This window comes from Motacilla alba, chromosome 3 (assembly GCF_015832195.1).
Source record: "Motacilla alba alba isolate MOTALB_02 chromosome 3, Motacilla_alba_V1.0_pri, whole genome shotgun sequence".
In the NCBI taxonomy this organism is placed as follows: Eukaryota; Metazoa; Chordata; class Aves; order Passeriformes; family Motacillidae; genus Motacilla; species Motacilla alba.
Window position 1 is genome coordinate 110,324,259 of NC_052018.1, and position 72,089 is coordinate 110,396,347.

At 42.9% G+C, this 72,089-nt stretch overlaps 1 long non-coding RNA gene across 1 annotated transcript; it reads right to left on the minus strand.

Annotated features, from left to right (window-relative positions):
• Positions 1-17,519: 17,519 nt before the first annotated feature.
• Positions 17,520-47,442, minus strand: LOC119699067. The gene is made up of 3 exons (XR_005256350.1): positions 47,275-47,442; positions 29,095-29,218; positions 17,520-17,645 (listed from the first exon to the last, which is right to left on the minus strand). It is a non-coding gene; the product is annotated as an uncharacterized LOC119699067 (long non-coding RNA).
• Between the last annotated feature and the right edge of the window lie 24,647 nt (positions 47,443-72,089).

A 72,089-nucleotide genomic window follows, 5' to 3' on the forward strand; every position in this document is an offset into this window, starting at 1 on the left:
TGTTTCTAAAAAAGATGCTTTAGGCTAACAGAAAATATTATCAATAAACCTTCTGTGTATTTGAGGAGGGGAAAAATAAGCTGTATTTCTAACGTGCCCTGTCAAGGCAGCTGGCTACAGTTCTCATTGGGTTTAATGGGATGTATTCGGTTTCTGCTGAAAACAGAGTGGAAATGGAACATCAGTTTCACAGAATATGTTATTAACATCTCTTATCTCAGAGATTATTATCTCATATAATATGATTTCTGGAGCAGTATTAGCCCTGGAAAATCCCAGAGACACGTAGCCTGTGGCTGGGAGAGGTTAAGCACAGTTGCAGTGCTTGTACTCACAGAGAGAGAGCAGAGGAGAAGGATAAACACCTGCTCAGGTCCTCAGGGAGCTGCTGCCCTCAGCCCTTGGGCTCCCTGCAGAGCCAGTTCAGGCCTTGGGGGGCATGAGGAGAAGGATTGACCCTGAGAGCCACGCCTGGCTGGACAGGCTGGAGCGGAGTGAGCTTCACGCTGCTGGGGGGCCGGGGTGGACAGAAGGGTCAGCGCTGGCTGAGGATCCCCCACAGGACTGTGGAGGGTGCCAGTGCTGGGCATCGGCTGGGCAGGGTGCTCTGAGGAGAGCCCAGTGCCCACAGCTGGTTCCAGTGGGCCTGTCCAGCTCCAGGGGCTGTGAGAGACCCCAGAACTGAGCCCTTTTGGGTGCTTGACCTGTGGGAACCCTCCTACAGCACATGGTGTCGTGTCCTCATGAACGGTGCCAACTCTGACACACAAGGAAGACCCTGCATTCTGTACAGGAGTGAGGGAAAGTTCTGTGGGATGTGCTGGGAGAATATCTGCAGCTTGTACAAGTGGTAAAAAAATACAGAGTTAAATTGGGGTTTGACAGCATTCTTGTAAGAGAACTTTGGAGGAGGAGGAGGTTCGTGTGAGCTCTGTGACACGACCTTTGCAGCAGCTGAAGGGCTGATTAGCTCAGCAGCCCATCAGAGCCTCACCACCAGCACTGCCTCCCCCCCATCCTTCCCCAGGGCTTTGCTGCTGGTGACTTCTGCAGTAACTCGTGGCTTTCCACAAGTCACTTGGGGTGACAATCCAGAGTCCCTTCTCTTGTCTCTGCTTGTGCCCAGCAGAGCCGGGGGAGCCCTGCACACCTTCCCCAGGCACCTCCCTGCTCCTGTGGGGCTGCAGGTGAGGTCACCCAGCACTGCCTGGGCACTGGGAGGGACAGCTGGGCACCTCCTGGAGCCACAAAGCCAGCTGGCAGGAGGAAAGGGGGAGAGGGATGGCTGCAGAGGGCTCACATCAGTCATCTCCATGCCTCAACACCCCTATGCACGGCAGAACAAGGGTTCTGGCACCTTACACAGCATTAGGCAACACGGGAACATCTCCACCAGGATGAAATGTTTCCATGTTATCTGATTAGGTGGGACTTCATAAACAAGTTAGAGCAGTACGGGATGTTATAATGCAATCATGCTATAACTAACAATTTTTGTCAATCTGACAGGAAAAGAGGCAGCATTGAAAGCAAGTTGCATTCCCAGCACTGCCTCTTCCTTCCTCCTCCTGCACAAAACCAGGGATGCCTTCTGCCAAGAGAAATGGAATCAAATAGCTCCAGACATCCATGAGCCTTGCAGTGGAGATTATTTTCCTAGAAATAAAGCCATAGATTCCACAAAAAGTATTGTGGCTTTTCATGTGATAGGATACCAACAACACAGCAATGAAACCATAAATACAGAGATGGGGGAACTGCTTGCAGTAGGGTGTTAAATGGATTCATTTGGCCTCTCGGTTTTTCTTTATTAATTCTTCATGAGCTGATTTGAACAAATACAACTTATTTGACCACTAATTCATGCAAAAATGTTTCTATCTATAGACCACTTGCAAATGATGCACTGCTACAGCTGCCTTACACTGTAAACAATCACATAAATTATATATTATGAACTCTATTTGCTGGAAACAAAGATGAAGTGCACAAGAAGTGTCACATCTCTCGTGACCAAGCCCCTGACCATGGGGCTCAGTGAGAATTCTCATCTCAGAGCATTTGTGCTCATGTATTCCCAGATTCCTGGTGCAAAAACATTTTTGTATCAGAACCACTGGCTGGAACAATTCCCATTAACTTCCCAAATGAGGAGTTTTTTGAGCACCACTTTCAAATAATATTACAATTGCAAATATAATGTGAAGTTTGTGACTACAGAATAAACTCCGCTCTGTTAAAATAATATACAAAACTGACAGGATATGAAACTGAGTTTCCATGAAAACAATTCCCTGTGGTCTCCTGTGCAAGTTCCTCAGCTCAGAGCTTGATTAGACCCTGCTATCAAGAGCAACCAAGAGCTAAGAGCTCACCCAGGGAGGAGAGCAAGGAGTCCCATCCAATTTCACCCCAAATGATTTTTGTTTGCTCTTTGTTTATTTGTGTTGTTTTTTCCAACACTGCAAAACTCACATGACTTTAACACAGAACTGCCAGAAGGTTTTTAATCTATGAGAAAGAAGCAAGAAAAATTAAACCAGTAAAAAGCCACAAAACCAAACCCCAAAGGTTAAGTACAACCCCAAAAAGGAATACTTGTGAAATACATAATCCATGGGAATATTCCATCCCTGTCTCTGTGTGGGGCTGCAATGCTTTTGTCTCCTGCTGTATACAAATAAACACTTATGTACAAAAGAGATGAGGGCAGCTCGTGAAGGAACAAGGAACAGTCTCAGGCTTTACACCGACACATTGCTCAGATCTGGCATAAAACAGACTTCAAGAATGAGGGGGGACTTTGTAACTGCAGCCTCCCTAAGCCCTGGCCCAGCCTTTGGAGAACCTGGCAAACTGGGATGCCATAATTGCACTGCTGGGTGTAATTTATCCATCCTAATAACACACTCACACTGCTGCCAGTCCCTGAGCAATAATCTCCAGACTCCACAGTCTCATATGCATAATTCAAGCACATGATTAAGATGATTGGATATTTCCTGGGGGGAAATACATAGATTTAGGTTCAGTACTGCTCAACTTCGCAACAGACAGAACTAGTTCGTACACATTGAAAAACACATAGTAAATAACAAATTCCAGATTTTGGGGGGGACATATTCATATCAGTATGACAGTAAAGCATTTATGCTGAAGCTGATTAGGTTCTTGACTCACCGGTGAATCTATCAAATTTGAAATCTAATATAAAGCACTTTTCCTCATGCCTTTCTATCTTTTAATAAGCTTGGAAGTTTTCCCCTCCTGCTAGAGTTTTGATCATCTATCCCTGTATTGCAAGGAAAATCTCAAACTTTTGCATTTTGATCTATTTTTCATCTTTTGAGTAAAATTATTACCTATTTTCAACCACATATATTCTTCATGTAAGTGCAGCCAGGATTTCTTTTAAAATGTCCAAGAATTAAATCAATTAGAGATCTGGCCTGCTAGGAAATTCTTTCAGGATCTGATACAGAGAACATAGCCAACACTCCAACAAACCTGAAAATTCTTTAAGGGGGTATAAACAACAAAGGAAAAACTTGCTGGTTTAGGCAGCAGAGGATAGAGACACTAATGGAGAATTTCACTAACATGGTATGGAAAAAGTTATCAGCAACCTTGCTGAGGGAAGTACAAGGTTAGGAGGCTTTCCTTTGCAAGAATAAAAAAGTGAAAATACCTATTCTGTCTGTGTTTGGAGTTCCACCTCCCACTCTGGCAGACAGGAGGCATTTCCCTCTCACAGAGTCTGTAAACCACAGAGAGTACAATTTCACCAGAAGAAGAATTTTTAAACTATGGTAGATTCAGGCAAGAGCAGCAAGTTTCTGAAGGATTTACTTATGGAAGTCAAAGTGATTTATTTGGAGGACTGTAAATGTCTTCTCAGAGTTCTGGTTGAACCTTGAGGCATTCTTTGATCTCCAGGGAAAGACAGAAGAGGCCAGGGATCTGCATGAGCTGGGGGCTGAAGCAGTGCTGGAGCTTAGGGGATGTCACCCACACACTGCACTCCTGGCAGAGTCCCTGTCACCTCGGTGGGGTCTGGGAGAGCTGGAGCACAAACCTCTGCCTTACAAACTCCACCTGGCACTGCTGACTCTCCACCTGTCCCCTTGGATTGGGGGTTTTGGGTTCAGCTGTTGGTTTTACTTCCACATTGACCCAAATCCCCACAGCACAGTGGCAGAGGTTTGTCCCTCTGCTCCAAGCCATGCTTCACAACTCTGCATCACTCTGAGTCAGTAAAAGCAGCAATTCACTTGAGACTTCTACAGGCATCACCCTGACCCAAAGCAATCCCTCCAAAATTCTGTGAGCATTTGCAGCATCCTCATTATTCAGCATTTTTGAGCTGCTAAATCTGGGAACAGCTGTGGATAGATGCTTGGAGGATTAGGCTGTACTTTGCTAATAAGACCTGACTGCAGCATCTCAGGAAACAGTGAAAGTCATTCTATAAATAGTGAAGGTTTCTGTTACAAAATGCTTTTACATATATTAAATCAAGATGCCATAATTAAAGTAACCATTTCAGAGGGATGAATAATAAAGAAAAAGTCATTAATAATATCTTACCTCGTGTGCCTCTGGGAAAAAAAAATCTGATTGAGTCAAGCTTAAAATGCTCTGCAATTGAAACAAAATAGTTATATTTTCATTGGTTTAAAATAAATTACTGGTAGAGAAAGTGATAAGGAAAATGCACAAGTCTATTAGTAATACACAATGCTATAGCTCTTCTAAGGTTTTTCTAAGCATTTCACAGTGTTTTCATAATCACAATCAAAATAGCTGGTTAAGTGAGTGATGCAATTTAAATTACAGAATTAAAATGTTTCAACCATTTTCCTGCAGATTTGGAACGGCTCCTTAAAGCATCTGAAGTGTCAGTGGAGTGCCAGGATTCTCTCCAGTCAGTGATTGTCTGCTGTTTGCAATCAGTCTCCACTTTGTCACTTTGCTTCCAATAAAATATTAATGCAATCAGATGAAATTATCCCCCTCCCAGCCCCACGTGGGCTTTGGAGTCAGTGTAGTGTTTGCTGCTGCTCAGAGTGGGTTCATGGGGCTCCAAGGAAGCAAGAGATGCTGAGAGATCAAAAGGTGACAATTAAAAAAATGATACTCGATGCAACATTTTTAAATACATCATGGCATTATAAAGTACAGAGTCACTCTGTCCTAGGACACAATTCCTGAGACCCCAGAGGCTCCCAAGGGATGGGGAATATTTGAGATCCCCACCACACTTTGCTTTCGTCCAAGCAGGGCTTCAATTGACAGCAATAAAGCTGGAAACCATGAACATGAAAAACTGTAAAAAAAATTAAGTTACCTTAACAGCACAGTGGTGTAATTAGTCACAATTAGTGGAGCTATAAATTGTAAGTGATTAAAAATGAGGCTTAGATAAAGACGGTGAATTTGACTAAAAATGTTTCTGTTAGAAAGATTTGACCTTCTTACCCATTAAATCTGAACATTAATCTACAGATGAAAATCAAGTTACAATTGAACAGAGACAATTACATTTCAATTCTGGTTGACAGTAAGCTCAGGTTTCAGAACGAATACAGTTATTTTGTGACCTCAGGCACCTCATCTAAAGCCCTTTCCATCTCTAAATGAAGATAATTCTTCCCTGCCTTTGTGAAGAGCTTTGAAACCTTGGCTGAATTGTTATTATTTATGTGTACAGCCCTGAAAGCATAACTCAACAGGATAGCTGTGTTTGCACATCTGAGCCTGGAGTATTGTGAGCAAAATATTTACTCTCTCTGCACCCAAATAAATTTTGCTGGAAATATTGCAGCAGATGACTACTAACACTTTGCTTGCCTGCTTGTTTTTCCAAGAGAATCCTAAATAAAGCTCTGGATCCTTCCAAAATGTATGTACTTGACTTCTGTCACAGAAATCAACACACTGAAATCCATGGGACTGGTCACATGCCTCTGTTCAGGCTTAAGTGCACAGCAGCAGCACAATCACAACTTAAGGGAGCACCAAATATCAAATCCATTTTTAATCCATGCAAATTCATCCTACACCAACCTCACCCTGATGTCTTTGTCCTCATGCACCCCAGTTTGTCACACTCCCAAAAGTCTTTGGATCAATATCTGATTAACTTAATTGACAGATGAAATACATGAGTTTTTAATTCACTACAGATTCTGGCTGTCCCCTAAAGAATTGTCTGATCTTATCCTCTGGGGTTTTAAAGAGTTCAATAATAAGAAAAGGAATTAGGTGTTGAGTATTGGCAGAGTTTGATAGATACAAATTCATAGTGATGACATCAGTAATTAAAATGAGAAAAAAAAGAAAGATTGGTAAAAAGAAAAGAAAAGAAAAGAAAAGAAAAGGATTGGAAATGTACAAGCATGAAAGAAAGAGCTCTCTTTCAGCCTCCACCCTAAGAAGTTATTAAGTGACCTCCCCTCAAGCTTGGGATCATTGCCCTGTTTCACTCTCCATGAGTGAGGGAAGGTGATGGTGATGGTGATTCAGCAGGGGAGCACAGGGCAGGAGAGCACTTCCAGGCTGTCACTGGGCAGTGTGACAGCACAGCCACGGGATTTGTGCAGCTGCACAAACACCCTGAGAGGCCTCTTGGTGAGGCACATCCCAGTGATGGAAGCAAGTCCCTCAGCACTTCCTCTTGTGCTGGAGATGGTGTGAGCAACAGCTCCAAAAATCTCAGGGTCGAACTGTGGCAAGAACAAACATGGGGGCTCTTTTCCTTTGGGATTTTCTGCTTGCACAGTCCAGGCACTGCTTCCCTCTCCAGCTGCAGACATGGCTCCCACAAAACCACCATTCCAGGGGCTTTGCCAGGTAAACTGACTCAGCAGGTACCAGAGAGCCAGACTTGTAAAATGTGCTAGTTCTCAAGCCCTTGACTCCCGGAGAAGCCAGGGAGCACAGCCCTAGTGCTGGAGTCCAGAAACACCTCTCTGGGTTGTTGTTCACCAACACCTGCCTAAAGCTGCTGCAGGCTGACTTGTGTTGCAGAGGTTTGTGGTGAGACTTGTGCATTATTAGTTTTCACATTTAGGAAAGATTTTCCTGTCCCCTAAACTGTCTGTGCCACTCTGAAAACAAGGATGAGAAGGTGTGCCTGCAATATGTCCTGCATGTCCACCGTTTGCTTGCTGTGACAATAAGGATTGGCACACAAATATCAGCCATCTCTGGGAGTAAGGCATTCCTCTCACCTCCTGAGAAGGGGATGGAATATCCCCTCCTGTAATGAAAGTGACTTTTCTTTCATATTCTTAAGCCTTCTAGGCTGTGTTTTGTAGCCAGCAGCCAAAAAAAGCTCCAAAAGGAGTCTTCAGAAGTCAAATAAAAGCCCATGTGTACGTGAAGGTCACGCACGCGGTCACCAGGAGCAACTGTACTTCTGCATTGCAGCTGAAATCAAGATTATGCTTCAGGTTTCCTCTGCAAGCCCCCAGGGAGAACATTGCTCACAGAGATGCAAAATTAAAAGTACAAGTACAATGGATTTCTTGCTCATTGGGTACGAAGGCCACAAACAACATCACTGCGCTTGCATACAATAAATAGAAATGTTTTCATTTAACGATGACTCTGCTGTTACCAAGAACATCTCTAAAGCTTTCAAAATACATTTTCAAGATTTCCCCTTTTGCACTGCTATAAGCAAAAAGCAATACAGAGCAAGTCAGTAACTGGCTGGAGTTCAGAACGGAGCCAACATCATCTCTGGCAGAACCCGCTATCACTTACGAGGAGTGAATGACACACAGGCAAAATTAAAAGCATCACCTAGGAGGAAAAGACCCAAGAAGTAGCCAAGGGCCACAGAAAAAGCCATAACTGTGTCAAAACAACAAGTCTGAAGGGAAATAAAATCATGTAATGGAAGCGCAACTTGAAAAATTGAATTTTTCAGTTTTTTCAGTTTCTTAAACTTTTCTGAAAGCCAGAGGAAAGCTGAGAATGAAAGAGGGATGTGTCACACCTCCATCTTTCAGTCTGAACTGCCTGCCTGTATCTCCTGCTGAATTGGCCACATTTATCTAAAACTGGGGTTCTAAGCTCATGACAAAGATCCTTCGCATTACTATGAGTCACATGGAAAACCATCAATCACATTCCAGAGGGCTATATTAAAGCATAAATAGGCTTTAAAATGCATATAGGTCAATAATGGAGGTTTTTTGGTTGTGTTTTTTCCGTGTGTGTGCGCCAATATGCGAGGAAATACAAGGTCTTATTTTAGATGTATTCCATTTTTTTCAGAGCCATGTCAGAATGTCCTATATGGCTTCTAATTTTCTTTATCTGGAATTTATAGCAACACATATAAGACAACATTCAAGGCTTGGTAGCTGTGGCCAGATTCCAGTTTTTCATCAGTTTAAATGAAAGAATGCAAACTGTGCTTTTTTTTTTTTTTTTTTTTTCTGGCATTGTTTGTTCAACTGGAAAGAAGATGAGAAGAGGTAGGGAAAATGGGTCCAGAATGACACTCTTTTATTTTTCACAGGAAAAAAATTATTACTGAATATGCAAGTTGAATTGCATGACTCCAATTACTTGGTACCTAAATCTCATCCATTTTATTCTGTCGAGTGATTTAATTGAAGAACAGCTGCCCTGGGATCATTCCCAGGCTGTCCAAATGTGTCTCTGGGTCACAGCAAAGAGCACTTAAGCAGGTAAAATGACAATTACAGGGGCTGCCATCAGGCAGAGCATTGAGAGCCTTATTCCAGCAGCCTGTTGACATGCCCAAAGCTCAAAGTTAAGCCTGTGGCATTAAGCACATTCCAGTCCAGGACAAGCAATCCTGGGGAGCCTGAGGGAGCTGCAGGGAAGCAACCCGATTCTTCTCTTTCCATGCATTTTAAGCTCTGGTACTTCCCTGCTAGGTCTGTGCACTGTGGACCGTGAGAAGCAGCAATATTTGCCTTTAGGGTATTTAGCAGTGAGCTAGATGGAGCACTTGTGCTCTGGGTAAGGCAGACTTTTGCTCATGGCTGCTGAGCACATCACTGTACTTCCCACCTGTGCAGCAGGTGAATTACCTGTGAAACCAGCTCAGACCAGCTCCCTGCAGCCAAGCCAGAATGTCACAGTAAGTGATGTGCAGATGTTGTTTTTTCACCTAAACACCCACTGCCTCTCATATTCTGTCTCCCTTCTCACACACGGCTTTTTTAGTGCATTTCCCTCAAAATCTTTCTTTTCCCCCAGTTATTCCTACCTCTATCCTTTACTCTTCACAAGTTATTTGAAAATCTTTTTCTATTTTAACCAGGATAACAGTTACCCAGGGTGCATCTTACCTGAGTATAATCCATATGTTCCCACTTACTAATAGATTCCAACTACTGTTCTGCAGGAAGTAAAGAAAATACCCCACACATCTAAAAATGAGGAGCTCCTTTGGCTGTTTCAGTCTCTTGACTGTTGTCAATAACATTACTGTTAGTCTTTATTTATAACTAATCTCAAATAATATTAAATTACATCACTAGAGAGACTTCTTCCTAAATAATAGCTCTATAAAAGGTCACACTTCATTCCTAAAATGCAGGGAGTTAGGAACATTAAAGAACCAAAATGAGGATAAAAGAAGAACAGAAATCTGCAAATTTTCAGAAAAAAAAAAAAAAAAAGAAAAAAGGCTGGCATGTGGCGCATGTAAAAACTTTTTAAGGTTTACAATATAGTGAAAGAGATTTCTAGGATACTTCAAGATGTAGCAATGTTATTTGAGATGAATGGAAGTGACAGATTGTGTTGCTTTCTCTGAAATCCCACTTTGTCTAAGGAGTGGTGCATTTTGTGTTCAAAGAGCTCTGTGATCCCCTCCCTCCTCGTGTGGCTCCGTGCAGGCCATCAGAGGCAGGGTGCTTTCTGCAGGTCAGTTGTGAAGCCTCTGACAGCAGGAGAGGACTGGAGTTGAGGTGAAGCTGTGTAGTTGTGCCTCAGACCCTCTCAGCACCCAGGTTTGGAGTGAAACTCTGCTGTCAGGGCAGGCCCCCTCTGTGAAGCTGCACAGGAAAAGGCAAACAGACTTAGCAAACCATTTCTGCAGAAGACTGCTTTATGCTCCAGGATTCCCAGGGGATAGCACAGTGGGGCCATATGTTCAGCTATAGAGGTATATGTTGGATACTTTCTGGACATAAAGTCAGAATCCCTCAGCTGTGCCTCAAGAGAAGGGTTGCAATGGCCCAAGAAACACATCCTGAAGTGCACTGAAGTTACTCATTTATCACATCTTTCTCCTGCATTTTCACCAAAATCCCTCAGAAGGGAGCAGCAAACAGCAGTGAATGAAAAGAAACCCTGTCTCCAGAAACTGATTTTAAGCCATGGGTTCATCACCTCTGCAGGTAAGGAGATGCTGTGTTCAGGCTGTGGATGGAGTCTCCAGGGGGATTCCACAAAATATTAGTGGGGGAAGGAAGACAGAGAGCTCAGTCAGACTCAGAAATGCTCAGACTGCACCAGGTATTTGTCTGGCTAAAAATAAAACAAAATGAAGCAAAGCAAAGCAATAAAATAACCAAGAAGGCAACTCCCCCTCTTCAATACAGTGTCAGTGTTTTACCACCACAGCGAACCTGACCCTGTTTTCCCAGCCCTGCTGTCCCCAGCTATTCCATTGCACACAAATAACAACCCACCCAGGGTGTTGAAAATGGCTGCACACGGCTGGAAAATCACTTTTTCTAGCATATTCTTTGTCAATTTTTGCCCCTAATACATATTTGACCTGCTGGTCAGACTCCCCACTGGCCCAGCCTCATCAGGATGAGAGAAAGGAGAGCACTGTCAGTCAAGGGCTCCTCTGGCTTGTTCCCTCTGAGTGTTTATTGATGGAATCACTAAATCTGTCTACAAGTACCTTTTCCCAAGAAATAACTGCCTGCTTGTGGTGCTCAAATAAATACCTTTTATTGCCCGTGTGCAAGTGCTGGTTTTATGGAGAATCAGGGGGATTAAGGATTAATTACAGCACCCGTGGCACATGCTTTGAAAAAACAAAGCGTCCCAAAATAAAACCAAACCAAGCAGAGCTGCTGTGCTCAGGACTTTGCAGTTTCCATCCCAGAAATCCACCAGCCCAGCTGTCTGCACACTGTCTGGAAGTACAAAGCATGGGAGTCCCACAGCGTGGCTGCTGATAATTCCTAGTCTGGATTTGAGGTTTAAACCAGAGGTTTAGATCAGTTTAGTAAAACCACCAGCACATTACAGTGTGCAAAAGCAAGGGCTAAGACTCAACTGGCTCTGTCCAAGTAGACTTGAATAGGATGGTCATTGCAAACCAATAATTTCTCCCTGCATACACACAAATCTAGTTTTTCTGTGTTGGATTTAAGTGAAAAAGGTTGAAATATTATCTTTACAACAGGGCTCTAGGGAATGGCATGTTTACTAACACCAACACTGCCATGTTGTTAAACTCTGCTCCCCTGAATGCAAAGTGAATTTGCACTTTTAACCATTTTACTATGAAATTCAGAGTGACCATGATTTCATATTTGGCTCATTTTTCATCCTTAGAGAATCTGGAGCTCACCAACAAAAGTTCTGATTTTACACCTCTCCATTCAGTGCCAGTTCATTTTATGTCCATAGAAAACTGATCAAAGTCAGGTCATTAATTGCTTTTTCACAAAGCAATGAAAACCTCATTAATTTTGAAATGGAGCCTGCACCATGAATGTTCTTGTGGTTTACACTAAAGATTGATCGGGTATCTATTTATTAGTGCAGTTCTATGTACTTTAACTAATGGCTCTCTAGGTCTTCAGACTAATGGCTTCTTCATATGTTTCTGTGCAGAACTATCTGCTACTAACTTCAGAGAAAATTGGGTTCATGAAATAAATGTTCATCACACTGAAAGAGAAAAGTCAATGAGAAGAAAAACCCTGCATAATTTAAAGGGCTCCACTAACATGGAAATACATGCTTTATACAAATAGGTAAATAGATATTATTTCAGAAAAAAAGACTGATTTCTAATATTTTTGCTGTTTTACAGATATTTTAAATATTTTGTGTCATGCCCCATTTATCTTTTATTTTTATTTGATAAAAAAAATCTGATATCACTAAGAGCCCCTGGCAGTTGTTTCACCCTCATCCTCCCTGGCTGCCCAAGTGGGTAGATGAGAAAAGTGGCAATATTTGCTACATGAAGACATGAGGCCCTGAAAATATCAACTAAAACACCTTGGTTCACTTAACCAGAATGGTGGGAGTTGATTTCTGATTAATTGCAGTCAAGGGAATTGTATCCAAGTGATGATGGATCACTGTGAATGTGGTGTGGGAACTGAGTGTTGTCACCGACACTGCCAGTTGCTAATCTATAATATTTTAATGACTCATGTTTAGGCATTTTAACTAAAAGCAGTCAGTCTATTAAACTTTTAAATGCAGATGCGTTTAAGATGTGAACACTCTTCAATTTCCACTTGGTGTGCACAACAACTTAATAACATCATTACACATAAATGCATTGCTGTACATGAGGAGTAAGCGGTGGTACAGCAGAAATTCGATTGCACATTTACCCTAATTATTTGATGAGATAACATTACACCAGTTAGCTACATTTTTTATTTCTCTTTCCACTGAAATGTGCTTGGAATTGAAACAACTTTGTATTGTTACGGTCTAAGCCTAAGTTTCAACCAAGAGTTGAAAAGAGTTCCAATTCAACTTGGAAAAAGACCCCTTAACCACAAACCTGGGGGCTGGGATAACATGGAATTTTTCAATAATTACGTAAAACAGTCAGGGAAAGCCATTCAGATGCTGAATGGAATTCCATTTCTTGCTTTCATGCCACCCTTAAGCCCATGGATTAGCCTTGAATGAGTTCTGTGAGGCAGAGATCCATTCAGTTTCTCCCTTGTTCTAAGGCCAGAGTCCAAAATGGACATGTTAGAGGACAGGTAACATTTCCATTAATCCTCTAACTCAGCCAGGTTACACTTCCTTGCCATAAAAATTGTTCTGGTTCCCTGTGGATACTAAACCAATTTGCTTGGGAGCTCACAGGAGGGTCAGTGCAATCCCAGCTCTAAAAGGAATGCAGCTCCCATGGCTGTGGGAGGCAGGAAAATGGGACAAAATCTGTACTTCTGAGCAATTTGGGACAGGGCAGACTTGAACACTGCCTGGTTTCATGGAGACAGAGAGGGTTCAAAGCTGTTCTGTAGCTTGGCACTGTCCAGATCACACTAACCAACCTTTTTTTTTTTTTTTTTTTTTAATATGCAAACTGAATTTACATGAAAATTGTAAATCTGACAAAGGAAACCTCACAATACTATCTTTGAAAACCATGACAGACTCAAATCCTATCTATAAGCACAAGCAGAATCAGTGAAGGTTCTGTAGCCATTGTTCTGCCTGTCATGACCAGTCAAAAACCACAGAAGAGAGAAATGTATCTTAGAAACATCTTTATACATTTCTTTAACAGATTTAAATACATTTTCCATTTCCTCTGTAACTTCATTTCTTTGCTTTCCTAATTTTTCCTTTCTTTGCGGATAATCATCCCTCCATTGCTGAGTGAAAGCCTCACCTGCCTCAGTGAAACTCCCAACCATAATGCCTTCAACTCAATCAATAAAAGCGAGTTTTACAGAACATTTGGATTAATGAGGCACTGATAAAAATTCAGTGGTTTCAGTTTCCATGCAAATGGGCTCTAATATGCTGCACTCCAGGTACAATCCTTCTGGCACTAACGAGGAGAGCTGGCCTGAATGCTAAATGGTCCCACGGTGCTTTGGGGTGGCCCCTTTCCACAGCTGACTGCCACAATTATCCCATAGAGCCAAGCACATCTTCTGCAAATTAGGAAAACAGAGATGTTCCCAAAACTGACCTCTGAGCCCTGTGTACTGCAGGGGCACAGAGCTGTTAGACTGGACCCAGGAGAAACTGCCAAGTTGATCAGAGGAATGGAGCACTTCTGCTATCAGGAAAGGCTGAGAGAATTGGGATAGTTCAGGCTGGAGAAGAGAAGCTGAGGGGTGATCTAATTGCCCCTTCAAGTACCTGGAAGGAACTTACAGGAAAGATGGGGAAAGATACTTCCAACAGCTTGTGCTGGTTCTCAGCTTCTTTTTCTGCCTCTGTCAAGGCTGGGATTGAAGGCACTTGAGATGGAATTTCACATTCAGGCTTAGATGTTTATTATTTCTTATCTATATTACAAGTCATGAGTTCTACAGCATTCTACTAACAAGCTACAAAATGGCCAACTATGTTTCTATACAAGGTCTTTTAAGGCTAAACCATCCAATTAAGAAATGACACCTAAATTATTTTCACTTTTAACCCAATAACTAATCACTCGAAGTCCACAATGCAGACTTTTCTGTCCAGTTACACAATCCCACCCAAACCCATGAAGAAGAAGGTGAACAAGAACAAACAGCCACCACCCCAAAACCTCCATCTTACCCCATATATATTGCTATATTCTAAAACCTTAAACTCTACGTTTTCTACCCTGTGATATTACACACTCCTAATCAAACTACACACCTGTAATCCCAGTGCTATCAATCAATTTTGGGAGCCTTTTTCACAGCCTCAGGTCAAATGCAGTGCTGTCCTGGGAGTCAGAATCTGTCAGCACAGAAAGTCTAAAATTCTCAGCATCCACGACTCCAACAAGCTTGAGTGACAGGAAGGGGAAGAATAGGTTCAAATTGAAAGGGAGTAGATTTAGACCAGATTTTAGGAAAAATTCTTTCCTGTGAGAGTGGAGAGGCCCTGGCACAGGCTGCCCAGAGAGGCTGTGGCTGCCCCTGGATCCCTGGAAGTGTCCAAGGCCAGGCTGGAACTGGATTATCTTCAAAGTCCTTTCCCGCCCAAACTGTTCTGGGATTCTCTGACTGTTCAACAAACTTTGGCAGTGGTGCAACAAATACAGCCAAGAAATGTCCTTTGGTACTTACTACTGTAAATTGTGTACATCTGCCAACAACAGAGGACAGAGGTTTCTCCCCAGACTGCAACATCCTTTACTCACCATGCCTTGGAAACGTAACAGCACAGAAAACCAGTTCTTCTTCTTGACTGGACTACAACAGCCCTGCAGAGGAAAATGTCCTGCCTGCAGAAACCAGCACCTAATGGTTATTCTCTCCTCTACAAGGGATTGTGGAGGGCTTTCAGAGCCCATATCAATCCCCAGAGTAATGCACAACACCAGCTTTTGCTTTGCTGCTTCATTTATCATTCCAGGATGGCCTTTTGCCTGGCTGCACTGAGGCTGGTGCCCACATAGCAGTCAGGCTTCCCCAAACATCTTTAAATACCAGAAGCCCAAACCCAAACACAGCTCTCTGCCTGCCTTTTGACACAGGAGCAGTGAGAGGCATTAATATTCATCGGCAAGAAAAAACAGTTTAACTGGAATAATTATTTTAAAAATACCTTTAAGCAGAGCAGAATCATTTGTGGATCCTGCTTATCATATCATTTACTTTGCAGGTAATTTCTTATTAATTAAAAATAGATCTAATTGATATGTAATAGGAATTCTGGCAATGCTATTTGAAAGATACTTTTGCCCATTGTTTTGCATTTAGAAACACTCTGCTGTCAAACTCTTCAGTTTCATAGTCACTGATGGAATAAATATTTTGAAATTCACTTTTTGTCCCCTGGTTAGATGGGAATAGACACAGGATGATGGTTGTGCACAGCTCAGCTCTACTTGCAGGCTTATGATGTTGCACTTTGGCTCAGACTTTTGATCTTTGATTCCCACTCCTGTTTTTTGCCTGACTGGCTGTTAACAGCAGAGCCTGGGCCAGTTCCCCTCGCTGGGGGAGCCCACCACGATGGAATGCTGCCTGTCCCTCCCTGATCCCACCCTCTCCCATCTCATGCTATGCAGAGCATGATGCCAGCATTCCCCTTCCAAAACCTGAAGTGATTTAATGTAGCATACAAAATGTCATCTATACAATTACATGTAAAATGGGGAAAATATGCAAGCACAGAGAATTGGCCTTGGAAGAGTTCCACAGAAAGGATTTTCTTTTAAAAACACTGCCTTTATTGCACCCAGGGGAAGCACAGGCGAGTTCCTGCTTCCCATTTCTTATGACGGGCGAGCTCTTCACACTGCGCCGCTGAGTTTCTGCAAGGCACTCCACAAAGCAACAGATGGGGAAAGGAAAAGAAAAGGTCTGGGACTTTTGGGGTGGATTTTACACCGAAGACCATCACAGGAGTGGATTTTGCCTAGCTGGGCTTTAGACTGAATTTATAATGCTGTGAGAAACAGCAGCCTGCTAAGAAGAAACTGGATATATCGCATATCCACATTTCTTGGGAAAAGGAAGACACTGAGGTAGTTGCTGTTTCCTCCACAGTAACTTCCTATTTGGGATTTGGTCAACAGGCAGTATCAGAGACGGGGAAACAAGAAAACAAAACAAAACCCCACAGAATTCACTGTCCCACTTTCCAAAACATCTACAGAGACCCAAGGTATCTGTTGTCCTGTTGACAACAAATTTGAACGATATCATGAAGCTGAGTGTCTCCAGAGAAATAAAAGGATGAAGGCTCAGCAGAATATCGGATGGTCTGAGCAAGGTTCAGGCCAGTCAGACCCAAAGAACAAGAGCAATCTCAATCTACCAACATCTGCAACTGCTGCTGTTAAAGGTGAAGGAATACCTTTGCCAAACAGACGAGAAAAGGAAGGCAACCATCAAGATGAAAATTCTGTGTGGTGCTGCTTCTCTTCAGAGAAAAGCATAAAAAGGGTGTTAGAGCTGTTTCAATACCAGCAAGATAAGGAGACATCAAAGAGTTGCTTCTTCAAGTTTGGTCAAATCTAACTAAGATTTTTAAAAGAATCAAAATTAACTTGTAAGCCATTAAGGAGAAAAGATTCAATGCTTTTGTTCTTTTAATATCCCTCAGTGAAAATTCCCCTTTTTCTGTTGTTACTAAGGAAAGCCATTCTGACTCGCTTCCAGTGACTGAAGTAGAAGGAAAATCAGTGGAATGGGGAGGATCATAAGAAACAGGAATCCTGGACTTGGCACCTCAGCCCTTGCCATCAAGGCAGCACCTGCCAGCACAGTGCTAACGTGTGTGTCAGGCCATGTCCTGGCTGCTGCTCTTCTCCCTGGTGACAAATATCTTTACCCAGACAATTTTATAGCCATCTGTTAATTGGGCGACACCTCCAATCCACATTCCCAGGGAAGCCTCCACCTGGGTGTTTCAGGCCAAAGGATAATTACGATTCCATTCCAAAGACATACCCAAAACAAGCTGGGTTTGAGAAGGGTGAGCCCTTCCGAGGTAAATTCCCCCAAACAGCACTAATGATCTTCTGAATAATGAATCAGGGCAGAGCAGCAGCTGGTGCAGAACCAGGAGTGAGTGGGAATAGTCAGTCTGGCTGCCAAATTAAAACCAACACAAACAAATCAACCAGCACCTTGAAAGGGTATGTTCTGCTTACCTGGCAACTGATAGAGCTTCATTTCAAATGCCTGTTTCAGTTGCATCTAATAATTGCCCTGTGTGAGATAAATATTTCTCTCTTGTTTCACCTTTTAAATGCTGAGATGTTACTATAAAGGTAAAAAAAAAAAAAAAAAAGAAAAAAAAAGAAAAAGCAATTAGTGTTGGCTTTTGTTAGGTTTTTGTTAATTCTGGTAAAACCTGATTGTATCACACTAAGAAAATGATGAAACATCCAGTCCAGATTCTCTCAGGTCTCATAGCATGAGTGAGGCAAATATAGACTTGGATAAATTCACCAGGAGAAGGACTGGGGCACAGTCCTTTCCATAAATGTCATTTAGCCCAGGTCTGCTGCCTAGCAAGTCCTCTCTGGAACAAAGCAAGAGCATTTCCACAATTCATTTGCCCAGGGAAGTTATCCTGAAAGTTGAGCACTGGGAATGGAATAGGATGTGTTTGATGTTTCTCTTACAGCTTCAGTTAGGGAAGACATCTCCAGCCAAGCTTAATCACATTGAAATATTTCCCCTGCCTCAATGGGATGCTGAGATGAATGTCTATTGGGCTGTGTGCTCTCAGTAACACTGGGACTTTAAGCCAGAAAACACGGAGCAGAGCGATGAGCACAACGCTGCAGGAGCTCCCAGACCTCTCGTGCTTTGCAGCCATATGCCCTCTGTTCTGCTGCTGTCTGAGCAGGAGAACCACAGGAATTACATGAAAGAGATTCACCTCTGGCACTCAAGGAGATGTTTTTAAAACCAGCAGAAGGTGTCCCTGTGAGCCCAATGCCCCACTCAAGTTCTGAGAAGTCAGGAAAGGTGAGCAAGAGACCCCCTGGTTCTCCTGTGCTGGGTTCAGCCAGAAGCCCAGGGCAGTGCTCAGGCAAGTACTGACCCAAAGACCTCACTGAAGGTATTCACACCTTTGCAAAGTGAACTTCACAAAAATATGCAGGTAAAAGTACAACTTCTGACTACAGCCTGAGAGAAAAAAAGGAAAAGCCAAACATAAATAAAAGAAATATGATTTTCCTCTCCTTTGAAAAAAGTTTGAAAACCTCAAAACTTTAGGTGTGCATTTTCAATTTCCAAATGCAAAAATGTAACTGAATGGTGCAAGCCCAACTTGGTTAGCTGAGTGAGAAGGTTCTTTAACTAAGGCAAGGTAAAGAGAATTTCTGTTGTTCATTCATTTATTCAACTCTCACTCCCTGGGGTTAAACTACACCATCTCTCTTCTGTGCACAGCCCTGCTTCTCATTTCAGCAATTTGCTTATCATTAGGCCCTGTACTGAGTTCACTGCTGGGAATCTGGAATTTTAGACCTCAGAAGATGCCATCATTCATTATCCTTGATATCATCCACTAATCCAACCCTATCTTTCATCTGTCTACAGGCGAGCCTAAGACCACTCCATCACACCTTATCTACCTGCGTCCTATTTCCATTCTCACTGCAGTCTGGAGAGCTGTACCTGTGCTGTGGATAATGCCCTGTTTTCATTTAGAAGAATGAAAAATAGGATGAGGTAGAAGATGGAGATGCAGAGAGAATACCCATAAGGAGTTTGTGCTCTCCCTCAGCATACCCTGGAGATTACAGGTGAGGTTCGAAGCTTAGGGAAATACCAAATGTTTGACACTCTTCCCTTTTGGAAGCAAGATATGAAGCACATTTGTCATGTGCCAGTAAGAAAAACACCTAATTCAACTGCAGTGATGGAATGCAAACTGTTTAAGTGGCCACAGCCTCCCTGGGATGGAAAAATGGCCCTGCAGGGAGCTGATTGCTGAGGCCTCTTGCACAAAGTGCCCAGGAGGACTCTGCCAAGGGGGTTTAACCTCCCTATCTGATGCTGTGTTGAGCTGACTTTTGAGTAAATATAAATTATTCATGGCTCTTTAATCAGTTGTTTCTCCTGCTTTGTCCTCTGCTTGATTTTGGTTCTAGCTGCCAGATTGCCTGGTGTTTCTCCAGTATAAATGATAAACTGATATTCCAGATGCATTTGCCATTATTTGACTTTTGCTAACAAATTCATACACTTCAGCATTTTAGTATTCATATATCCCAGGGTTAAATTACAGGAATTACAATGGTTGTTATATCATCACAAAGAATACTCTGAATTCTTTGTGCTCCATTGGAGTTGTGAAATTATTTTGACATTTTTAAATCCCAAGAGTTATTTCCAAGATACAATGGAATTGTTCGGCGGCTTCCTTTTGCCTTTTCTTTAGCTCTGCAGTTAGTAATAATTTTCTTTACTAAGTAATGCCCATTAGCTACAGGCATAAGCTCCTGTAAAGCACCCAAAAGAGAGTACAATCCACGGTTATAATCCTATCACAGCAAAACTGTTTGGGAGTTCCTTTGCAAAATGCCTTAAAAAATTGTGTGCACAAGAATTTTCTATCAGCGGCTGAGAGGCTTTAGGCAAAACAGCCCTTCGAAGTATTCAACTCCTTTAAAAATAAAACAAGCCTATAAAATAATGTGAATTTATCCTACTTAATTAGATTTACTAGGCACAGAATCTGAGCACAAAGGAAGTATTTTCCAGGCAACCACAGAGAGCAGACCATTCCTCTTTGGAGTTTCCCTATCACAATGGAGTTCAATGTATGTGGATGGAGCTGGGACACCTCTACTATCCAGGGATCTGTCCCCAAAACATTACAAATGTTTTTGGTAACCCCACATAGCTGTGCAGTTTAACACCCCACATGAACAGCTTCTGCTGCTTCCAAAGATTAGAAATGCCCAGAGAAGATACCCATGGTATCCATTCATCCCTGTGCTGCTCCAATCCCATTACAGCTGCACTGCAATGCTGGAGTGGTTCACTGAGCAGTTATGGAGTGTGGGGTACAGTTAAGGAATAGGAGATGAAGAGATGAGAGAGTCCAGGAGTGCCACAGGGAAAAAAAAATAGATTCAGAGAGACACTGGGAGCTGCCACGGTTTAGATTCATAAATCTTCAAATCTAGACTGAGATGTCAGCTCTGAGGAAAAGGCAAACCCCGAAATTAGTTTGTTTTTTTTTTATCCTGGTTATTTAACCCCACTGTGACATCCTGTTTAAAATGTCCATCAGCCCAAGACATCCACAGAGAAGGTGAGGGGGAAAAGCACCAAGGCACAGAAAAATCAGTTGTGCAGAACCTCCTTCCTTAAGACACCAAGCTTGGAACGTGCAGTAAAGCTGAATTTCTGCCCCCCCCGTTGTCCTGGGTTTGCCCAGAGCTCCTGACTGACAGAGAAGCCCAGATTTTGAAGCAGAAGTTGGCAACTGGAAGTGTCAGGAGAGAATAACAGAAGAAAGAAGACAAGTGCCCTAGTCAGCAAAGCACTCCAGAGAGAAGACTTCGAAGAAATGAGTCATGGCTGGTTTTTGGCAATGAAGACATGTTACAAATAACATGTTAAAACCAAGCTGGAGACTGCTCCTTTCAGAGGGGCACCTGACCCTGTGTCAGTTTGCACATGCTCTCACTGCATCCCACCGACTGTCCTGCTGCAGAACTGAATCTGGGGAGGAGCAGAAAGCCGGAAGAAAAAGCGACTAAAACCTGGGAATTGCTACAATCACAAGGAACAGCTTCAGCAAAGCAGCTAAAACAAATGTTCACTTCTGTAAGTAAACCTAAGAGATTAAATGCTCTTGTTTCTTGCTCTGTCAGCCTGCTTTATACATTTCTCATGTAACACCCGACACTTGAGCAACACTGAATTTAGTAACTAGTTCTCTTTGTTGATAGCTGTATCACTCTGGATATGCAAATCATACATCATAATATTGAAATAGTCCCAGCATTTATTACAACATCAAATGCAATGCAATTCTCTTCTGTGCAGTCAGTCAAGCACAGCTAGGGAAGTGTTCAAGAGTTGCCTGAGATGAGAATATGTGACCTCAGGCAGCCCCGCCTCAGGAGGGGAAGCAGCCAGAGTCAGGTACCAGTGCCTGCTGCTGACATGGGGTCAAGTGCTCTGGTCAAGCACTTCCCCCTCGGGGTTTGAGCTGTTCCAGAAGTGCCTCAGCAGCCACAGCTGCCTCCAGGAAGACTATGCCAGGGTTCAGAAACTGGGCCTTCCCTCACCTTGGCCTCCCAGCCAGCCTAGTGTGAGAGACAGGCTCCTCACACAGGTCAGGACCCCCACAAACGCCAGCATTTCCTTTTGAAATGGAAGTGTCAGAGCAAGGCTTAGAAAAACAGTGCACTTTGATGCTCTTTGATCCTGTGGGGAGCTTGTATTGACACAAGCCCCAAACCTCTTCAGGAAGCTTGGCCGACATGCAAGAAGGAACATGAGCTTTATTTCTCCATTTATAACACATTCCTTCACCAGAAACTCAAGGAATGAAAGCAAAGTGGAAAAATGTCACCTGTGCACACGTCAAAGTGTTTCCATGTGAACAGATGTCCTCCCTTTTCTATCACCAAGCAAACACACTCTGGCATGACTCAACTAATGCACAAACACGATAAACCTACTGGAAGCAAAACAATTGTGCTTTTCTCTTCTGATATTATTATTACATCTGCCAGATAAATGATAATGTTGAATGCAATGCTTTATTAATCAAAGCTGAGGTGGCTGTGTTTCTCAGTCATTAAAATTTCATGTTTGCAGCTGCTGATCACCTAACACTATCTTTCATGTTTTGCATTTTCCTTATATTTGACAATTCATTAGGCATTTGCCTGTGCTATTTCCCCAAGAATGTTATGCATTAGTTTTTTGAAGGAATACAGAAACATAACTGTATACACATAAAGTTTCTTGCCTATGAGTGATCTTGCTTTGATGGACATATTTAATCAAGACATTTTTACATCCACAGAGCTGTGCACCCTAGAATTTCTCACATCACAGATATACTTTTATCACTCAGCTAAACATCCCCAACATGGTAACTTCAAACTCCACTCAACATAGAGACACAAAGTGGTCACCAGCATCCTCTTCTCAACCAATTGAACAACCCCCAAACATTCAAAGCTGTTATCCAGGCTACAAGCCAGGAGTTTTCCTAATGGGGAAATACTCCAGTTTCTTTCACAAAATGAGGTGTATTCCATGTACTGTATTTATAAAAGGGCAGGTTTTAAAGGCATCTCAGGAATCCAAGTACAAATGCTCAGCACCAAATACAGCTCTCATTATACACTGAACTATTGTACAATTCTACACATTCACTCTTCAGTGGAAATTCCTACCACTTCCGCATCAGATACATCCTAAAACTTCCCTACAAAACTAATCTGAATTCTAAGACAAAAACTAAATTATTTTTGTCTTTTATTACTTATTCTAAATTGATGGGGTTGGGGAACAAGCTTTTGCAAAGCCGCCACATTTAAATAATGATCACTGAAATCTCATTTATTATAAACTGTACAAGCAAAGGTGATTAGAATGTTTGAAAACAAAGATTTTTGGAGCCTGCCTCTTCTGCCAGGTCACGAGGAGCATGGTATCAGCACAGACTCATTGACTCATTGTCCAGCCCCTGCAGGAGCCAGAGAAGTAGAGAGTAGATCAGTAATTACCTCCACAACACACACAGTTTCTTCCCCAAAATTGCACCATCTCACTCAGTCTCTACCTTAAGCCTCAAGCAACAGTGCATGTAAGACCAGAGCAGGGTTTGCTCAAAGAATTAGAGCATCCTCCAGAGTGAGGACTTAGCTCTGGCCTCTAGGAAAAAATATCTTCCAAGAAAAGCCACAAAACCTGAACCTACCAAGCACAGCCAGTGAACCCATGAGGAAGAACCAGTACACTGGATAAAACTATCAAACATTAACCAGATGACAGTCCTTGTTTTCCTCTTGTGCCCTAGAAAATATTCTACAAAATACTACTATTCCTCCAGAGAGCTGACTGAAGATAGAGTTAGAAGCCACCTAGGGCTATTCTCAAATCGTGTTCGAGAATAATCCTATTTGAACAGACTTTCAAATGATCTGCTGTCCATCCAGCTGGGTGAGGGGGTTCCAGCCCCCATGTTTTAGGGGGCAAACCTATGGATCATCTCTGAAGGATGTCACATCCCCATCCAACATGGAGCACAACCTGCCAGGCATTCCACAGATTGCTCACTGCTGATTTTTCTTTTTGAGACTATTCACAATTTCTTCTGTGCTCAAACACTGCAATGCAGAATTGGAAGGAATGTCCTGGGTTCAGTGTGCTGCTATCATAATGATCTCACCACAGCATATTTCTCCTCAGGGCATCACATTAAAAATCACAAGGAACGTCTTTAAATGCTGAAACATTTTCTGAATATTAAATCATTTAAAATATAATTTAAATTGTTCCTGAGATCCCTACAAATATATTTTTCCTTTTTTTAAAAAATCAACATGTTAATATCTCAGTGTCTAAGGCCAGGACTTCACAAGCAATTCAAGCTCTTGAATAACTGAAAGATTCCTCTATTAAATATTGAAAATTCCTTTCAAAGTATAAAATTACAGACATTGTGAATTAGGATGGTAGAAGTAATACCCTCTCTTCCAAATTATCCTATTTTCCTTGTTCAGATGGTGCAATTTATTACAGAGTGAATAATTCATCAGTACTGTGAGACCTTGGCCAACCCTGCACAAAATCAGCTGTGAACAACACACTGTTTGAACTTTAGGCCCCTCTGCTGTGGTTGCCTTCACTTCCCAGCATCTCTGGTTTATTGGCTGGCATGTTCTTCTCAAACCCTAAATCACCAGAAATTGCCCAAAAACCTGCCTCCGCACTGACCCAGCAAAACAAGAATACATAACACAAACTAAAAATCTATAAATGCCATGCTCTGAACTTTAAAAAGGAATTATAGCTAATATTTCAAATATCTTGAAGGCACAAGAATAATTTTATCACTGGAAATTAGTGAGATATAGATGTTCACTCAGAGGTTTTGTGCTTTTCCCCTCCCCACTCAAAATATCTTAATTTACAAAAAAAATTAAATACTTAAAAACATCCCACAAACCCTAATCCTCACACTCTGGTTTCAGGAATTCAGGATATCTTTTTAACTTCTTAAAAAATAACAGCTCAAAGATATTGAATTCCCTGTGCCTTAATATTCCTTTTAGTCCAGAAGAGAGACAGGGAAAGGGCAAAAAGGTGTGGAAGAACCCAAGACATTAATCACAGTGGCAGCAACAGCCTGAGCTCTGCTCCAAGTCAAGAGAAATCTCACGTACACCTCGCATTTCTGACTCCTGACTGTGAGAAGCAAGCTAGGTATTGATGGAGGAATGGAAGGCACGTGAGGGAGCTAATCCATTGCTGCCTCCTTTTCCTAATATTAACGTTAATTCCAAGATTTATCAGTGACTTTGGGAGTAATTTTTCTCTTTTCCACATGCTAGACCTCGACAATGAAAAGCTGTAGCCATAGTAACCCTGATGGTGTGATTAGGGAGAACTGTACATCCACTCAGAAAAAAAAAAAAAAAAGTGGGTTTAAAATGAAACAGCAGCACTGAAATGGCAAGGGCGGGGAAAGGTGTTTGTGGCGTGTTGTAAAAGCAAATGCATCCAAGGACCAACTCAGCATCGGTGCCAATAAAACGAGCAGGTTGTGACATTGTGCGCTGCTGCTGCCTTTTCATTTTTTCTATTTTTTAGCAACTCAGGCAGTTATGGCAAAGAGGCCAAAAGGCCAAGAAGGTCACCTGTGATATCCTACCCTTGCTGATGTCAGTGGTCTGTCTCAGGGTGATTTGCCAGGGACAGGATTTGTCCACAGTTTACCTCCGGGGAGAGTTTCTGAGCAGGATCAGGACACTAAAAAAGCATCTACGGCAATGGAAACTTCCTGTACCTCCATCCTGAGTGTATCCTGGATGTTGGAGACGCAGCCACGCCACAGCCATGATCTGTCCTAGATTGCAAGATAATGTGTGCATTCTGTTGTCATCTGTTAGAGGTGGGGCAGTTATCTTCTGTTCATTGGGCAGTTTTCTTTACCTCTTCCACAACCAATCCTCCCAACGGGGACACATCTGCTGTTAATGGGCCCCTGAGTGTCCCTGCATGGCTGATGAAATTCCATTATCCCACTGGGAGATGCTCTGCCCAGAGGAGGAGCCAAGCATTCCTACCTGGATAGAATCTGACATTTGGGACACCAGGCCAGCCTTTTCCACTGGCTTCCCAGAGGAGGACCAGGCCCATCTACACCACCCCTGGAGCTTCAGAGGAAAACTTCTCCAGGATCCCTGCTCCAACAGAACCTCATCTGTCACAGCAGAACTGCAGCCACCATTTAACGCGACTGCTGCCACCACCGTGACCCACAGGGTGTCAGGTTGTATTCTGACTCTGTCAGTGTTGTTTTGTATTACTGCATAGTTTATTTTGTTTTTATTTTCTTCCCTAATAAAGAACTGTTATTCCTGTTCCCATATCTTTACCTGAGAGCTCCTTAATTCCAAAATTATAACAATTCAGAGGGAAGGGGTTTTCATTCTCCATTTCAGGGGAGGCTCCTGCCTTCCTTAGCAGACACCTGTCTTCAAAGCAAGACATGATCCTAAATCCTACCATCCTAAATTTGTTGTAGGAGAACCTTTCAAAACCACCTGGTAATAGCAACGTGGGTAAAGACGACAGCAACACTTCTCTCCCTGCACGGGATCCCTTTTGAAAGCAAAGTCTGTGCATTTGGCATTTCAGTGAACTGACTGTGTTTTCTCACCTCATCACTGAGGACTTAACAGCACTAAACCCCAATTACAGAGTGGCAGCAGCATTAGGCATTTATTGGATAAGTCCTCCGCTATCCACCTTCCACACCATTGTGCCCTACAGAGGAGATGCAGAGGAGAAGCCCCAGATATGTGAGGAATTCCATTATCCACACAATTTCCCACAACACCCCTGAACTCAGGTACTGCCTGTGGAAAGCTCTGATTTGGCAGCAAGAGCAACAGCAGAGTCTGGGTGCTCCCACAGGGAAGGGAAGCACAAGCTGGGGAGGGACAGAGGCACAGAGCCACCTTGCAGCTTCTCCAGTGGCACCAGGGACCCCACAAGAGCGGCTTTGGGAGATCATCCATGCCCCGAAGAGCCACATCTGAACCCAACCTGTCAATACCCCATACAGATGGAACTGCTCATGGCTGCCACCTAAATTCAGCATGACTTTTTAACCAGGAACCCCAAAATCAGATAGCAAAGCTCAGGAACACCTGCAGTGATGCCCAGCATGGCACTGGCTTCTCCCTGCCTTTGTTTTAGAGTTCTTGAGAATATATCCTGATTTCTTTTGCAGCATTTGTTTTGCATATTCCCTGCTGGAGCAAATGATAGCACTATAAATGCCTCAAAAAGCGTTTAATTTAGATTTAATACGGCAGTAAAAAAATCTATGGGTTCTAAAAGAACACTTAGATCCGTTTAATGAGTACATGGGATAAATCTGGGCAAGAAATATTCCATCAAGACAACACAGTGCCAGGTTTGGAGTTCATTACCTGAGAGATATACTTGCTTACTTTACATTTGTAATTACATTTGCAATAAAAGTTGCAACCCAACTGAATCTCAAACCCCTGTTTTTTGATGTGAATTACAAAATGGAAATGCAGAAAACCCAGGAGCACTTCATCAGCTTGTAGTCATTGTGGACATTTAGTGAAAATCAGCCCCTGAAGCTCCTGCACTTGGCACAGCCGGAACGCTCTCGCTCGCCAGAGTCATTTCCAGGAGTTGCCCTGCTGAGGATGAGCTTTAATCAGCAATCCAACCATGCAAAACCTACCCTGGCTCTGTCTGCCTCTCCACCTCCCTCTTCCTTTTGTTGTTTATAGCATTCTTCCTTTTTAACCCATCGGCAGTAATCACAGCTCTGAATCAGCTCCTGGCTTTTGTTCTGCTGGGAGGTGTCTCCCATTTTTTGATCCTGGGGGCTGCTTCTGGGCCTCATCCTGCAGAGGTGCAGCCAAACCTTCTCTCTCCTTTGCAACAGAGCTGAGCAAACAAGGGCAGTGACAAAAAATATTCTAAAAGTGCCCACAGCCTCAATCCCTCCAGGAAAGAGGATGGAAGGAGCAGCACAGAAAGATGGGAGCAGTGTCAGACAAGCCCCACCTTCTCTCAGGTGAGGCAGCAATGGGCCCTCTCTCAAGCCTGCGCTTGAAAATTCTTGTTTTAAACTGTCCTTGCTGACACAGCTAATAAATGCATTAAGGGCCTTATTAGGGAAGATGAATTTTGAAATGTATACCTTTGCCATGTAGTTACTTTGCCTATGAAGTTCAATTAGCAGTACCTACTTCAGAGAGACCATGGAAGGTGCATTTATAATTAATTTATGTCCTGCATTTTAAGGTACTCAGAGGAAAGGCATCCTAGGGGCACAGTATTACTATTACTAGCATGTTTCTGCACTGGCTTGTAAATATCTGTCCAACTTCTCTTCACTTTCCCTTCATTTTCACTGAAATTACCATATTCTGGAAAAAAACAAATGCTAATTGTATGAAACCTTCGGAAAGAAAATGCTCAAATAAGCTTGGAAATTAGATTTTCTTTTGTAATTGAGCATGTTCATTTCGGGAAATAGTATATGTAAGCCAGAAGAAAATGGGAATATAAAAATATATAGGATGTCTGCCACATAATAGTTCCTTGCAAGAAGAGGAATAATAAATATTTAATAGAAATGCAAATATAAAGCCATCTGAGGAGCAACTTTTGCCATAATTTCACAGGGAGAGACCAAATGGAGCTGGGTTAGCACCCTGGGTTAACCTCTCCTCCAAGGAGCTGGGCCTTCAGCAATCCATCCCCCTCACCTAGAAGGGATTGAGCTGAATTAATTATGTTTTGGAAATCTTTGGCAGTCTGCATCCATCAGTCCAGCACAGGAGGTGCAGTTACTGCCTGTTGCTCCTGCCAGTGCTGCCTGACAAGCTCTCCTCACATGGGAAATAGAACAGAATGGCTCCTGCTTCCAGCTCCAGCAATTCTCTCCTTGGCCATCTAGCTGCTGGCAGGTGGTGGCACCTGCAGGGAGCAGAGCCCGGCCCAGTGGCACCAGCAGGGACAGAAAATTGGGTTGCTGCCTCAGACTCTGGCAGCAGCTCTGGAGGAGCTGTGTCCAAAGCAGATGAAAGGACCTCAAGACTATGGTACGTTGTTTTCTTATCTCTTGGATGTCCTTTGATACATGTGATCCAAATGAATGTGTTCTCTGTAATGATTAGATACTGCAACCTATTTAACTGATCCTATCACCAAGCACCTAACAGGAAGCATAAATCATTTTACTCCCTGCTTTCTTAGTAAAGCAAAACCTCTTTTTTTTTTTTTTGTTTAGATCCACACAGAATCTTCAGTTAGAGAAATCTGAATGGAGCACCTATCAGGGTTTGTTCTGGGATGCCCCATCTTCCTGTGCTGCAGCAGCACCTTTTTAGAAATTAAGATTAATAGAGTGTAATTTGGTAGGCAAAGCCAGAGCCATCAGCCTGTGGTCATTTGCTCAGAATGCAGGATTAAAGTAGAAAAAATGACTTAAACACACCTTGCTGGGAGCACTGGGTTGTCAGGGCTCCAGCTGCTTGACTGAACCACTGTTGTGTGGGTAGGGATCATCCTCATCCACGAAGTCACTACAGGGTGAACTCAGCAGGTTTCTTTGTTTTCTCCTAGGGAAAAAAAAAACCCAACAAAAAAACAACAAACCAAAAAACAAACAACAAAATCAGAGATGGAATTAAAATATTTGTGGCACCATATCTCTGCCAAAGCACTGCAAGTCAGTGTTGAAGTCCTTAACTTATATTTGTTAAACATCTACTCAAACTCCTTCATTATTTGAAATAAGGTAGCCATGAGCATAAGAAATTTTTATTTGGACCTGATATTGCTTCTTCTATTTGTCCTCAGTTCTCCCGTATGCCATGGAGAGAGGAAGTGCCCAAACTTTTAAATGGGGTGATCTCACCAGACAGAGGTGCTTGAGAGTGACACTGCCATACCCAAACTGGTGTCACCTTGTGACATTTCACAGCAGGCACAGAACTCATCCCAGTTTCCACCACCAACAGAGGGCTTTTGTAGCACAAACTTCTTTTTTTTTTCTTTTTTTTTTTTTTTTATTCTCTGAAAAGTAACACAACTGACAAAATTATTTTTGTGTCTGGCCTGGAAAAGTGACTTCTCCCACCATCAGCTCTGCAAACTCACTCTGACACCCAGAAGAAAAGCTGGGATATTTCTGGCTCTTGTATCTCTGAGAGCAACTAAAACACAGCTTCTTAAACTCTGCTGGAGAGCCACGGAGAACTTTGGCCTCAGGAGACTGGTGCCCTTGGACATCCTCTGCAGAAAAAGGTGCCTGGATATCTGCAGAGGGAGCAGGGCTTTTCCAAGGAGGAATTTGGGCTCTGTGAAACCGGTTGGATAAGGCCTTGAGCAACCTGGTTTAGTGGGAGGTGTCCCTGCCCATAGCAGGGGCAGTTGGGACTGGATGACCTTTAAGGGCCATTCCAACTCTTTCACACTCTGGGATTCTTCATTCCTTATTTTTGGCTCTCTCCTGTGCTCTGTTTGAGCCCTGTCCCACAGGCAGCTCCTCATGGGCGTTCCTGGGGAATTCATGGCTGTTTTCCTCATTAACTGAAGGGTTTAATACACAAAGCATTGTCTCCTTCACTTCATCACATTTCAAAGAATCCTGGTTAAATTTTTCTCCCGAGCTGTCTTGTGGTGCAGGACCCCAGCATGGCCCCATTTCCCTGTGTCTGTATGATCTTCCCTTTGAGCCCATTCCTGGTGGAAGCCAGGGTAGGAATTCCCATCTGTTTACAAAGGCTCTGAGCAGCAGCAAAGGACCAACCCCTCTACATTAGGGACAACACACATCTGAGCCCTTCTGTAGCTTGTGAGAGTCTTCTTTGCCTGACACTAAAAGAGTTGGTGAAATTCAGAATACAAGGCAGAAATAACATCCTGCCACTTTTCTCCTTCTCTGTTCTACTTCTGTAGAGCAGCCCCAGGGAATGTCTCCACTCTCTTTAAAAGCTGGAAGAAAGCTGAGGCACCAGCCATGAATCTCTGAAAGTGCAAAGGTACTTCAAGCCCCCTCTTTTCCTTCCTGGGCATGCCATGGCCTGGACACAGGGGTGGGACAGCAGCCAACAGAGCAATGCCAGGCATTCCTCCCAGCAGCAGTGTGTTTATGCCTCTGGAACAGTGCAAAGAAATAACAGTGCCACCAGAGTGATATCTGCATTCAGCATTCCCTGTTAACACCCTGCTTTGATAGCACGACTGTGCATCTTCATGGTCTCTCGCCAAAGGGCTGTATTTGGATCTTTTTCTTGTTCACTGCTCAATAAATAATAATATTTTTCTTCATGGACTTAAATTCAAATATTCTATCCAAGCTGCATACCTGTGAGTAGTTTCCCTGTAGGCCAACTCCTCTTTTGAGAAGGATTTGGTAACAAGTGGAATGGACTAGCTGATTCCCAGCCAATTATTTATTCAGAGGAACCTCTCCTGCTTGTGAGCAGACTGCAAAGTCCTCAGGTCTGTTTCTCACTCGGAATTATTCATGGCTTTTCTCAGTGACAGATAGTTGGTCTGCAAAAATGTGCATTTCACAATTTTTCACCCGAAGAAAGCTCAGTCACTCAGGGATCTGGGAACGTGACAATCCATACAAGAAATACAACTGTGCTGCACTTTGGACATTGACAATGCAACATGGCCTGGAAAAAGAGCTCAGATTCTAGGAAAAATGTTTGGGGGTTTTTGTCTATGCCTGGACAGCTTTGTCCTGTATTTCTCTAAGGGGAATGCCAGCAGGATTGTTCCAACAGCCAGAGTTTTAGGTGTTGATAGTTAATCCCAGTACCCCAAACAGCAGATACCTGACACATTTTTGGCTGTGGAGGGTGATGAACTATCAAGAAGAAAACTCAATTTCTTCTCCAAAGACAACCTCTGACCCAAGACCTGTCACTGGTTTCAGACATGTCATCTCATTAAACATAAACATGCATTTCATTGTTCTAAACATGTATTACATTGTTCTTTTCCTTATCAAGGTACAGAAGGATCCCTATCCCAGTGAAGTCCACTGGCAATGTGGGGTACAGCCCCCCCAGGAAATGGCATTTTTCTTACTCAAAAGGGGACCATAAACACTGTCATCTTTGATATGGTGCCTCTTACACAAATTTATCCTGCATATTTTTATTTCTCAGCAATAAACATTTGGAGAGCTTGTCTTTATAAACTGCTATTTTATCAAGCTGTATATTTACACAGACATAATTTGCCAGTCCCTTTGTTCACTCGACAGCATCCAATTATCCTCTGAACTCCTTCACAGAGCACTTAATTTCTCACTTTGGCAATTCCTACCGTATTTCAGTGAACCTTTGTGCCCGAGCTCCCTGCGATCTGTTAATAGCTCTGGCCTGTAAGAACTGCAGACCCTCTGACAATTCCCACCACCTTCCCTGTGGCACCAGGGCCTTCCTGCCCAGCTGGGCACTTGTCTTCCTCACTTGGCTTCTGCTGCACCCCCACCTTCCTAACTCAAGAATTTTTTCTAGCTCTCTAGCTATTATTCTGCCCCTCACATACGATCTCATTCGGTTGTGTTTATTGGTGCCTGGTACCCTCTGCAAACCTTTTTATTTTCCTTCCTACAAATGCTGGGCTACAGTAACACATTCCCTGTAACCATGTGTTAACATTCAGTCTATTTTTATTTCGCAGGAATGCTAGCACTGACTCGAATTGCTCTTGCCTCAGCATCAGGGGAGGAGGGAGACAGAGGGTGATTTTGCAATTCGTGATGCCCAGCTCTGCTCCTCCTCAGGAGTTGACCAGCTGCTGCAGCAGCAGGCCAGAGCTCAACATTTGGAAAACCTCCCTGGATTTTCTTCACTATCCTTACAACAAATATACCCGGATACAGAATGATTGCCAAACAATTTCGTTGTGCAAACCTTGAGTAAACAAGAAATATTTCAGACACTGATTAATATTTTGGTGGAAAAAAAAAAATTCCAACCCCCCCAAAAAATAAACAGGAAACCCCTACCAAGTACTTGGGAAGATTTCATTTATGCGAGGCCCCGATATGTTGTGAAGTGGTCCTTAATAAATGGCTGCAGCTTTAAGTATTAATCCACTTTTTAAAATACTCCTCGAGGGCTCTGAGTCCCTTTTGGACACGCCTCTCTCAGGCCTCCCCAAAGAGCACCTGTTTCACTCTGGTTGGGATGATGTAAGGCAAGATCCATATGTTAAATGCGAGGGTGTCCTCTAGCGGTGGCAGAGCTGGATCTTTTCCATGGGACACAGGCAATCCAGCAGGAAAGGAGCCAGGAAGGCTGATTCCTGTACATTCAGTGCTACCCAAACGCAGGCATTTGCTCTTTATGCAACGTTTTTGCTTTCTTCTTGCACCTTTTAGTTTCTTTTCTTTCCTACTTGCTTCATTACCTCCTGAGTGATTTCTTTTTCCACTCCATAACATCCACACAAAAATAGCAAGCACAACTTTCCCCAAAGACAGTAGTGGGTTTAGGAGTTGGTGAAGTCATTCGAAAACATCCAAAGTGGAAAAGTTTCAATTTGAAATCTGATGCTACTTTTACCAGAAATCTGCACTTTAATTTTCATCAGTGCAGAGTAAATAATTAATTCATAGTGTTCAGTACCAAACTGCAAACCCTGCAGCTCTCTGTCCTTTCCTCCACTCCAGCTACAGGTCAGCTGAGCAACACTGGGGACTCAGGACACACAGAAAATACCACTCTCAATCTCCTGAGCAGCATTTTGCAGAATGCCTGAGCCCTCCTGAAACTAATTTCACATGGCAGGTGGCACTAGGTTGTTCCACTCATTAATTTTTGTTGATAATTAAATTATTATTTTAAATATAATTAGTGAAGCCTCGGTAGCATGGATTTGGTTCTGTTCTCAAATGATTAATCTTGTGAAAACCTTGCAGCCACTCTCATGAAGATTCATGGTCCTGTTTGTGTGTCTGTACAGGAACATAAAAGGACTGTCAGCTGCTCTTTTTGTGCTCTGCCATCCTGTGGATTTGTTGGCATTTCATCAAAAGGAAAAGATTTCTTTCTATATGTTGCTACAAAGTAGCAAGAGGTGATACACAGTAATTACAGACAGGGGACTGAGCAGAGCCAAAGGAAGGAGAAATCCATCTCTGTTCTTTGCCTTGTTCTGCTTTTTCCTTCCAGGGAGAGAGTTAAAGGAAATTTTGATGTGGATTCTTTGGGGCAATAAAGACCAGAAATCCTGCACACAAATCAAGATGCACATGTGCTTGTCAGTGCTGCTGTGCTGCCAGCACACAAAAAAAAGCAAAGCACTGGAGTTCCTGGAAGAACAAGGACATCCCCAGGGTACCCTGGCAGCAATGCCAGAGGTCACCTTCAGGGTGCCCACACACCCTCAAGCAAACACATCAAACCACAGCACCTGGAAATTTTTGTTTTGTGAACTTGGTCTGAAAACATCCTGGGAACCACGAGAGCTTGGGAAATTTTCCATCCTGCCAGTTCTTTCCCTGCAGTATAATGCTCTTGCTGCCAATCCACAGTCTACAGAAAACACATTTGTTTTACCCTAAGGCTGTTTTTCAAACCCCTGGATGACTTCAGGTCACCTAAATGAACTGTGAGGTTTTGTGTGAAGCTTCATTTTTCTTGCTCCAAACAAACTGATGGAAAATACAAAGATGGGTAGAGCAGGCACAGAAATTGATGGACACAGCCATTGGGAGATGAAAGCTCGGTGATGTGGGAACAAGACTGGGAGGAAACAAGTTTGAACGATGTGTTTGGGTGTCAGCCTCCAGCAGGTTACAAAGTCCTGCAGGAAATGTGATTCCTCTCACTTCTGACAGTTTGGGGAAAACAAAGGTCAGAAGTTACCTGCTGTTTTGGATACTAGAATAGCTGCCAGTGGAACATCAGATATTAATGACATTGCTGTTTTCATCTGATTCAAGACTTCCACCTCTGCTAAGGAAGCATCTGCTGCTGTCACGAAATGTAACTGAGGTTATTGATCTATGACTCAGCTGCAAACTGTGGGAGCTTCCCTCACACTCCTCAGGCTGGGAGGATATTGGGAGCTAATGGCTCCAGCCCCACGCTCTTCTCCCAGAGGATCTGCCAGGGCTGACACAAGCAGGGAGCTGCCCAACTGCACTGCCTGACTCGTGCTGACCCTCCAATACGGGCACTTGTCCATCTCTGACTCAAACCCTCGAGGCACAATAATGTCCCCATGCCAGCACATCTCACTCGCTCCATCCATGTCTTCATCCTCCCCTTCTGATTATTTCCAGCTTCTCTGAGACTGTTTCCAATGGAGATAGTTGTCAGTGTTACACACTAATCCTGAAAGTATATTGTTCTTCCTAATATTCTTAGTCCTTGAAACACAGGGTATTTAAAAGAAAAGAAACACAGTTTGATGTCTATATTCTTCTACTTCAGGACTTTTGTAGAAAACCTCTCATTTCTAGTCTCTCATGACAATGTGCAGTGGAACTGTAGAATACTTTTTTAATATAACAGTAATAAATATTTAAGTGGTAACACCCTATTGCAGGACTTAGTTATGCAAAAAAAATTAAGTTACCTCAGTTATATGACTTCAGGTAGAGTCATAACATAAACACTTTTGATAGCCAGGTTTTACAGTGCTAGCCAAGAAAATGTTCTAGATAAACAGAGATAGGAAAATTATTTATTACTGTCACTGGCCAATGTTACATGAGCCTTTCTGCATTCTTCGTACCACCTAAGAACAAGCACAATTCTCCTTTGCCTCATACCAAGTGATCTCACATGGTAGTCATGCTGAATTATGAGCCTAAACAGGCATCAATCACTGTGGAATTCCACAACTCATTAGCTTAAAGGTGAGTAAAATGCAGGAAAAAAAAAAAAAGTGAAGGGAGGGAGAACAGAGAACAAGTGAGAAATGTGATGTTATATAATTAACATCAAAATCGCTCATACATATCTTACTATAGCTCAACATCAGCAAGACTAGCAGAACCATCCTCTTAAATAAAAAAATTTAAAATGTTTATACTTAGTAATTCCCATTCATTAATGCTAAGTAGCTTGAAACAGTTCCCAGCACAGCATTGTTGGCAAAGCAGCTTCCAGCGCTGTGAAAATGTTCTATTTCTGTAATGCAATTTAATCGGTATTAATTCACTTCTTATTCACTGAAAGGCCATCGTCACCAGAAATATTCCTGGTACTCACAGAGAAGCAGCATGTGTAATTCCATCAGAAATGCACTGCACTCCAGGATTCAGGATAGTGTAGCTAAAGGCTTACAAAAATCTGTCCCATTCCACACCAATGTCTGTCTTGCAGAGCTCTCTGACTCATCTGTACTTACTTCATTTAAGGCAAAGCTTGAGGAAATATTTTTATTATTAAATGACTTAAAGCTCTATTTTTCAGCGTAACACCATCCACCAATATAGTTCTTTCTTTCTTGTTAAGTCAAATGTTCAACTTACTTAAGGAAATTCTCAGGGAAAACCTGATTTCTGTCAGCCAGTGGCAGGCACACAGCCTCAGAGAAAACAGCTGCTCTTTAACCAAAATCAAGGCATTTTGCAAGCATTAGACTGTGGCTTTATACTTTATTTTGCTCTAGCAATCCGGTTTCATTAAAAAATGCAAGTGGAGATGTATTGAGGTGCAAAATAAACTTGGGCCAAAACAGAAAAAAAAACAGAAAGAGAAATGACCACCTCCTTCTCTCACTGCAAGTCCCCAAAGGGCTCCTTCCATGTGCTATTTGCTTTCTTTCTGCTAAACCCCCTGGCCTCTGCTCACTTGAAAGCTGCTGAAGTTTTCAGCTAAAAACCTATGGTGCTTCAGCCTTAAACGAGACCTTCACCAGTCACCTATGAAAAATTCATATTCCTGACAAACAGAATTTTGGTTTCACTTCACCAACAAAAGAGAATATCTCCATCGATCTAAGAGCAACATTAACAACTAATTTTCATTAAAGCTCTTCACCGAGAAGCACAATGGAAAACTTGCATTTGAACCTGTAATTGGTCACTGCCAATTATTTTTTCCCCCAAAAACCCTTCTCGTTTCATTAAGGGTAAAGCTGGCCTCATTTTTATGCCATCTCCTATTTTCAAGTGGGTGGGCAGCACAGCAAAGCCCACAGCTCTCACCTGGGCACCAACCAAAAAAGCCCAAGGAGAATTTTGCACAGTGCCAGGATGGCTCTGAGATGACCTCTGGGATGCACAGGGTGTCACTCGAGGCCCAGCAGAGCAGGGGCCCTGGGAATTCATCCACACTGGAAAACTCAAGGCAGTGCAGGAGCCTCTGCTGCCATTCAGCAGTTTGCACATTCCTTGGGGCTGGGCAGAGCTGTCTCCCCTTGCACACTGTTACACTCGGGTCTGTCAGAGCCTCCCTCACACCTCTTTTCTCCCCTTTTTTGGAACTAAGCGTTTCTTTCAAACACAGCCACCAGCACCTCCCTTGTTACGTGACAGCTCTGTGATAAATCTGCCATGAGGCTGACATGAAGACATGAAAGATTTTGCAACTCCCTAACCCATCTAAGAGGTTTCACCTCCATTTTTTTTCACCTCTAAGGAAAATGCCTGAATGTCATCTGCATGAGAACAGGGGAAAGGGGAGACTAAGAGCTGAGAATTCCACTCCACCCTGTAAAAGCCAAACACATCAACCTTAGAATCTGTGAAGAGCAGAGAATATGTGTGCAAAACTTGCTAACCCAGTGATCAGGGCATTCTCCTAGGAGGAGGATTTATGTATCCTTTATAGAAAGCCATGGCTGGATAAAAGGAACTAGTCCCTGGAGATGGCACTGAAAAGCCAGTGTTTCCTGCCAGAGGGTACAGCACACACACAGGGCCTGTGGGAGCTCCCCCAGCTCCCAGCAGAGCTCCAAGCCCTGAGGACACCCAGGATGCCAGGGAAGGGCACCCGAGCACAGCAGTGGCTTCTGTGTTGGGCAGCACTGGGGCTGATCACCAAAGAGCCTCTGCCTCTGTCACAAACACTTCTTGATGCAAAACCAATTGCTACATGTACCCCTCAGCCTTCAGAGAGACCAAGGTATGGATCTGGTTCTGGTTTTATTTTTACAGGCCAGCACATAATGAAGTGTGAGGAGGCTGATAAATGCACAGAGAATGGTGCCATGGTTACCAGTGACATTAGATCCCTGGCTGAGCAAACTGCTGCAGGAATGGTTTCTGTACACACAGAATTACTCAATTATGTCAGCTGTGTGTCTATAAAACGTGATGCGATTGGATTTCACAGACACAGGAGGTGGTTGGTGTTTGCTCTGCCTGTGTGGAGATGCCTCAATGAACTCTTTTGCTCTGCTCAGCAGTGACACTGCTTCCACTCTGACTTCTCTGACCACACCAGCTCTGCCCTGACTCTCCAGAAAAGGACTGGCACTGAGCTGGCTGAAACTGACTCTGCCATATTGTTCCAAGCAAAATAAAATGTGCCAAAAGGAGTTTAGTTTTTCACTCTCTCATGGAAAACACACAATTTACCTTGCATGAAGAGGCAAAACAAAGCTCTGGAACTCTGGAAACCTGAGTCATTCCTGTCTCTGGAATTGCAAGCATAGCATGATGCTGGTTGCAGTTAGTCTGGTCTAACCATGAGCCATAGGCAGAGCAGGTTGCTGGGGCTGGTCCAGCTGAGCCGTGACTACATCAAGGATGGAGATTTCACAGCTGCTCTGGGCCCCCATTCCATGTTTTCCCAAGCTCACTGAAGCAAGATTCCAGCAAGATTCTTACATTTGTAAGATGAAGCAAAGCCTCATCATCTTGCTTTGCATCTGTTTTTGCTGCTGCAAAGTGGAAATAGCATTATAATCATCCTATTTACAATGGTCAGAGACCTGTTAATGAGAGGCATTGTCATTTCCACTTACAAATTGTCATTTACACTTACAAATTCAAACTGAAGTCTAAGAACAGCAACAAGTTTAAATACAAGCATGCAAAAGCTTTTTTTTTTCCAGAAGTGGAAGGAGAAGGAATTTACCATGCTCCCAGGCCTGATGCTCAGACCTAGGCTGCATGTAGCTGCTGCTCAAAGAGAAGAGACATCAGTTTGGACTTCGGGAGTTTGGCACCAGTGACGTGATCCCAGGAATGAGAATTCCAGAGATTGCAGTAGAAAGATATCCCTCTAATGGGATAGAAGTTTCATTCACCAAACAGAGCAACGATCACTGGGGTAACAGCTGAGAAATAAAAATTATTGATGACAGTTGCTAATGCAGCAACAAAAATAGATCCTCTAGGATTCCAAGGAGGAGGCAAAATCCTGCTGTGAGTCGAGCACTTATTCTTGTCTTGGATGCAGGATGATATGAAGTGAGACAGCAAACTAGTCACAGGTACTTGAACACTAAACTGCTCCATAAAGCTTTGACTTTAGGCATGAATAGAACAGAGCAGCTCAACTTCCAACAGCAGCACAAAGTGCTGAGACCTGACTCTGGCTCTCAGCAAACGTCCCCAGGACAAGCTGTGCCCTTGGAAAACACTGTCCTGAAAGGAAAAATTCATCTTCTGGGTGCTTGTGTTAAAGCTACACAACTCACACACACCTGGGAATGTCTGGGGTTCCCCTTCCTTGGTGCCCACAGGAAATGTGGGATACAACATTACCTTGGGGATGAACAGGGCAGCACCTGACAGGTTTATTCAGTTTGTATCACACCCAAACAGCAGCTACTGTTTGGGTGTGACACAAAAAAACCCGCAAACAAAACTAAAAACAAACTACTGCTGTGAGGAGCTGCTGCCAGTACCAGCATTTTAGTGCCATGGATTTTACACTCATCAATTACTCAATTGGCCTTAAGCCCTCCTTCATGCCAACAGGGCATCTCAAATTACAGAGACACATCCATCAACAGCTTGTCATTAGCACAAGCAAGTGGACTGTTCCTCCCAGTCTCTGAGAGGATGACAGAAATTGTGTTTGAACACGGGAGTAAAAAACCAAAGGGTTTTTTTCCTGAGATTCTGCCTTAGAAAAGTATCTCTTGATGGTCTCAGGCTAATCCAAATATAGCTGATAAGTATCATTTGGTGGGTTTTTACAACTAGTACTCTTTCATATCTCAGTTCACATCTCTTTATGATCCTTATCCTAAAAGCCTTTGATTGATGCTGTGAAAGAAAATCTCTGGAATCCTAATCTTCTCCTGGCTACTTTCAGCCATTTACTGTCAGATACCCACTGCTTGACACTCTCAAGCTTCAGATGCTGGTCACAAATTCTGGAAATAGACAAGTTCCAGTTCCCCTGCCCCTGCAGCCAAACACACAGGATTTATCATTTACTTCCCTGTTCCCTTGGCACATACAAACACAACTCCTGCTTAGCCCTCCCTTGCCCCAAAGTTACAGCAAAGAGCTTCTGCATTTCTTTGTCCTGGAACTGCTGGATCCAGACAATGGCAGATTCATGGGATTTTTTTTCTGAGAAAACAATTATTTGTCATATATTTGAAATTTTCTTATGGTGTTTTTACCACTGAGGTAAATGTGGTGGTGTAAGAAAGAGGGCAAGTTCAGCTCATGAGGAACTCTAAGGAAAGATATGAAGGGGAGCTGCTATTCTTTCAGTAAATTCTAGCTATTGAAACACAATTTCAGGTCTGTGAGTGGATGTCAGGGAAGCAGAACAGAGCACAAAAGGGGTCACAGGAGAGGAGGGCTGACCTGCACAATCTCACACACCACTGCCAAACCAACAAATCACTGAGGCACTCAGGTCTTAAACAAAATGGTTCACAGCCCTTCTGCAACACTGAGGTGACTTGGAAACCAAAAGACACAATTATTCCATTCATGCTTTCATCATCCTTTTATAAGACATTCCCACTGCCTTGAAGAGTGAATTAAGGAGGGGAGGATTAAAGATAGAAGAATAATAAAGTAGGAAAAAAGGCAAAACATGAAAGGATAACAATGACACAAATACTCTAATTTCACCTCTCTAACAACTTTCATTTTTAATCCTTCACTGACTGGGAAAGGACTATGTGTATTGGAGAAAGTGCTCATATACAATTTGTGACTATTCTAATTAAATTTTTAAAAACCCAACAATGGGAATTTCTACCAAGTTATATTGAATGTTCAAATTAAACCGAGAAAACTCAGTGGCTGTGTCATTATCTGGGTTTTCATCTGAATGGCAAAAAGCTGAAATTAATCCCTGATTTATTCCTCTTTTCCATTCTGTATGGACCAGTGGGATTTAACAGCTCAGTTTTACTCCCCTGCACATCATCTCTTCTATAAAAGTGCTCCTACCTGCAAGTCCCTCATTGAGCACAATGCTTATTCCAACTGGTGCTACCCCAAAATATGTAGCTCCCTGCAACGATGAGAATATTCTGTTCTTGCAGAATACTGTAACTGCAAAATCAGAGTGCTGAGTTTTCATTGGTGTCCTTGGTAACCCCCACAAGTGATTTCTGAGGTAAACTGTAATGGACAAAGCTGACGGGCACTTGGCACATTCCTGGTAAGTCAGAAAAGGGCAAGGAAAGGCCTCAGCAAGTGTCCCCAAAAGGATGACTCTGTTGACAAATTCTCCTGTGAGGGAGGAGGCAGCCCATCACTGGGATTTGCTCCTGACCACACTGATTTGGAACATCTCAAACAAGACAAAACAATTTCTTTTCCTCATTTCTAGCATCTTCTGATTCATGTGAGCCAAGCACCTATCGACTTGGACATGTAAAAAGACACGGAAGAGGATTTAGAAAAAAGCATACACAACATTTTACCTTCTGAAGAATAAAACAGAATGTGCGTGTAAACAAATTCATCTGCATTTACATCCTTCCTGCTTTACACCTGCCCATCATGGGAGAGGGAGAGCCACAAACGTTGCTTTATCTTCCATTCCATATGGGAAGCAGTTCATGCATATTTCCATATACTTTTTATTTAGGACAAATGCACCCTGTACTAGCACCAGTCCTCTAAAGCAGCCATTTCAGCAGCCATGTGTAGTTCTGCTCTAATGATAAGAGCAGTAACAACAGGATTTGAGGTGTCAGGGTTCAAGATAATCTCTTGGCAGAACACCAGGAGGGAGTTGCAGGAAGCCACACTATAAATCTCCTGAGGTGCTAAGACATTTCAAACAGTCAATCTACTTTATCAAAGCAGCAATTGTGTCATCTCTCTTTCTCCCTTTCCTTTTTTGGGGTATTTCTAATGCACCCACATAGCTGCATTTCATATTAAAGAAAGTGCATATTAAAGAAAGTGGCAACATAAATGCTCAAAGATCCTAATACATTTCAAGGAAGAAAAGGAAAAAAAAATCGGATGCTGTGAGACAAAGAAGTAGAAATAAAAGCAGCCAAGAAGGTGTTGGTTTGAAGGCATTCTGGAGGCACCAAAACATCACCCAGGAAAGAGTGAACACGGCAGGGACAAGAAAAAGAAGATGCAGAAGATCCATTTTGGCACTCATGTTTGACCACTATGACAAAGTAATGGGTCCTACTGGTACAACCTACATAAACTACAAACATATTTTTCATAGAAGAACAGAGAATGAAGGAGAGAAGGGCATTTTTCCTGGCTGATAAAAATCAGAGTTTGAAACCAGACACTTATTGACACAGCAAATCCTCAGTTTAGAAGAAATGGGTAAGTAGTGCTGCCTTTAGTGCTCTTCTCTCCTCTCCCAAGAGTAACAACTCAGAGCTCTCACATAAGTGTGTGAGAAGAAGGTGCTTACATCACTACTGCCACTGTTCTGCAGACAGGATGGAGAAAGTAACAGGGAAAAAATAGGATTTCATATTAACATTTCTCTGAGAAAAGCATTTACAATGCCACCTCTTGTTGGTTAAAAAAGGATTTGTTTCCTTAGGACTTGCTGCATTTCTTTATGGAAGCTGTTCACTGTCCCACTTCACTGCACAGCTGGCACATCCTCTCTGGATTTTTCTCCAGAACTGGATCCTGCCAGCTCAACCAGGGAGAAAAGCCATGCTCTACTGTAGAGCTTGGTAACTGGAGACAACCAAACTCCAGCTCCATTTTCTGTCCAAAATGTCACAGTTCTTCACAAAAATCCCAGAGAAATAAAGCACTGAGTTTTAGGCACAGAAAGCCAAGAATTACTCCTCTAAAACCCAAGCACTGAGCAGAACCAGAGCCCATGGGGGAGCAAATGGTTTCACTTTAAATACACGAGTATTGCTCAGCTGGTGGAGATCTGCAAGAGCAGCTCTGGATTGGGGGTGCAGCTGTCGTGTGACAGTCCCAGCACAGGGAATCCTGCCCATTTTCACAGCCGGATAACCTCAAACATGGAGCAGCTGGAAGGGTGGGCACAAGGCAAGACAACACAGGGAATCTCCCTGCTGTTATTTCTAATATTCGAAGGGAGCTGTCCAAGAAAATCATCAGGGCTTTTACATTTGCTCTGCTGTGCCCCAGGAGGAGCAGCACCACCTGCACCACCCAAACAGGAATTTGCAAAGCTGATCCTCAGTGAGATTTTCTATTTTTGAAAGAAAAAATAAGGTTAATTTTCATCAAGAAGAATCAAGACCCTCACGGAAAACATAATAAAAAGTTTGCTGGTTTTAAAACTCCTATTTATTTTTTCCCATTAAAACCCAAATCTGTGCTCTGTAACATTTTGGACTTCTAAGTTTTCACTGGGATAAAAGCCAGACTAATTACTCAATGATCTCCAAGCCTCAGGATCACATTTCCTTGCACATGTACAATGAAAAATATTGAGTACAGCTTCTAAGAAAGCTTTCATTGCTGGGTACTTAGCAAAATTGATTGAAAGTCAGATTTTTTTGCCCTCTGGCAAATTCTGATAACTCAGTATCTATTTGCATTCCAAATCAACACGAAAAAAAATCAAAATATTCATAGATTCTGTAAAACAAAATGCACTTAACAATTTTGCCATAGAGAAAATTGACTTTACAAAGCAATTTAAGTGCTATTTTTGCTTTCTTGGATATACCTTCTCCTGGAAGTCAGCGTGGGGACTTGTAGCCCTGATTTTGCCCAATGAGATATCATATGCATTAAGGCTTTTTTCCCCCACCAATTCATGTGTGATTTTTGTCAAAAGAAACAAATAAAAGCAGGAATTACTGAAATCCAGAGCTTTTCCTACCAGCATATTGCTACTTTTTTTAAATTAGGCCCTTAGGTATCAAATGAAATTTGAAGATGAAAAGAAAAATATTTACACCCCGAAGTAGCCAAGTGACCATTAATCATTGAAGTGAAAATCACCTCAAACCCAGATTTAAGTTATTACATTAGAGACTTGAAGCTAAATCTCTCCTCTCTCACTATAACACCATTGCTTAGTGCAGGCTCTTTCCTTAGTTCTTTCCTAGGAAAAAATCCAAAGTAAATGCAATTTTTTACCGAAAGCAAAGCAAGAATGAACCCAAGTCTCATGTGGTTCATTGAATGAGAAAAACCTTCTCTTTTTTATCTTTTAGATACATTTTTAAGCCAAGTCTATTGGGACAAGCTGCAAGCTCCAATAAATCTCCAAGTGCCTCCACAGCCCTGTATTTCAGAGTACAGCCCATGCACCTGCATTGTGCAAAAGCCTGGGCTGTGTAAAACTCTGGATATCCTCAGGTAACTGGAATAATGGGAGAAGAGGAGGAAATGACCCACACATGAACCTATGAACTAAGCAGAAGGTGTCATTTTATATTAAACCTAATCACAACACTTGGCCGTGTTTAACAAAGTTAAACAATCCTGGTTCCTCTGTCGGGGTGATCTGCAACCCAACAGCCAAAGTCACTCAGAGAAACGTGTCAGCAGCACCAATCTAATGGCAATGGCTGCTGGAGTCACACCAGTGCCATCTTTCCCTCTGCCATACTCCATCATGTTCCAAATATGCACGTGGACATCAATTACAGGCAGTGACTCACAACCCCAAGGCACCCTGCTCTCACGGCCACACAGAGCAGGCCACACGTGTCCTCACAGCAGTAGCCTTCACGCACCACACGCTAATCCGTGTTTGGAACGTCACTTCTAACATGCAAAAATGAAGAAAAAGGATTTGAGCCTTTTTAAGGATTTCTTTCCCTAAGGGGCCATCAGAGAAGTGGGTGTAGCACGAGCTTCAGAGCCTACAGTGCATCCCTTCAGCCAAGCAGAATTAATGACTAATTAGCACTGCTGGGGGCAGCAGCATGAGGCAGGGATTTGTACACATGGGAAACCTCAGTTGTGCTGGAGGCTCTCCCTGGCACAAAACAGGAGCTTACCTGCGATAAGCACACAGTAATGGCAAGCTGCCTTTAGAGATGCTTTGTATTAACAGCAAATAGTGATTCTCCCAGCAGGGCCACTTTTTAAACTATCTGAAAGTGCATTACGATTAAAAGCATTGTGAGGCACTCAGAAGAGGCTGTTAGGCTGTGCCTAGGACAAACAAAATGGAAAGCAGACTCTCCAGGTTGATTGCCATCATATCTGGTCTCTTTCAAGAGGCAGAAATTACCTATATTTATCCCATTTGCATCATACACGTCAGTTAACGTATAAATAGAGATGAGTGTATGGGATCTGGTGCTGAACTACACCAGTGAGTCACCAGAGAGGGAGAAGGATAACCTTTTCTTTTGCCTGTACAGGCAAGATAATGTTTATCAGCAAGTTAAAGGCAAGGTTGGGTACAGGAAATTCTGATGAGAGAGACAAGGGAGGTGAAACACAGACAGGGGCTCAGATAAGCCATGGGATCTCCTAAACTTCTGCTGGACAAGCAAACTGCCTGAACTGAAAGCTGGCACTGATTTAGGCACAGACTTGGACTAGAGGCCTCTAGAAATCTTTAAAAGTTAAAGTATTCTGTGAATCTAAGAGACAACATGGACCAAAACAGAGAGGCAGTTCTGGGAGTCCACAGCATCTGACCATCTCCCTGGAACTCTGCTTTTCTCTGAGATGCAGCAGTCTTTGTTTTCCTGCTGGGAGACAGTTTTTATGATGCTCTGAGTGACAGAAGTCACGTAACTATAAATCTCTCTCAGACTTGAGGAAAGTTGGGTTGTACAGGGACTGCAGAATATTGCACTAGAAGCCTTAAAGGGGTTTAGGGAATAGAGGGGTTAGGAAAGGGGAAAATGCATCTCATCATCATTTAAATCCAGTTGTGGTGCTTGCATTTATCTCCACAGTGCTTTCTATCATAAATCAGGTATTATTTTCCTTCTGCACAACAATACACAATACAATCAGCAGCAACATCTGGGCTCTGCTTTTCTTAATGGCACCTTCATGCAGTTATAATGTAAAATACAAGAACTGGAATTGGAAATAAAACAGAAATGCTAATTTGACACTTGGAACTTTATTATAGTTGCACAATTTAAAGTAATTTTAACTGTAGGCTTTTTGCTGTTAGGTTATATTTTTCAGCAACATCTTTTTCATCCACAGGTGCTTTCCTAATCATCATCACTTGAGTTTTGGATGGTTTAGAGTTATTTTTCCTGATTTTCTTTTTTTACAGAAGGCCATGGGTCACTTTGAGCCAACCTTATTTCCGTTTATGCAGTGAGTGTGCCCATCACGGTTCCCTGCCATGTTTCAGGATGAACAGAGCTTCCTCTGTGAGGTTCAGTGAGGTTCAGACTGACCTGCAGGATCCCTCCTGTCTTTGCTTGATCTTTGACACTCAGGCACTTGTAATAAGGCAGGCCAGAAGTTTAGGCATGACACCAGCATTTTAACTGTATTACCTTCTACTTATCTGACCACATTTAGAAAGGGCACAGGCTGAAACCCCTCATTTTATCATCCCTTTTTTTTAATGCTCCTGTGTCACTGGTGCTGGCCTCTAAATGTCTGTGCAACACTTCAAGTAACACTTCTGTAAATGCCCCTCAGTGATAAAAATACAACAGCATCCAAAACACTAAGGGGGAAAAGTATAAACCCGTCCTGATGTCAGCTTTGTCTCCCAGACCTTTGGAAAACTATGGAGCAAAAGACACTTGACCTGATCTATAACTGAACTGCAAATGCAGCTGTGAATGTGTGGTAGTGCTTAAAGTGTTCCTTGCAGAGCAAATTCTTTCTTTACACATCAGTTTACACCATTTGTACCTCTGGGAACATCAACTAACCTCTGATTTCCTGTAGCTCAACATTACATTGATCCACAAGGACCTTTGGGAACGCTCCCCCTTCTCGTTACATTTTTATTTTCCTGGGGAGATAGAAAGGTTCATGGCCACAGATAAGCAGTGCATTGTTTTCCCTCCCAAGCCCACCCTCGCAGTCCATGAAAACACCTTCCAAAGCTCCCGCAGCCGGCGCTGCTGAGTGCAAACGCCCCCAGCAGCCCGGGGCTGATGGAAAGGCTGGAGAAGGGCCAGCACTGTCACTGACTCATCCCTGGCACTGCTGCTCTCCAGTCAGGCTGGAGAGAGCCTGGGGCCTTTGTTCTTCTTGATTTACCAGCCTCCTCTTCTTGTGTGTTCCCTGGGAGCACCTTAAAACCCCGGTGTCACAGTGGCTACAGTAACACCCTTTACAGCAATGCAGAAGCAAGTTAATTAGCTACAAATATATGCAAAGTTCACTTACCACATCACTGAGATTGGTGAAATATTTGCATCCAGGCTCCTATTTTCCTATTCCTTGTTCTGCCTGATTAACACATGATGCATTTTCTTCTGTCTTGAGGTTAGATGTCTGAAGCTTTTCCACAGGAAATTACAAACAATTCACGTTTTTTGAGTTAACATTCATTGTTTCACTAGAAAGAAAAAAAACCCCAAACATTTCATAAGTCTCAGGTCTTTTATTTCCCATGAAATCAAATAAGCACCAGTACAGGCTGATCCCAAAATCTTGTTTACTTCCATGGGCTTAAAAAATTATTTAACAAATTTGGGTCAAACGCTGTTTTAAGATTAATAAGTGATTTACTGTTGACCTTAGGCAGCCAGAATTCTATTTTGTATCTCTACCAGGTTAGCAAATTTGAAATAATCTCCATCTGCCACACCCCACCTAATTTTGCCTCTTTCTGCTACCGATAGTTAACAGTAACTATGAATTGGAAAGATGTCCATTAGCTTTATTTAAATAATTTGGAAAAAACAGTTGTAGCAGGGAAATAAAACCAGAAAAGGACCAAAGGAACAAGGAGAGGACAGGAGGAATTCACTGAGTTTCACCACTGGGTCCCTTCCCCAGGAACTAAGTGCAGCTAATGCTGCTTATGGATAAAGATGGACAACACCCAGCACTTTACCAGAGGTGAAAAAACAGGTTTGTGATGTCCTCATGTGCACTATCCAACAGGGATTTCTGAATGGGAATTCTGAGAGAAATGAGGCAGCTATGCTCAAACCAAGCTCAGTATCACACTTGGATCTAAACTCTGAATGTGAGCTGCACCCAAATGTTGCCCATATGTTACTTATTTAGCAAGGGATTGGAGGGAAAGGAGGTGAAGTGGCACATTCAGACAAGCTCTGATCATTCACACGTGGAGCGGACACTAAATAAGGAGCTGCAGTTGTATGGCTGGAGGCAAAGGGAAGACAGAGAAGTGGAAGCAAGAGGTCTGCAGCTGAATAATGCCCAGTCTCCACATCGTTTTTGGTTTTAACAGAATCCTTGGATGTGCAAAATCAGTTTAATTTGCCAGTTTGTCATTAAATGCCAGCCTGTGCCAAAAGCTGCTACACAGAGCAGGTGAGTAACTTTGAATAGTTGTTATGAAAGAAGGCAAAAATGTTACTGGCAATATCTCATACATCTCCCTCAAATGATTTTATGATACTTTCTCTTCCCATGGCCACTTCCCAAAATAAAATAAATTAGAAAAAAATCCTAACTATATTCAGAAAGTGTAATGAGCCATCCTTGACCATCCATGACTTATTATTTTTCTGATTGACCCTAAATCTCCAACTGCTCATGTTCTGTTCCATCCACACAGGTGGGAAACCACTGTTCCACTTCATTCAGGATGGAATCACACCAGTTTAGAACCACTGAGGATCATAAATATGATGCTAATTAAATGGGCGGGGAACAGGGAAGACACCACACAAAAATGCCACAAAACCCTGATGATTTCTGTGAATAAACAACCAAAATGCAAATTCCACAGCTGGCAACTGCAGAGAAGCTCCTCTGACTCCCTGCAGATTTCTTTTCAGCAGGAAGATTAATTAAGGTGGGTTGTTTTTCTTTTCTTTGCGCACAGGAAATTCCCTCCGCATCTGCCACACAGAGTGATTCTTTCATTTTCAGAACAGGAATTCAAAGGAATCCCTGAAGCATATCAGAGTTGGGCTTGTGCTAAGTATCAACCGTACTTATCTTCTGAAAGATGTTATTTGTCATATTTGAAACATGAACACTAATTCAAGGCTTGCTATCCTTCTGCCTCTGCACTGCTACGACAACTGAAGAAGTTAATGGAATACATAAAATACTGCAATAAACCCGAGTTTGCCCCCCAGCCTTTCTAGTTCCCTTTCTAAATTAGTTCAGGGAAACAGCAATTGGGTCACTCTCATTTTAGATCTCCCAACAGCAAAAAGGCAGATTTCCCTGATTTTGGCAAAGAAGCTGAAATTGTTGGTTAATTAACAAAGCCATTTAACTTTAGAAATCAATCAAGTCCCAGAAGTGAATGTAAAGGCTACCTTGAGTCAAGAGCACTGTAAAGGAATAAAACAAGGTTTTATCAATATCTTTATGGCACAAACATGTAGAAGAATACAGGGCTTTACCCAGAACATGAAAGAAAGAATTTCAGAGCATCAGAGTTGAAAGCAGTATTGGCAATACCTTCAGATCTGTCATGATCAGGGCCACACTGATTATTTTTTCTCTGCCAATCACAGAGAGGAAGATAAAACACACCTCTGATTTATTTTTGTTTTTAAACAAAAGAAGTGTCATTCAGGTTGAAAGCTGTACATCTGGCTAGAAGCAGCACAAACATTGGCCACAGAGGAGGACAAGCTTAAACAGAGTCACAGGATCTCACACGCTGACGCCAATAAAGCTGCTTTGTAGCACCCACGAGAACAAAACCAGACAGACACCTGAGGAATGCACAAATCCCAGGAGCAAACTGGAGCGTGCCAGGAAGGGACACAAAGCCTTCACGGACGACTCTGCTGGGGCTGCTGAGGGTCTGAATGCCTCACCAAAGTGCTGCTTTTCCCTGGACAATCCTACCAGAAAAGTTAATACTGAAAGTGCTCACCAGCACAACCCACACAGCTGTGCTAAAGAACTCCACAAACATTGTGATCTAGGGGATAATAAACAATAACTTCAGGACACACAGAAACACAAGGTCTTTTCTATACAGTACTTCCAGATTTGCTGAAGACAATTTTGTTGAAAATCCCTCCATATCTACCAGTGCTCTTATGAGTGTAAAAGTCACACCCACATTGTTTTGGGGTTTTATTCTTATTTTTATGCAAACCTCCTCAGAGGACTAATTGGGCTCAGTGGGTTAAAATGAAGATTGACATTTTAAGTCCTATGACAACAGAAAGTAACATATTCTGAAACACTATAACAGGGGAAGGATAGGAACAGCCCCAACTCACCTGACCCAGCCCTGCAGACATTGATTCTCCCTCATGGAAACATTCCTGGCCTGCTTTCCCTACAACTCTGTGGGGAAAAAATGCAGCCCAGATGCCAGGGTCTCTGGTGGTCCAAGGATCAAGCTCAATTCCCAAAATATTTGGAGTATAAGCAGCCAAAAGTGTTCTGGCGAGCAGCAGGGGCCGTGGGTGCCGTGAGGGGACCCAGCGCTCGGTCCCTCAGCCTCGCCACAGGGGTAAAATGGCGGCCTGCCCTGAGGGAAATCTTCAAAAAAATAAACATTTAAGTGTCTTATACGCAGTGTTTTATAGGGAAAACATGTTTCCCTGGGATTTGGCAGCAAAAGCTGACTGGCTGGTGTGGGTGGGACAGTGAGATAGTCTGTGTGCCCTTGCCACCCTCAAGGCAGTGAGAACTGGAGCCCCCTCACCTCAAGGCCCATCCTTGTAAAGTAAAACAACAACAGCGCACAACGGCCAGAAAAGTGAAACATCCAAAAGGCAGTACACAACAAATGCAGATATAAGAGGAATTTTAAACAAATAACCTGTGTGTGCACGCACCAAGAAAAACCTGAGAGAAAGATCCCTTGAACCGCCATATTGATGAGCTCTCTCCGCTCCCACTCCACAAATCCTCGTGCTGGCAGTGCCGTCCTGAGCAAGAGCAGGATTTAATTTAAATGTGCATTGTTTATCCCTTCTGATACATTATACACCCAGCTCAGCAGCAGAAATCCAAGCACAGCACTTTCAATACAAAAATTCATTAGAAAGTGCTCCTGGCCTCAACCAAAACAGGCCATTTTTCCTTCCTTTTGGATTTCAGAAATAACCTTATGCAAAATAAAAGTGATTACAGTAATGTCAAAAAATGAGGGGAAAATGACAGTAAATAATATAGTGTCTTTTCTGACCACATCAAGGCTTTTGGAGCTTCAATATATGAAGGGTCTTTTTTACCTCAGTGAGCTGGGTAATATAAGGTGTCTAAATGTAGAGAAAAAGAAAATATCATCTGTCACTGCCGTAACAGCAAGAAGATAAAATTATTTCTATAGGCTGAAAACAGAAGTGCTCCTGAAAGAAATCACTGCTGGAGAATTATTTCTGGAATAGTATTCATCAAAAGTTTAAGGGGAGGGGCAAGAAAAAAATGTGCACTGGGGGAAAGAAACATAATAAGAGAAATTAAATATTTCAAATGCCTACTGAAATAAAATTTCTAAACTGAATCAAAATTTCAGGAAATTTTACACAACCTGTCACATTTTTCCTTTTCCCCATTGTGTGGGTGACATAAAACATATAAACAACCTACTAAGATAGAGATGTTATACTGACTGATATTGATTCCTTTTTATTATTTCAATACCATGTAAACCAGTCTTAGGGCCAAAAGACATGACATGAGCTGTAACAGTTCTGATCATGCCATGCCAGCAGACTGGTTTGATTTTCCCCATTTTCTGAACAGAATCAAGGCTGCTTCTTTCCCCTTTGGCACCACTGTGGCTGCATCCAGCTCAGGCCTGTGATTTTGGGCAATTTGAGAATCAGATCAAAGCACTCAGCAAAGCTGTAAGATGTCTATATGAAATCTGAAAGTGCCTTAGAGACTGCATGGAGAATTTAATTCAGTTTTCTGAATGCAATCAAGGGCTCTGTCCTCTTTTTTTCAGGTTTAAGAAGCAATGCTGTGTTTGCTGAATAAGCTTCAAATGATTAATCCGTTTGGTACAAATTATTATGTATATTGTAAAGGACAATTAGGGAGAAAAACTGTTATTTTAAAAGTTAGTTTTCTTTAACTTGACATTTGATAATTTTGCCTTTTTCACCCCCAGCCTTCCCTTCTGAAACACTGTTAGCCTAAAGAAACCTGATAAAAGATAGGTGGTCTCCATTTTTCAGCAGCTGGAAAACCTTTCTTCCTTTAAATTCTTTTGCTGGAAAAAAAGGACTGAAGTAAATTTGCCTAAAGTTCCTGAAAACATTCCATCAAGTCAAATAGGAGAGATTTCAGCTCCAACAATGAATGCTGAATGTGCAAATCATACATTAATCATTAATGTTTTTTAATCAGTTCTGCCTTGACAAAAATGCTCCAGCATGAACCAGGCACTCAGAGCAGCCTCTTCTCTTCAGTGCTTCATTCTGGGATGTAGGAAATGGCACCCTATCTTCCTAAAGAAAACGAGAAACACTGGATATATTGAATGTCAGTGTGATCAAAGGGATCAGCTAAAACACTCATTGCATGATCTTTTAGTCTGGATAACTCTCAGACAGGATTTCAGCTCAATTTGCAGAGAGCATTTATATTTATCCAGCTAATTCAAACTGCAGATATCATTAGAAGAAATGCACTAATGCTTTGTCATCATCCTGACAAATCCCAAGGGAATGTAAATGCCTCACAAAATCCTTTTAGATTAAACCCAAGGTAGGTCACTAAAGAAATCTGGCTGAAGACTCAAGCTCATGACATCACCCAAACTCGTAGCAGCCATGTGATGAAAGGCAGCACAACACTCTGGGATAAATGTACATTCTTTCCAAGACAGGTGCAATAACTGCTTACCTAGACAGCTTTCTGGAAGGTAGACATGAGTGTGCAAAGACAAGTCAAATGGGGGAAAACCCTCCAAAAAACCCACAGGAAATCCAACCCCGAAGCATCAAATGATGCTTCATATTCAGTTTGCTCTGTATCAGTTCTATTTTAAGCCAGGCTGTGTGTTTGCATTAACAGCCAGGGTGCAAAACACAAATAGGGTTGGAAAGAAGATCCAAGATAGTGGTGACTCTCCAGGACTACAAGACTGCTTCAGAAAATGCACCAGTCTCCAAGAAAGGCTTTAGGACCAACACCAGTTACTTCCCTCCTGCAACAGGAGGCAGATAGATAAATAATAAATAGGCTTTCTCATTGGGTTCTGCCTTCTGCAGGAACTCATTTTGTCTTTCCTTGCTTTTGAGTATGGAACAGAACCATGACTGAACCTGCCTCAGAGTCCAAGGATGCAGAGGATCACTGCCACCTGCAACCTAACTGTTCTGTGTTTTCTCATCTACAGAGGGATTCAAAGAATTTAAAAATAATCCTCTTTTTGTCTCATCTATACAAAGGTTTTTCTTTCAGCAAAAAGCATTTTTTTCCAGCAGCAGCCAATCCCTGAGACTGCTACATTTAGCATCAGCAGAGATGGAAACTGGCAGCAGCAGGATTGTACAGCCCCTTCTCAAAGAAGATTGACACCAGAGACCAAAAAGGCTCCCAGTCACTAAACCTCCACAGATTACTTCATTCATGCCAAGACTGGCTTTCAGCCCAGGATCACTCAAAGATTTCTATCCTGATAACATTTACTGATAAGAGCAAGCTGCACTCTCCTACTCCACCCTGATCTCACACAGTAGGCTGGGCTTTAGGACGTGTACAAGATAAGTTGGTATTTGTAGGCATTATTTTCTTATCTGCCCTTTATTCTGCCTGCCCCCTTCCAAATGGATTTCTTATTTTTAAAAATCAACCCCAAACACTTCAGATTCCTCTGTTGTTTCTAAATCTGGAGCTAAACCTGGAATTGCCATCTGCAAATTGAAATATTACTTCAAGCAAGGAATTATCATTCATTTTCACTTGGGTTCCCAAACATTCCATGATAATTCTGAGTTTTAAAAGAATTAGTAATACAATCATAAATCAACCCAAACTGGAAAGCAGGGAAACAAGTGAAGTTGTGTTTTACCCTGCTTTTTTTTAAAGGTTGCCAATGCTATTTCCTTGGATTTGAGATCTGGGCTGTCCACACCCTTAATGTGGAGTATTTTAGAAAGGGACGAAGAGCTCAGCACTGCATTTGAACCACCTGAAAGGGGAATTTATCCTGGAGGTGTTGAAAATTCCAGGCTGGAGGGGCAGCAGCAAGTGCCATTGTCAGCAATGCTGGAGGCAGAGGTACAAAAGTAATTTTTATCTAAGGCAAAGGCCAAGATATTCAGCTGTAGAAATGAATCTCCCAATGTAAACTATTTCCACTTCTAGAGCAGCCTCACACAATTAAAGCCTGCAGTATCAGCTTCAAGTGAAGAGATCAGACTGAGATCCCCAAGCAATTACATGAAACAAAGTCACCCTTGCAGCAGCCTCTGTAATAAAACCAGGGCTCCATTTCACACTGCTTTATTCTCCAGAGATATTTGCTAACTAGGTTGCAAAAGGAATTCAACTTCTGCAATTCACAAGCCCAGATTAAGAAATCCAGTCCATGGGTCAAAGACACAATTACCTCCATTCCAGGTAAATTCCTTCCCTCACAGAAAAGTTGAAAGCTTTGTTTCAAGAGCAAGTGAAAAGAATCATAGAACTGATGTATGAATATTTTCTCATTGTCTGCAACTCCTCTCCTAATTTGCCAGAAGCTTCAGTTTTCTGAAATTTAATATTATTACTTACTAAAAAAACCCCACAAAACCCAAACACCAACAAACTGTTGGTTTATAGCTTGATGGAGGTAATGAAACTCAAATTGTTGCTTTGAAGAAAATATTTGTTTGTACCAATTTAAAAACCTCACATTTTTTGTGGTTGTTGTTGCTGCGTTTTTTTTTATTTTTTTTTTAGTTTTCCAATCCAATCTGAAATTCCTGGATTTTTCCTTTGTTGCTCTGTTCAGTGACATTTCCCACCTTCTGTTCTGCAGTGGTCTAATGAATCCTTCAGCAGCTTTAAAGACTAAAATCCTGCAGCGATTTCGGTCTGCTCAGGTGGACTTTTACCTTATTCTCTCTAACAGATTTAAACCAAGTTTGTTGCCTCATCTGCAGCTATATTCCAGAATTCTTGCTGAATTTTACAGTCATCATCAATTTATCCATGGAATTAATTTAAACACTCACACAGGTATAAATCACAAACATATAAAATATAGCACTGCATGTGAAGCTGATTAATGTTTCTCTTAACACCTTTTTGAACTCTTACCTAACTTGTACATTGATGCAAAAGTCTAATTTCTCCCTTTGCTGCAAGGGAGCAAAGGGATGAACTGGGCAACACTGCCTTTATAAGCTCATGTATCAGAATGAACATGTGGAACAACACAGGCAAAATTTCTGTTCTAATTAAAACAGATTTAAAACTCTCCCTGGCCAGAAAAATCACAAACCACAACTATAAGCAAGAAATAAAAAGACAAGCTCCTCATCCAACTTCATTACTAAATCAACTGCTGAAATACTGGCAAATCTCTGAATCTGGAGGAGGCACCAAAAAAATCTGAAAGCTACAATAGCTTCATGTCAAAATCTACTTTTTGCTTTAACAATAATGCGATGGCAGTGCCTTTCTGCAGCCTTCCACACACAGTTCACAGAACAGCAAACCCATGGCTGGTGACAGTGACACTAACAGAAAAAGATCTACCAAGCAAATGCAACATTTTATCCAGAAATCAAACTCCTGGGTGCGCACTGGGGAGAGACAAGGTGTAAAACCCTCACCTTAATGTCCTGTGCTTTCGTGGTGTCTGACAGATGGACCTAAGGGAGCCTCTGAAGCCCTAATGTGCTAAACAATAAAATAAGGAATCAAAGGCCTCCACAAGGCAGCACTGCATTTGAACAATGTGCTTAAGAGCTATGGCTAAAGCAGCAGAAAACAAATGAATAGCCTGAAGAGCCTGAGTCACTCCTGAAGCTCAGATTTTTAAAGCATCCTGCCTAGCACTGATGCACAGTGATAAGGGATGAGCACAAACACCTGTAAGGCAAGGCTGGAAACTGCTCCAAACATACCAGGGGCAAATATCATCCCTGCATGAAAAGCAACTTTAAATTATCTGCTAGTATATAAGCACAGTGTGCAAATCCAGGGCAAGAGCAAATGTAACCATGGTTTAAAGGCAAGGTTTTGATGCAAGGAAACGGCCATTTTCTGGGAAAACTAAAAGGAAAGAGAGAAAGGGAACTTGTTGGACCAAGTATTGGCATTTTAATCAGCACTACTGCTCTTGGTAAGGACCAACAATCTCATCAAGGCACATGGCAGCCCAAAGCAGCAGTGTCTCACTGGCAAAGAGCTCTGGCAAAGAGCTTGGCACCAGTACTTCCTCCTGCTGAAGCACTTCATCCTTGGCAGCAGCAGCTGGACCCTTTCCTCTGACAACCCTCCAGGAAAACTCAGGGAACTGTTTGGGAACAAGTTTGGCCTCTTTAGGTAACGCTCCCAAATCCTCCTGCTCTTTAAATCCACTGCAATGCTAAGTTCTGGGGTCAAGCTCCAAGGACTTGTTTGGTATTGGATTCACTGAGAAAGTAGTTTCTTCTGCGTGTTATTGATGAAGAAAGAGGGGCATGGTCCCCCACAGATCCAATCAATCATCCCCAGAAATCAACTTCAGACACCTCTACATGTTAAAAGCCAGCACTATCTGTTTGTATCTTACCTGTAACCTTTCCACACCTAAAACCCAACTGCTGAGCAGCCAGCTGCCTTTCAGGTGATATTTTTGGCCACAACAGCGTGACTGATTCAGATTTCTGACCGTAAGCAAAGCATCTGACTAAACGTAAGACATACTTGCTGCTGTCACCAAGGCGGTGGCAAGGGGAGAAATGTCCCTTTTGCTCTGCAGATAAGGACCTCCTTCGCCTGTTCCTGGTTTTCATCTACAACAGAGGGACTGTAGTAGGTGACAAGGGGAGCAGGCTGTGCTGCAGAGGTCAGCACCAAGTGACCCCCAAGGGACTGCGTGTGAACAACTCTCTTCCAGCTCCTCCAGCCTGGAGGGAGGGACCTTTAGAAGGGGAAAGGATAAAATCCAACTGACCTTTGCAGGAGCCAAGAGCTCCCTGTCTTGTACCCTGCACTGCTGGAACAGTGGGGATGTGCCTGTGGAGCCCCCCAGGTCACTCCCCACTTCAGGTCTTAGAGAAAGATAAATGCTAAAACTAAGATGGACCAGAACACTTTAGAAAATTTCCAACTTTTTTTTTTTAACACTGTCAGGTTATATAATAACATGTCACACTGACAGCTGATGAAAACATTTACTGTTACTTTTTTGAGCTGGCTCAACTCATTAATTAACGATGCATCCAAACCAAAATAACTGACAGAAGCCTCCTGCCTCACCCGGTGTTATGTGACCTTTATTTATAAATGTATCACTTCCATTTAGATGTAGTTCAGAAAACATGTGAAGAGGGAGGCAAGAGGAATTGCTCCCCTAGTGCCACATTCAGTCCTGAATAAGGCAAGGTGGTGTGTGGGTCTTACCAGGAGATGTGGGCTTTGAACCCAGCATTTCCAGGAAGCCAGGAATAGTCTGGCAGTGGGAGTGAGAGATTGTAACACAAGCTCCACTAGTAACAAACAAAAAGCCTCCTATGGTACAGGAAACCTTGAGATGGGCATGCACAACCAGGAGTACTGAAGCACATATTCTGGGAAACGGACTGAAACAGTCATTCTCATTTCTTCTGTTCCACCAGTCAGTGTCTGGTCCAGGGAACACCATCCTGATGCATTTAGTGCTAGAACAGACATTTAGTGGAATTGAGAATATCTTGGATGTATTCAGTTTGTGTCTGACACACTTTGCTTCAACTGCAGCACTTTCAGATACCATTCCTATTACTCTGCCTACAAATGACTCTGAAATAATTCTTGATTTGGAGTTACAGAGAGTTTACCTCTCTTCATAAAATAACATGTAAAAATCATTATCAAATGGGACCCTTTTTGACACATTCAAAAACCTAAATGCTCTCCCATCAAGACATTTTAACCTTGTATGTGCAATTAGTGAAGACCCGCAGGGTTCTCAGAGAGTCCTGTGTGTTTCAGAGAGTGTTTACAACCATCAACCTATGTGTTTACAACCATCAACAATTTTATTTTTTCAGAGTAGGAATGCATCAGTGCACATCTGAAAGTGCAGCCCAGCTTTGGGGGCAGAAAGGAGGGGTTGCCATTCCCACAAAAGCCTTTACTGGCCCTCAATCAGCAGTATTTTTTTCCCTGGCACTGTACTGGCTGTTTTCCCCAAGCAGAGAGCATCAATTTGACTGAGGGAACCCAGCAGAAAACACGACATTTGTAAAAACATTTTAAGAGCTACCATTGCCACATTACAATTTGGCCTCCTGCAGGCCACTGACTGTGCAGCAGAGGTTGATTGTCTAAATAGATTCCTTTATTTTAAAGGCAGCCTGCTTCCCACTTCTACTTCCCACTTTGTCTAAAATAGACGGTGATATTGCTTATCCATTACCAACACCTCTGGCACATGCACCCAGAATTATTCCTCATTTATCCCCACTGCTATCTGTATTTTAGATCAAATATTCTATCACCTGCTGTTATTTTGGTTAATTAAAATGACCTTGGGAAAGCAGACCAGCCACAAATACCTAATGCTACCCTGCTGGCCCCTGAATAAGTGGAGTGACTGATCTATCAAAAGCAGATATGAACTTCATTAACTTCCAACAATAGCACCTGAAATTCTGTAACAGCTTCCAGCGCTGTTCCTCAATTATTATGACTTGTAAGATTAATATTTGTTATTACTATTTCCCAGCTTGGGTTTACAGACTTAATACTGTTAAATTTAAACCCATAAAACCCACTTTAATCTCAAGGGCTTTGATGTCACTCCTTACAAACTTACGGAATTCAGAGAAGCATTTCTGATTTTAAGGATATTTGAGTAGCTGTTGGTATTTTTACAGTAAATATTGAAACTGCTGCCCCCTTACCCCTCTTTGCTGTTTCTTGGTTGTTTTCTTCCCTCCAGGAAATTCACTGACAGGCACAGGGCTGACAGGTGGAAGAGTTAGCTCAGTAGGCTCCAGTGGAAAGAGTTAAACGGCTTCAGAGTTAAAAGGCTGGATCCTGCGAGATCTCCAGGAGATCACAGCAAACAGAACAATGTCACAATATTTGTAAAGAGAAACCTGTGGCAAGTATGTCAGCAACAGGATTGTTTGTTCTAAAGCAAGTTATTTATTCTCAAATTCAATGGGAAAAGCTGGAAACTTTGCTGGAACTATTCATCACAAGTCAGAGCACACTCAAATTATTCCCAAAAAGACATTCCCAAACTCCAAAGGGCTACATCAAGAAGTAAGATTTGTGAGCAATTGTACTTGCAGTAGAAGCCCTGATCCTATGGCAGGCCATTTGGGAGGAGAGGTTTGATTAAAATATTAGTGATTTGGGCATTGAAGCTAAAAAAAAATAAAGATGAGATTGATTTTCCTGCCAGTGCGTTCTAGTAACAAATTGAAGATTATATGTCTTTTAATTACTTGAGAAATGCTCTAAAATTATCTTTTGTCTGGAAAATTCTTTTGGAAATAGACTCTATGCACAATAGTTGTTATTGATAAACATTGTCACCTCAGAAGTATGTTCAGGACCGGATGTACACAATCCAATCAAATCTGGAATAATTGTTTAGAAAGAAACTTTCCACAGAAACTGTTTTGCTTTCGCTCTCTGAAAATTGACTTGGTTAATTAATCGTGAGGCTCTTAATGAGTATTTCTACTTCTCCAAGGGCAGGGCAGAGACTGAATATGGCAGGATAGAAGTCTGCCCAAAAAGGCTGAGCTATTCAGCAAGGTACAAAGCAAGCATGAAGTTTCTAGGGGCTATTTCACTGAATTTTACCAATAATAGAAATATTTCAGAACGTTCCCAAGGGACCATGTACCCCTTGGACTATGTACAAAGAACAGCTGACAGGATAAAACACAAAACACAGATAGAGGTGGACATGTATCAGCACGAGGGGAAAGTGAGTATTTGTACCTCAAGGTATTTATCAGTCACCAGTCTTTCACCAGGAGCCAAAGAAAAACACAAGTCTGATGTATTCACTGTAGACTGGGAGCTTCCAATAGTTCCTTACATATGGAAAAGCACTGTGAAAACCTGGAAGTGAGGGAAAAAGAGCACACCACCAGCAATGGGAGAGCAGGAGACAACCCTGCTATGAAATAATGATCAAAGCGAACTGCCCAGCTCCCACAGAATGTGATTCTCTTGGGGTCTCCTCGTGGGAAGAAATGCAGGGAGGAGCTGGAGCACCTCTTGAAGCAGCGTGAGTGAGAAAGGCTCCTGTGGAGCAGGGGGAAAGGGAACTGGGAGGTGATGCAGAAAGGAGAACGTGCTTGGGCTGGTGAGCCAGGAGCAGCTCTGGATGCAGCTCTGTGGTGAGGGAAAAGCCAGAGGAGAGGAGCCATGAGATGCTGGGATGGCTTTTGGGATTACCCCCCCTCACCTGAGCCCTGTTTGCTGTTAGTCCAAGTCAGGCAGAGCGAACACTGAAGAGCCATTTCCTGTGGGGACACCCCTCTGTGGCACTGCCCACCCCATGTGCTGTGGGCAGCAGGAGCCAGGTGAGGACAGCACAGTGATTCCATAATGGAACTGTCCTGTCACTCACTGGCACGTGTGAGCTAAAAACACCCAGCCCCTCCAACCTGGTGTCTGACAGCTCCAGGAAGCAGGATGTGCCTAGAATAGCAGCCTGTCTGCTCTGTGCATATGCTCGATTTTATAATGATCCCTGGTTCTTTTCCCTCTCCCCAGCAGGAAGCAGAACATTATGAATGGGGTCACAAAACACCATTGATGAGCTGCAATGCCACAAGGCTGAGGCCAAACAAACCGTGGGGTGAAACAAGCAGGTAACAGCTCGTGGACATTTTTATGCAGTTTGAAATACTACCAAGAATTTGCCCTTTGAGCCAGAGAGGTCTCAAACAGGTGGCAGGAGCACTCTGTGCCATCCACTGCCTTCACACCCCCTCCAAGATGGAACTTTTTTCCTTGAAGAAAATCAAGTAATAACAAGCGGGAAGAATGATTGTAACACGAGGAAGCAAAACAGCAGGAGCAAACCTTGGACTTTTCTATTCCTGTGTTGTATAGAGATGAAGCTTTTGTTAGCTGGGGATTCTGGTTCCAAAAAATGAAACATCACTGCCCCCTTCTGTAATCCAAGCCAGCTCTATCCTACCAAAAAATGTGAGTGAAGCACTGGGTAGTTACATGCCAGCTGACACTGACATAGTGAACTTGCCCAAAATATTAAACAAATAAATATTAGTTAATTTTTCAGCAATTACTTCAATGTCTGTATCAGTCTTCAAGAGCCTGGTAAATATCTAGCTCCAAAGAGAAGAAATGTTGAATAAATCTGCTGGAATTTATTGATTCAATGGTTTGTGTATGAGACAGAATCAGGTCCACTTCTGAATTTATTAAAAAGCTGTCAGAAATTTCCAGCGTTCATTGAACTGTCATCTGGGCCTCTTGTCTAAAAGGAACTACATTTTCCCCACAGTTTTACAAGAAATTATGTATAAAGTTGCTGTTAAATTGCCCCATGCTCCAGAGAAAGTGGGAACTCAGTGCCTGGATAACCTGGATTTCCAGAAGGAACCTGGAGATGCTCACCCACACTGACTGCAAACCTTAGCCTTGCCAGCCCGAGATTTAGCCTCCCTCTCTGCAATGCTCAGAATTCCAGTGCATATTCAATCTGCTCTTGCTCAACCACTGTGGAAACCAGCAATTCCCTCACTCTGCCCACATTACCAAGTCCTGCACCCACACTTTCCTATTTCCCAGAGCCTTTCCTATGACCTTCTCCATACAGAAACAACTCTGGGCACCCACTCCTGCTTTAAGCCTCTTCTTTTAAGTATTTTTTCAGCTACAGCCAGCACACTCTCAAGGCTCTCATGTCCTGAAAGCCAAAAAACCAAAACTGAGCTCACCAAGCTGAACATTCCCTCATGCAAATAGACTTGAAATCTAAAAATATTTTATTTATTGAAAACAAGAAGCAGCCTTTAACTGCATAGGCTGAAACTCGGGATGTGCATGTTCCTGCAGTGCTGAGGCTGATTATTTTTTTTGGGAGAAATCTGCCCTGCTGGTAGGTGTGAAAAGATTTTACACATACTTTTCCTTACAATGGAAAGCTCACCTTGTCTCCTATGCTGCTGGAAAGGACATGTAATACTAACTAATTCATAGAATAGATTGAATATGAAAAGGCAAGAGAAAGTAAACTTCGTGTGCCCACAGCTGATCAGAAAGTGGGAAGAGCTCCTCCTCTTCTCATGATTAGCCCTGTGGGAAAAGGTGCAAGCCAGCACCCTGTTGAATTGTACACAGATGCAGACATCCTGCACAACAGGGCAAGTTTCTAATTCTGCTGACTTGCCCTCTCCAGGCAGAGCATTCTTTATAGTGCTGCAGTGCAGTGAAGAGAAATCCCTATTGATGTTTATGAATTGCTAAACCGAGGCAGCGAAACCATCTGAATTATGAGGTTTTTATACACAAAAATACAAAGAGTTATAGATTTCTTTTGCCACATTAAATAAACACACCAGGACTGCAAGAGTCCCTGTTAAGAGCCATTCCTCATCCAGCCCTGTGAGCCAGAGCTGATTTATGCTGCAGGGAAGATAAACATTTAGGTCTGTTTTGAAAGCTGAGCCAGGGCCCTCACACTTTAATTGCTTTGAACTGCCCTATGATTTTTTTATTTCATTTCAGTCCACAACAGTGACACGGAGAGGCACTGAAAGTGTAACAGAAATATAATTATCTTAGTGTCAGCTTGATTCAGTGGGGTGTGAGTAGCTCTGTTTCAGTCATTAGTGCTGGCAAAGCCAGGGATACTGTAATTTTTACAAAAACAACTCTAGTCTGATTCTGGAAATGCTGCCAACCAAGTGTGTGCACCTCAGAAGAGCAGCACTGGGGAAGGGATCAGAGGGCTGAGTGCCGCACTGGGACTGGGGAAAACAAGCAAAATATGAGAGAAATAATGGTCAGAAAAGTAAAACTGGGACAGGAGCGGAGTGTGCACGAGGCATGAATGGCTCCCACCATGTGGTGTGGAAGGTGATGAGAGCTCTTTCCATCCCTACACGAGGTGCTGGGGGATAATTGATAATGCTGCTATCAGCTGATGAAGAGGCACAGAGAGTCCTTTCCTCCCCTTACAAAACCACAGAACCACAGCAAAGGAGCACACATGGACACACACAGGCCCGCTGACACTAGGAGCTACGCTGAGAAACCCACTGAACTCACTCCAACACTCAGAGAACAAAATATCCAGCAGTGCAAAGCTCTCTACAACCCTGTTAAAAACAAAAAAACAAACAAGCAAAAACCCCAAAAAACAAAAACCAGCCTATCTGTAATGCTGAGAAAGCATTTGGTGTTTAGACACCCAGGGTAAATTTGTGCAGGTGGTCTGCTTGGACTGACTGGGTGACTGCCATTAAAATCTGCACTGGTTCTTGGCCAACTTCCTGCTTGCTCTCATTTTGACAACTCACTCCTGAAGTTATTTTTCCTGGCTGTTTGCAAAACACTACGAGATGAGGACTACATCATGATGCAGTTTTCTCTGCAACCAGTGCTGCAGTTGATTTCACAAGGCAGCTGCTCCCAGGCACTGCTTCATTTAGGGCTCAGTCTGTAACTGATGGCAAATGATTTTAGCACCTGAGAGTCCCCCAGTACAACCCAGCAGCAGCTGGTGGTGCATTTCCCCCATCTTTTTTCAGAAGTGTCTGAGAAATCATTCCCTGTGGTCCACACTGTATCATCAGGAACCAGCAAGGGCTGGGCAACTTTCCTGCTGTGCAAAAATCCAATCCCAGTAAAGTCAACTACTCCATCTGGGCAAGTACTGCGGCTCAGGTGGGTTCCAGCAAGGAATGGCTTTTGCAATCCAGGAATGGCACCATTCCACGGCTCCCTCAGCAGTCAGGGTGTCCATGTGCTGACACAGTGCCTTGCCAAATATTAAAATTTTGATATGTGCAGGCCAAACTCACTTCTAGGTGAAGCAAACCTTGAGGTTTTGATCTGAAGAAACCCAGAGAGTTTCATGTCACTCTTTTAAAAAAGAGTAGCCTCGATTTTATTTTAATCTGAAACACAAATAAATCTGGAAATCGTGAAAGCTGCTGCAAAGCAGAATTGTTATTTCTTCTGCCAACTACGATATCAAAGACAGGCAGCCACGGATCACGGATCACTGAGCAGTTTTCACTTCTCCCATAAATCCTTATTACAGTGATCTTCTCACAAATATTGACTCTGATTCAGGAATGCACTTAAATATGTTCTTTTGAAGTCAGCATCACAGAGCTGAACTCCTCTGGAGAGGCAGGGGCAGCAGGTTGGGGAGGTGTGAAGGGCAGGCACCGGGGCTTCGGCAGCTCCATGAGCTCATTTCCCCTCCCAGAGGATTATGCAGAAAGGGCAGCTCAGGAATCCCCAGATTTAACAGCACTCACTGCCCTTCTTTTCCTGCACAGGACTGAGCTTTCAATGGTTTCAAAGCATTTGGCTCGGGGTTCTGCTCTCAGCTGCTGTATAATGTTCTGACATCTGAGCCAATGGTTTAATATTTTCCTGGTTCAAGGGCCTTTGCTTCGCACCATACATTGCAACGGGAACTTCTCGTGTCTGTGCACATCCCCCAGGACTGATTCTGACCTCAAAGCTGCCTTGGTGTGCCTTGGCCCTGCCAAGTGTGAGCCACAAATACTCTTCCACAGACAGCTCATGCCAAACTCCACTCCAGAGCTTCAAATGGAGAATGGAGAAGACAGACTTTTTTTTCACTGGAATAATTAGGACAGACACTGTTCCTATTTAAGTTCTACACTTTCTAGAGAAGGATGTTTGGGGCTTTGGATCAGCAGATCTTCACAAAATGATGCGGGTTGTTTTGACATAAAGTCACACTGCCCATGGCAAGGTATTTTTATTTCAAAAGTTCATCACGAAATCCTTGAAATTCACCTATTCATATTTTGCTTCCTTGGAAGCTTCTGGGCACGCTAAGTGCAGGCATTTCTTTCTTGGAAGAAGTTCCCATCCCCTGGAACCCAGGGTTGCCACCACAGCAGAACAGCAGGAGATGGCACTGCTCTGTGAAGGGGGAGAAATCAAATAGAGACACAGCCATTTGGAGATGGGGGAGGTTTGATGCTCACTGTCAGCAGCTGCTAAAATTCTTGCCATGAACTGTGTCAGGAACATTGACAGTTTTGGTGTACAATTCCCACCATTCAGGACAACTCACAGCTAAATCATTTAAGCTTTCTAAATATATCCCAACTCAAGATACAAGCAGGATTTAAATATTTTTGCTGGGTTCCTTCATGCGTTTTTTGCATTGTGCTAAATACGACAGGGATAAGAAACGGAACAAAAGAAAAGATTGGTTTTTATTTCACTACAGACTTCAAAGGCAGTGGCTGTGCTGTGTCTACAAAAAAATGTACAAATGCACTCTCAAATGGAAGAAATTAGATAAACAGAAGTTGTCATCAAGAAATGTCAATAGAAAATGTTGTAGCCTGGGCTGTAACACCTGTTTTTTAAAGAAAGCATCACAATCAGTGCTTTCAATACTCAAAATCGATTCTCAGGGAGGGGGTTGTTTGTGTTTCCTCTGCCATTCTTCTGTAAAGCCTCACAGCTAATCAGAGATTTCCAGAAAGTCCAGGAAAATCTTGTAAAAATTACTGATCCTAAAAATCTAAGAAAAATGTTTCACAAGTTCATTTTTCCTTCTTTTTCCCACAGACTGCAGGACAGATGGATTTTCTGAAAAGCATTAAAACACTGCATCAATAGCTATCAAATCATTCCTACTGAAATAATTTCTAAATGGTCTTCCAAAGACTAAGCAGAGCCCAAGCACATGAGGAGGCAACCAGCAGAGCATCTCCTACAATCCCAGCCCCTCAAGAACCCTTTCTCCCCTTGCCTCCTCTGCCCCTCTAAGAGCAGGGGTCGCCACCCTGGCTTCTTTTCTTGTCTTCTCAAGCCTTGCACCAAGTAGAAAATACTGAAATGTTCTCAGAATGCCAAGTATCTGTTTGTTTGATTTTTTTTTAAAGAGTAAATTGATGAGAGTAGAGCATTCCAGTGTGTCTCTTGATTATAAAATAAACCCAGCCATGAGCGGGAGGTTTTCTGAGGGCTTTGTGCTTGCGCTCACTTGAGCAAACTCCGAGCACTCCCAGTCAGAGCCACAAACCCAGGGGCAATTTGGTCTTTTTCCATGGAGCTGCCTCCATCCTTTTGCACTGCTGAGCCCAAACCCTGCACGAAAGCCTGAGTGCCTTCAGCTGCTCTGCTGGGCTGTGCTGCCACTGAAAAGCCAAGAGAGGCCACATCTCCCCTGGCAGTTTTCACCCGACTGCAATTAAACATTTGCCAGTGCTGGGTGGGCAGGGGCCAAGCAGCTGCTGGGTAAACAGCCTTGGGGACTGACAGCAGAACCTCTGCTAGTCCTGGAAAACACATATTGGAAAAAACCCCAAATAATGGCTATGAATCACAGTCATTTCTATTGTCTGACCTCAACAGAGACATGACCTGCTTTATTTTTGTTCTTTGCCTTCAAAATTGCTGCAAGGGAACTCCTTTTGTTGAAAAGTGATTTGAAAGAATCCAAATCCAGTGCACCTTTCGGGATGGGAAAGTTCTCTCCAACAGTCAACGGGAAAAGTTGGGGGAAAGGTTTTAAAAACCATTAAACCCTGAAAGCTCCTGAAACTCCTTTGTTTATATCAGCTGGTATCTTGAAAGCCCAGCACCAAAGAAGGAGTTGTGCTGGCCAGAATCCTAAAATTGCCTCAAATATTCACACAGAGCTGCACAGACATTGGTTTTGTTTTAAAGGCTGCAGAGCACAAACAACATTTTCTGTAGGGAATTCCTCATCATTTGGATGCACCTCTGATAAACGGGTGGCCAGTGCTCCCTGGCTACTCTGTAAATGATACATTTGTGCAAACCAGTGGATTTGTGTGCTCTGTAAAAATACAGAACTGAAAAACCTGATTCCAGAGCACTGCTGAAAAGATGGAAAACAGAGTCCTCTAGTGGCCTCTGCTTCCTGTAACAGTAAAAGCAGACAACAATTTAGGGGAGAAAGTGCTTGGTCTGAAACGTGACCTCACAAGAAATAAATCTTAGTCCAAAGCCAATAATAATCAGAGAAAATTTCCCCAATGAACGTCCATGAAATATATCAGACTCTGGAAAAGATCACAGGATCATAGATGTAGAAACAAGTGGAAAAAACAATTTACATAAATTTCCCAAGAAAACAAGGGGAGGATGAGGAAGCTTTGCCAAAGCACCTATTAAAGGAGCTAATGAAAACATGGCAGGAGAGTGAGGGGGAAATGGGATACTGGGGAAAGTAAACACTACTCAGGGCACAGGGGTGCTGGCAGGGAGGCCCACTTGCTGCCCACACCAAGTTCACAAGATTACACCTCTTCACATCAAAAATCGTGTAAATAATTTGGCACAGTAGACAGGTGAAACAGCCATGCATGTGTTGCTGAAATAAGTATGTATGCGTCGGTGCCAGTTTTTTAGCTGTTTTTATTCAAACCAAGAACTCACCTTTGTGTAAAAAAAAAAAAATAAACTGCATGTTCAGGCATTAATTTTGTAGGAATCCTGAATAATAGCTCATGACTGCAATAAATTATTAGAATGAAGTTTTGTAAAATAACCATCTCTCTCTGAAGATATTAAATTAGTGGTATCAATAACAAGCAAATGGCAAGAGAGCATTTCTAAACTACACAATGAATTTCCTGACATCTGCCCCGTGCACTGCCAGACCTGAAGCAATCCCTTGGCCAAGGCACATAACCAGCCCTAAAAACCTGGCCAGCAGCAGTTTCTGAGGAAAGTCTGGGTGGTCCTCGTACCAGACAGTTCCCAGCACTGTCTTTAAAACCTTATCTCAGGGAAGCACTTGGAAGAATCTGTTCTCCCTTTAAAGAAGAACCTCATCAGTCAGAGCTGTGGGGTCATCTGTCAGGACCATCAGCATCCCCCACTCCAGCATCTCCAGCTCCACCTCTGCAGAGTTAGAGCATGCAAAGGTGAGTTCCACATGCAAGAATTCTAGGGTCAAACCTTGCCTGGCACTATTTGCAGATGTATCTTCAAACCTCTACTCCCACATCTGATTTTTCCTCTCAGTGCTGGCCTGGCTTTTATCAGCTTTACTACTTGTAGTTCACATTCCTATCACAAAAGTGGTGCTTAACTTACATGCAGACATAAAATAAAGTTTGAAAAGATCCCATCTTTCATCCAGCAGGGGAAATGATTCCCTTTGAACAGGCTGTCAGCCTCAAACAGGGTAAGGGATCGGTGCAGAGTGCTCAAACCAACATTTTGTTTTGTATTTTGACATGTCCTTCCAAAACACCAAAAGTTGCTGTGCCTGCGCAATGCAGAGCTGCAAACCCAACAAGCCTGTGGAGATACAACTTGGGAGGCAATTTCAATGTCAAACAGGCAAAGATGTGCAATAACCTGGGACAAAAAATATCAGGAAAAAGATCAATCCACCAGCTAACAAATGCAGGAATGCAAATTAATTTCCGTAAGGGCTGTTTTAGCAATAGGTGTGACCACCCCAGAGCCAAACAGAGGCTCCTTTTCCTCTTAAATGGGAAAGGAGTTTGTTTCTGAATTCTGAATGCTGTTGTGCTGCCACCACCATCACCCCCCAGAAGCTGCCCGAGGGACAGAGTAAATTGTGACTTAAAAAAAATAAAATTGTGACTATTCCCTCAGACTCAGTAAGAGAATTATTATCTGCAATGACAGTGCTTGGTGCAGCTTGCAGAGGTGAACTCCTGCTTGTGAGAGCAGGGGGCACAGGAGAAACTCTTTATTTACTGCTCTGCCAGGGCTACATTCAAAGAGCAGGAGATGCCTTTTGTGGCCTCTGAGTCCAGCAGAAACGATGGAGATGACAGAATCACAGAATGATTGAGGTGTCAGGGATCTCTGGAGGTTGCCTTGTCCAAACACCTGCTCAAGCAGGGCCACCTGGAGCAGGTTACCCTAGTGATGAGTGAAGCTTACTCATGGCTGGAAAAATCCCTGTCATTTCAGCCAGCACTGTTCACCCTGGAAAGAAACCTCCACCAGTAACAGCCCTAATTTTTATTAATAGCAACAGCTGTGCTGGACCTCAGCTTCACAAACAAAGGTGAGCAAGAAGGTAGAGATGGGACATTCCCTACAACCCTCCAGGGCCTCCGTGTCAGTCAGTAAATATGAGCCAGGTGCCAGTCACATTTCTACCTACATTTCCAACAACAGGGACAGATTTTATGTTCAGTTCTGCTGCTTCCCTACAGACAAGTCACAGCACTCCTTCCAGCCATTAGCACACATTCCCATCTTCTGAGGGGAATCAGGGAGGACAATAGGATCTTACAGCATCCCGCCCTCTGGGAGTAAGAAAAAGAATGGATTTCTAGTTGGGACATTGAAGTGGCACAAATGTCAAGTGTGTTTTACTCACTGATGGCTAGAAACATACACTCAGTGCTCCATGAGATCCAATTGCTATTTGCATTATCCAAACAGGGTTATTTTCCAGCCAAAGCTTCTACCACTTCAGCTCCTGGTTGTGTAATCACCTGCCTAACACTGCAAGTGCAGAGAAGCCTTTTTGTTCCCCCATAGTTCAAAGAATTACTTTTGTCTGCCCTGGTTATCTCTGCACATCCAGTCCCTGTCCCCCACAGCTCTGGCTGCTCTCAGTGCAGGCAGAAGGGGGGGACATCTCTCAGTCCCTGCAGAAGCTGCCCCATCAGCATGGTCCCTGAAAGTCCACTGATGACCCCATGGGTTCCTCCCTGTCCCATATCCTAATATTCTGAGGAAAGCAATGAGTTCTTCCACGTTCTTATGAGGTCTTATCATAGTCTTAATTGAGGCTGTGGGCATAATCCAAATGCAAGTCATAACCATAACAATTTAATTAGAATTATTAAATCCAAAGAGCCAGAAGTACTTAATTAAATAAACAGCTTGGTTTGTGAGCAGAGACATACTTCAGATCACTGCAGTCATGAAATTCTCACTGTGCAAAATTATGAGTTGCTGTTTGATACCAATCAATAGAAGAGACCATTGAATAAACACCTTCTGACTTGTTTTCCAAACCATCCCATTGGTCACAGCAGTTTGCCCGACAGATATAAATAATGGTGCAATTGTGTTTCCAGTCTTGCTGTTATTGGTATCTAAATAACCCCTGACATGAGTAGACAAAAAGAGGAGGCAGGTAGTCTGTCAAACCTCACAGGTCATTGGCACTGTAACCTCGCACAGAGCTGGGGCTGCCAGGGCTCCTGTCCTTGTCACTTTTGTTCACAGCATGGCATTTTGGTCTGAGGATCAGAGAAATACATGGACACGGAGCAGAGGGATGTGTCCCACAGAGACTGCACTGCTGCACAGGGCCAAGGAGGGAAAATACCTAAAATATGGAATCGTAGAACAGCCTGGGTTGGACAGGACACACAAGGATCATCAAAGTCCTGTTTTGGCCCTGCTCAGAACAGCGCCAAGAATCCCTCCCTCTGCCTGAGGGGGCTGTCCAAATACTTCTTGAACCCAAGGTGTGGAAAAGAAGAGGGGTAAAAGATACGGGAAAATTCCATCATGCATTTACAAAATATTACTAGAGATGACAGGCTAGGAATCCAAAACACATATTATATACAGACAGGGCATTGCTAATTTCTTACAGGCCTCAGGCAGATTACTGGCTTTGGTTATCCCTCCCCTGAGGTAAAACCCTCCACATTCACCTGCAGAAAAACCAGAACTTCCTTCCTATGGCTGGACTTAATTCTGAAATGTGCAGGTGACAAGGAGCCAAATGATCCTTCTCCTTGGCCTGGAACATGTTCAGTGCATTTGGGACGAGGAAACATGGTACAAGACATGGAATTTCCATCTGCTGCTCTCTGGCCTCACAACTTCCTTTGTGCCTTTACCCCCGTAGTGCCTCAGCCTCCTTGGTGAGCCGGGCCGCCCCAAACGCACCCCACACACGTGTGACATCTGTGCATATCCGTAACACACACGGCTGCCACACAGAGCCAAAAACCCTGGAGGAAATCGTCCGGAGCCTCCTCCCAGCTATTCACCCTGCGAGCAGCAGATGGCATCCCTCCTGCCATTCCCGGGTCCTGCTCCGGGCTCCCCCTGCTCGGCAGCCCCTGCTCACCTCCCGCCCCAAAGCCTGCCCAAATCCTGCCCCTTCCCACCTCTCCTGGCTTTTTGGGGCTAGCCATCACTGCAGGGAGCTGCCAGGGAAGCTCAGCCTGCCAGGGACTCTGCTGTGGATTTTCATCCCCTTTCCCAGCGTAATGCCAGTGGCTCCCTGAGTTTGGTGAAATCCCTGCTCAGGTGAAAGTCTGGCTGGAAAATCCTGGTGGATGGATGGGCATTTGTGGCACTGCTGCCTCCTGGGCTGAACAAAGAGTGGGCAGAGGAAGAGCTTCACAGCCCTGTAAAAAAGGATGTTTGCAACAAGAATTATCCCAAACCCAGTGATTTCAGTGCTGCAGGGCTTCGGGCTCACTCACTTGGAATTTAACTGTATGATTTGTCAGCCCTTGCTTGGGAGGAACTTTGAACTCTGCTCTTTGGTGTCAATCTGCGTTGTTTTCTTCCTTTGAAAGAAGAAATGTGTCCTGTATGAAACGTCTTAGCCTGGCAATAATTTCTGAGTGATGCTTTCCTGCAAAGAAAACAAGCAATTGTCTGCATATCCCATCCCCAGCTCTTTGTGTGCTTCTCCTTGTGCAGTCACTTACCCAAGCACAGAATAAAAGGGGGAATAAAAGACTTTGCTGGCTCCTCATACAAACGTACAGGAGAATTCAGAA